Raw genomic sequence first — 56,089 nt, 5'->3', positions numbered from 1 at the left:
CACTGGGCCGGGCTGAAGCTTGTTTCTTTTCTTGGCCTTCTGGCGGTCGAGTTGTTGCATGAACCGTTCTGCCATTTGTTCTACATCAAGATACGTGCTTTTGGGTCCCGTACTCGGGTATTGTAGATCCCTGCAAGTAGTGAAAACTACATGCTATAGGACCTTACATATAATTGCTTAAATGGTTTTTGTACCTTTGTGCTTGATACAAAAACATGCCACTGGACCTCTTCTTTTATTCTGTGATAGCATGACATGTTATCGACCTGTTTGAATTGCATACGTGGTTCAATTTTAATTCATATTTTGAAGCATTATGTATAGCATCATCTATTAACTCATCAAAATATGTTCAGATATTCAATGGGGGATTGTTTCAAACTGTAACTGAGCATAAGGAACAGATTCATGGTAATTCATTTATTTTAATCTCTGAGAGTTCAACAATTGACCTCCACACCTCTAGGTTTCATGAAATGCAGAGCTCCTGTCTTTATGCTCCCTTTATGTTTGTCAGCTCATGTTTCTTTACAAGATTTTACATTTTTTTTTTTTGAAGAAAATGATTATATGTGATACTGAATTTATTCTTATGAGATTGTTACAAGAATACTGCAAAAACATTCTATGATGAATTGTGATGGAGATATGGTATCAGCTGCAGTGGTCAAATTCATGACTAAAAATTGGAGTAGAGAGGTAGAGAAGAGAAAACGAAGGCCCTTCATCTGAGTTTTTGCTAAGAAATGGGAAGGTCACTAGTAATTCAGACTTTTTGCATGGACTTGGCAGCCGCTTTTGACTTTAACAACTAGAGACTAAATCTATTCCATGATTAAAAATTTTGGGCATGGGTGTTCAGACAATATATGAGCATGAAATTCTTCCAGGGCACAATATATTCAAGTCTCCCACTTTAGCAAGTATATGCATACTTACCACTTTTCTTTAGCAAGTATTTAGCATGCTTACCACTTTTCTTTTCTCTGTTTTTCAGAATTATTGACCAGCATGACAAACTGAGGAAAAGAAGCACAGAAGCTTATACCACCGAGATAAGTACTACTCTTTTATCCTTCTGTCTGGAATAACCTAAGTATCACATAGCAGATAACATTGAGAAGTTAAATCACACATTAATATTTCGATTTCTTTAGTAAATGTCACACAGTACTTTCTTACTTGTTTTGTTGCCCATTTTCAGCAGTTATAATTGAATAATCATGTATCTTGTGCTATCTTATGTATTTCTTTGCTATCTTATGAAGTTTTTGAATTGGGATCTAAAAGGCTCTATTATTGAAAACAAACTAATGAATGCAGATCGATTGGGTTGGTATTCCGTTCGCTCACTGTATATCTTTATGTTAAAATTGTGTCAAGAAGCAACCTTGCCTCCAGACCTATTGCAGAGGCAGAGTATCTTGCCATTGTGTGGTCTGCAACGTCTCAGCAATCAACACATGAAGATTGACTCGTATTTCATACCAAGTATGTTCAGCTAGTTGCTGATATTTTCCAAACCACTTCCAATGGTCCCATTATGTTCTCCAAGGATCAAAATTGGTCTCTGAACTCTCCGTGCTTTTGGAACATGTATTTGAACAAATATTGATTAGTTAAATGAATGGATGAAATTTTTGTTGAATGGATGGATTTTTATGAGAGAATGGAATATAAATAACATTTATAACATCCAAACCCCATTAAAAATTGACATGTATAATCTTGTTTATTTATATCAGTTTCAGGAGGTTTTATACATCGAAAAAACTTGATTACGATTTCCAATCTTGTTTTGGATATCAGTTGGGCTGAAAAAACAAATGGCATTTGCTTTGTTCTTTTGACAATTCATCCATTGTGTTTGATCTGTTTAAATGATTCGGCAGGCTATGTAACAATATGACTGCTTAGGATCCCAATTATACCAGCATTATTCAATGATTAAAAAACATAAAAAGATTTTGGTTAATACATAAAGGGGCAGCAAAATACAAGCATGTGTATTGGCAAAATATGTATTGGCATTTTTTGGTACTTGATATTCAGCAAATTTTACCCAACTCAAGAATACCTAAACATTTTGATACAATATTGATGCATTGTCAATCCTTTCGAGCCTGATGTGCAATTGCTACATCAAAGTAATCGTTTGGCATCCCTGTTTGACAATCATAGTTGGATACGCAATCACGATGTATAGCATGTGTCCAACTCAATTTAAACTTACCGTCTAAATGTATAAATATGAGTGGTTTGGATTTTAGTCAAATTAGAAACTTAAACTTAAACCCTATATCCTATATCTTAAACCCTATATACTTATTATTAGGGTATAGGGTCATTTTATTGAGTTTAGGGTATACACTTTACCCTATATACATTATACTTATTAATTATTATAGTTCTAGGGTATAGTACTGTATAGTGTATATGGTATATGCCCTATACCCTATCTCTAAATCATAAACTCTATTAAATATCATATACACTATAATAAATTAAAACTTGAAACCCAAGCATACAATTCTAATTTCTAAACCCTAAACCCTATCCAAACTGCAATTTGTCCCAACCCCAAACCAATAGAAAAAGACAATATAAGTATAAGACAAATAGCAATGAGTTAGCAATCATTAATTAGTATAGGATATAGGGTATAGGGTATATGATATAGGGTATATATCTATATTGTCATTTAGAAAAAGACAATATAAGTATAAGACAAATAGCAATGAGTTAGCAATCATTAATTGATCTAGAATATAGGGTATAGGGTATAGGGTATAGGGTTTAGGATTTAGGGTATAAGGTATAGAATTTAGGGTCTAGGGTTTAGAGTTTAGGGTATATATCTAATTATCTATTAAATTATATGTTTTATATAAATTATTAAACACATATTAATTAAAAATTTAAAACATATGTAAATATGTAATGTATATAGTTTTAGACTTTTAGTATAAGGTTTTTAATTAAATTTGTTAATACTTAATACCCTAAAAAATTACCTATATACTAAAAGAGAACAATCGGTTTACTGTAGCTTAGGAAAGTGTTTTGTTCACTGAAAAGACTTTTTTGCCACTCTATTTTTTTAATTTCAGTTGCATTTCATTGTAATTAGTGGGATTAGTTGGGCCCGTTTTGGTTATTCACGATCTCTTTATTTTTTGTCATTGCCTTTTTTCTTTTATGCCCATGCCATTGCTCTCGTTTTATTATGTTTCCCTCTCAGTCTTTTTTTTTTATCTACGTGCCATTCTGTGAATACTTGGGTTAGGTCTGCCCTCTTTGGTCATTCACCCTTCGCTTTTTGGCTTGCGAGTTAAGTAAACCCATATTTAGAATCACTCTCTCACTCTCTCATTCTCTCTCCTCACCCCCAACTTCTCTCTTCTCTCTCTTGTGCGACGCCGTCCGACGAGAGATGACAGCGAGACCACCACCATACGACTCGCCTCCTTCTCCTTTCTCTCTCTATGGTCGCCGATCGTCCATCCAGTCACCGACGGCGACGAATCGAGTCAAAACCCAGAAAGAGAGCTCGCTGGCGTTGACTTCTTTTCCGGCGGAATCGAGGCCTACGACCACCTGGGTTCTCTTCCAGTTAGTCATTCTTTCTTTCGGTAATGACTTTTTTCCTTATTCAATAATTTGTATTTAATTTGGTTTTGGGTTTGAACTATATAGTGACCATAGTTTTGTATTTAATAAGCTATCCGTTCAACAACTTCCTTGCATCGCGGGGCTTGATCCCAATTCATCTCAGTGTCTCCCACAGGCTTCCATTATTCGAAAACACTCTGGATATTGTGCATTCAATGCATGTTCTCAGCAACTGAATTCCCGATAACATGCTTGAGTTCACACTATATGACATATACTGGGTGTTGAGGCCAGGAGGGCTCTTCTGGCTCGATCGTTTCTTCTGCTTGGGATCACAGCTCAACGAAACTTATGTTCCCATGTTGGATAGGATTGGTTTTAACAAACTACGATGGAATGCCAGTAACAAGCTTAATCGTGGAAAAAATAAAAATGAGTGGTACTTTTCAGCCCTGTTGGAGAAACCAATGATCTGAGGATGAGGTACATTCATATTGTGTTTTGCTTAATGAACACATAACAATAAAAGAATTTTGTACTTTTAAGAGCTGAAGATCTTGAGTGGTTTTAGTGCTATTTAACTTGCAATGCACTTGACGACGAATCTTTTTGGAATTAATTATATTTCACTCCAAGAAGCTGTTAGATAATTTTCAAATATTTGTAATTTGAATTGAATCAATGTGTCCTTTGGGAAAGGTTACTAAACTTTATGTAGAGGTGTTTTATATTCATAGAGTCATAACATTTCATGAAAAGGTATGATTCAAATGGTATCATACCTCTTGAATAAATATTTCAAATGAATGGTTGCTATACCATTTCAGAAAGGGCACATTAGATTCATTATAAAAAGAGAAGTTCTCTACATAATTTTTTTACAGAAAAAACAACTATTATCTCATTCTCCATCTTTTCACCAAATCAAATACAAAGAACTAATTTCTGCAGTTTTAGTTCTTTGTGAAACTTGAGTATTCTTGTTATATCCATTTGTGTGTTTGGTTTGTTTTTGGTTGTGTAGGACATTAACAAACAATAGTGTTACTAGGCTTCATTGTATCCACAAGGCATATTTGCAAATCCCTCTACACACAAGAAGTGGGGGCAAATATTGTCTGAAAGAAAGCGTTGTTCAACGTGCCTTGAAGCAAGTTTCTATCATCCTTTCAGCAGCCACAACTCACAAGAACTCCAACAATTTTTTCCAACAATTTTCAGACAATATATCTGCTGTGGCTATGTCATCCATGAAGGATTTTACTTCTAATTTCGTGAAGCTTGAGAGGTTTGAAGGAGGGAATTTCAGACGTTGGCAGAAGAAGCTACACTTTCTTCTTACAAGTTTGAAAGTGGTATATGTGCTGACTACTCCAAGGCTTGAGGAAAATGATGATGAATCCATTGCTGCCCAACGTGAACGTATCAAGTGGGATCAAGACGACTACATCTGCAAGGGACACATTTGCAATGCTATGACCGATGCCTTGTTTGACATCTACCATGAGATGGAGAGCTCTAAGGAAATTTGGGATGCACTTGAGGTTAAATACATGACTGAAGACGCAACAAGTAAGAAATTCCTTGTTTCAAAGTTCTTCAATTATAAAATGACTGATGATAGAAATGTTATTGAGCAATTTCATGAGATTATACACATGCATAACCAACTTTCTCAATAGAAAATGTCTATGGATAAGTCTATCCTTGTTTCTGCTATTATGGAGAAATTACCATCTTCATGGAAGGAATACAAGAAGAACCTCAAACACAAGAAGGAGGATCTCACCATAGAACAATTGGGACAACACCTTCGGATTGAGGAAGAGTGTAGGGTCCGAGAGAAAGTTGATGATGGTTCATCCTCAAAGGTTCATATGATGGAGAATGGATCTAAACAATCCTACAACCACCAAGGGAACAAAAAGAGGAAGAGAAATTTCAACAAAGACCACCACAACACAAAGAAGACAAAAGGGAGTTGTTTCCATTGTGGTAAACCAGGCCATTTCAAGAAAGACTGTCGTCATCTCAAGAAACAACAAGAGTCAAACTCCAAAGACAAATTTGTTGCTATGATTTCTGAGATCAATATGATGGAAGACAATGATGCTTGGTGGGTCGATTCTGGGGCAACCAAGCATGTGTGCATGGACAAGAAAATGTTCAAGACTTATGTGCCTAATGAGGAAGCCAATGTTCTCTACATGGGAAATGCTTTTACTGCTGTTATTAAGGGAAAAGGCACAATAGAACTAGAGTTCACATCCGGAAAGGTGCTTACTCTCAATGATGTTTATCATGTTCCAGATGTTAGAAAGAATCTGGTTTCTGGAAGTCTCCTCAACAAATTTGGGTTTAAGTTAGTATTTGAGTCAGATAAATTTATCTTGACCAAGGGTGGGACCTTTGTTGGAAAAGGTTATATGTATAATGGAATGTTCAAACTCAAGCTCAATAAAATTTCTATTGGTTCTGTTTATATGCTTGATTCGTTATCTTTATGGCATAATAGATTAGGTCATGTTAATATTAAAAAGATAAATGATATGTCTAATCTTGAATTGATTCCAAAGCATGTGAATGATTTGAATGATAAGTGTGTTACATGTTTGCATACCAAGATTACTAGAAAATCTTTTCCTAAGATAGAAAGAACTTCTACTTTATTGCAACTTATTCATAGTGATGTTTGTGATGTGCATAGTACACCCACAAGAGGAAATAAGAAATATTTCGTTACTTTTATAGATGATTTTAGTAGGTTTTGCTATGTTTATCTTATGCATACTAAGGATGAAGTGTTAGAAAAATTTAAGATTTTTAAGAATGAAGTAGAAAACATTTGTGAAACAAAAATCAAGTATCTTAGATCCGATAGAGGTGGAGAATTTCATTTTCCATCTTATTGTGAATCCGTTGGAATTGTGCATGAAACTTCTATTGCATATACACCACAACAAAACGGTGTGGCAGAAAGGAAAAACAGGACTCTTGTGGAAATGGTTAACGCCATGATGTTGAAATCAAACCTTAGTAAAGGTTATTGGGGAGAGGCAATGCTAACGGCATGCCATCTCTTGAATAGAGTTCCTACCAAGAAACTAAAGGTCACACCATATGAACTATGGTTCAAAAGAAAACCAAATCTAAGTTATCTTAGAGTTTGGGGGTGTAGAGCAATCATAAGGTTACCCGAACCAAAAATAAAGAAGTTAGGACCTAAAGCTATTGAATGCATATTTTTGGGATATGCAGCACATAGCAAAGGCTATAGGTTTCTTGTCATAGAACCTAATGACTCCATAGGGGTCAATACCGTGATTGAATCTAGAGATGCTGAATTTTGTGAAAATAGATTCATGTCTATTTTAAAGGATACGAATGAAGTGGTGGAGGATCCACAAAGGAATGGAAATATTTTACCAAATCTTTATGAAACACCATCAACTGAAACACCACCAATTGATAATGAAGAATCTTTTGAACCTATAAGGAGCAAAAGAAGAAGGACTGAAAAATCCTTTGGTCCAGATTTTATCGTGTACCTTGTCGAAGGTACAAGAGACTCTCATAGTAAACAAACTATGATTACACCAAGTGTAGAGTCAGATCCTCTAACATTTAAGGAAGCCATGAAATCTCAAGACTCTGCTTTCTGGAAGGAAGCAATAAATGATGAGATGGACTCGATCATGGGAAACCAAACATGGAAGTTGGTTGATTTACCCCCTGGTTCAAAACCTATAGGGTGTAAATGGATTTTCAAAAAGAAAATGAAAGTAGATGAAACTATTGACAAGTTCAAGGCAAGGTTAGTTGCCAAATGCTTTACACAAAAAGAAGGCATAGACTACTTCGATACCTATGCTCCAGTTGCAAGAACTGCAACTATAAGAATGCTAATTGCATTAGCATCTATATACAAATTTGAGATTCACCAAATGGATGTTAAAACTGCATTCCTAAATGGTGAATTGGATGAAGAAATTTACATGAACCAACCCGAAGGTTTTGTCATGACTGGACAAGAACACAAGGTATGTAAATTGGTTAAATCATTATATGGTTTAAAACAAGCGCCAAAGCAGTGGCATGAAAAGTTTGATAAAGTGATTGTATCCAATGGTTTTAGGATACATGAATCAGACAAATGCGTTTATAGTAAGTTCCAAAAAGATAAATGAGTAATTATTTGCTTGTATGTGGATGACATGTTAATCTTTGGAACGGATATGGAATCTATAAACAAAACAAAAGAATTTTTTTCATCAAGCTTTGATATGAAAGATATGGGCAGCGCCGATGTAATTCTTGGCATGAGAATCAAAAGATGTAATGATGGATTGATGTTGACACAATCACATTACATAGAAAAGATACTAAAGAGATTCAATTTCTTTAATTCAAATCCAGTATCAACACCTTTTGATCCAAATATAAAGTTATATCCTAACAAAGGTAGGGCTGTGAATCAATTAGAATATTCTAAAATGATTGGTTGTTTAATGTATGCAATGACATGTACTAGGCCGGATATTGCATTCGCAGTGAGTAAACTAAGTAGATTTACTTGTTGTCCTAGTGAATTGCATTGGAATGCAATTACAAGAATATTTAAATATCTAAAGGGTACTTTGGATTATGGAATTTGGTATAGTGGATATCCTAATGTATTAGAAGGATATACTGATGCTAATTGGATAAATGATTTTGAAGATCATAAGTCTACAAGTGGCTGGATTTTTTTACTCGGTGGAGGAGCCATATCTTGGGGTTCAAAGAAACAAACATGCATATCGGACTCCACCATGGCAGCCGAATTTGTAGCCTTGGCTTCTTGTAGAAAAGAAGCCGAATGGTTAAGAAACTTATTAATAGAGATTCCAGTTTGGTCTAAACCAATGCCTCATATCTCTATCATTGTGATAGTCAAGCAACACTATCAAGGGCTTATTGTCAAGCTTATAATGGTAAATCTAGGCATATTGGCCTAAGGCATAGTTCTGTGAGGCAAATGATTACTGATGGAGTTATAACCATCAATTTTGTAAGATCATGTCAAAACTTGGCTGATCCATTAACCAAAGGACTTGCAAGGGATATGGTGTGGAAGACATCAAAAGGGATGGGGTTAAAGTCCACTCCTATATGATTACCAATGGTGGAAACTCAACTCGAACTCTTGAAACATCAAGTCTTTGAGTTCAATGAGCAAAGTACATCATATGATTGTAATCGCAAGCATTTAGTGTTGTCATTTTGAATGACACACTCTAATTATTTTTTCATCCAAGGTTAAAGTGCTTGGTACCTGTAATGTATGAAAGAGGGTGAGTTACAACTCTTAATAGATATGACTGAAAGTACTTGAGTTACAGGGGTACTACATGTCTACCTATATGCGTGTAGGAGGTGGTGCCGCTTCCTATGAGACAAGGACTTGTCACTAGAGCACGCATGAAAGTGGGTATAGACACAAGGCCAATCCACGTGTCGGTTTATAAACACACAAAAGGGGTTGCAAAGTTTTGTGTGTGAAATATGTCCGGTTAATCATATAAGATCGAAAGTTCAAAGCAATGCTACTTCTCTATCTTGATTAACTTTGATATGTTTTCACTAAGTTCAAGTTCAAGTCCAAAAGACACTTTAATTTATGCACAACGCTTTCAAGAAATTGCTCAAGTAAGTTTTTAAATGTTTTTAAAATTTGAGTCGTTTTATATTTTGAAAATGGTGGAGGATTGTTAGATAATTTTCAAATATTTGTAATTTGAATTGAATCAATGTGTCCTTTGGGAAAGGTTACTAAACTTTCTGTAGAGGTGTTTTATATTCATAGAGTCATAACCTTTCATGAAAATGTATGATTCAAATGGTATCATACCTCTTGAATAAATATTTCAAATGAATGGTTGCTATACCATTTCAGAAAGGGCACATTAGATTCATTATAAAAAGAGAAGTTCTCTACATAATTTTTTACTGAAAAAACAACTATTATCTCATTCTCCATCTTTTCACCAAATCAAATACAAAGAACTAATTTCTGTAGTTTTAGTTCTTTGTGAAACTTGAGTATTCTTGTTATATCCATTTGTGTGTTTGGTTTGTTTTTGGTTGTGTAGGACATTAACAAACAATAGTGTTACTAGGCTTCATTGTATCCACAAGGCATATTTGCAAATCCCTCTACACACAAGAAGTGGGGGCAAATATTGTCTGAAAGAAAGCGTTGTTCAACGTGCCTTGAAGCAAGTTTCTATCATCTTTTCAGCAGCCACAACTCACAAGAACTCCAACAATTTTTTCCAACAGAAGCTAGCGAAAAAGATTGGTAACAGATGAAGCATGAATGAAAATTGAAAAATAAAGTAATACTAGAGCTCTTGGATATGATGATGAACATGGCCTTCTGCATGCTCTCCTCTTACGTTATGCAGAAACCTGATGTGTTTAGTGAAAATCTACATAATAGATGGCCAACAATAAACTGCAAAATATTTTACAGTCTCCAATCATGTTGGACACCATGTTTGGGAGAAAAAGAAAGAGAAAATCTTTTGAACTCACAAGTCACAATCACTTAGTCCGATAGTTCAAACTTGGGGAAGTTCATTCTCCTCTCTTTAGGCATAGATGTTGCTGCATGGTTATAGGGTGAAGAACAAGATGCTATAATAATGGTGACAATCATAAATAAGATATTGTAATACAATTATAGACTTTTATTTTATGGCCCGACTTAACATGTTTCTTTAGTTTCGGTTTATATTTCTGAAATTCTTGAAAACTGAATAAATTTTTATCTTATATGGCTGGGGACAAGTCGACCAGCTCATTACCATGTTCTCTGGGATGAGATTAATTTTACTGCTGATGGAATTCAGTCATTGACAAACAATCTTTGTTATACATATGCGAGGTGCACGCGCTCGGTGTCTGTTGGTAAGCCATCGTTTTGCATGGCTTCTAGTAAGCCCATTGGAGCCAATGACATATCTACAATAGGCATTTTATATCAGTTTATATGCATTTTATAGGAGCCAATGACATATCTACAACATGCAATTTTTTATTTATTTATGGAATTGTAGCATGCAGATTGGCTTCTTGGCTTAAATTTAATGATGCAGTTGGTGTTGATCCATTATCTTGCCATTCATGTCTTGCTTATTTGATTGGTTGTTCCCCATATTTCATTTGTTGATGATTCTGGTTAATTGTTAAACTAGATTTTTTATTTTTGGTTGGCCTTGCTACTTTTTTTGTTTAGCTTTGACTTTTTTGCCATTAGTTGTTAGATTAGTTCTTAAATCTTTTCCACAACAACCCCTAAGGTTTGCATACTATGCATACTGGCAGATAAATGATATGCGTTGCCCATCATTTTAACTATATCAAACTAATTACTGAGTTCAAGGTTTTCTGATCTTAAAAAGAAAGTTATAGAAATACAGGCTTAGGAAAAATACCAAGTATTTCCTTTAGTCTAGTTCTATAACATAATTTTTGTCCAAGTTTTTCTTTTGTATTGTGTGGTTAATTATGCTAATTCCTCTTTTTCTCCGCAGACTAAAAGAGAAGGGGTTTTACTGCTAAGAGGTTTGAAGTCAAGGCTCTCTAATGATCTACCTTCCTATCTTCAGAAGCTTCGATGCAAGGTAATGGATGATGGAAAATATTTGATTAGATTTATACTTTATTGATAGACTTTAGATTAGTATCTTTCCCATGTAGTTCTGTCTAACTTCTATTACAGAATTGAAACGAGGTTCTAGAGACAGCTAACTCTAATTTCTTCTTTGTTTGTTTGACTTCAGGTTGCTTTTCATGCATTGAGGTTTGCTCCTCCAATTTTGGGAATTGGTAACAAGCTTGCATATATGTGGATGGTTACACTAGATATTCAGCTACATGTTTTTCTTTGGTTTTTCTGAATGGTCTTGGCAAAATTTTCATTGAGCGTTATGTGGATGTCTACAGGAAATCATAGAAAAGATTATAGAAGAATAATTGAAGAAATTTCATTTATTTTTTCAATTTCAAGTTCTAGATATTCTTTATTGTGGCAAAATCTTCTACACTTGTTTGCAAGTGATCTGTATAGCCAGAGCAGTGGTGACCGCAGTGAGCTTCATGTTTAAATGATGGGACTAAAATTGTTTGCAAAGGTGAATTGCATGATGGGACTAACATTGCTGTTAAAAGGATGGAATCTGTGGCAGTAGGAACTAAAGGATTGAACGAGTTTTAGGCTAAAATTGCAGTCCTCACTAAGGTTAGGCATAGACATCTGGTTGCTCTTTTAGGATCCTACATCAATGACAATAAGAGGCTTCTGGAATACGAGTACGTGCCACAAGGGACATTCATACAACCATTTGTTTGATTGGCGCGAGAATGGGGTACCTCCTTTTACTTGGAAGCAGAGATTGACAATAGCATTGGATGTGGCAAGAGGGGTCAAATATCTGCACAGCTTAATTAGCTCAACAAAGTTTCATTCACAGAGATTTAAATCCCTCAAACATACTTCTTGGGGATAACACGAGGGCCAAGGTTGCTGACTTTGGTTTGGTTAATACAGAAAGAGATATTATTGCAGCTGGCATCAAAATACAAGCATGTTTATTGGCAAACTCTGTATTGGCACTTTTTGGTACTTGATGTGTAAATGTGGATATGTTGTCAAAATATGTATTGACACTTTTTGGTACTTGATATTCAGTAACATGTAAATGCTTGATTCTAACATTGCTTGTTTATTAAGTCAAAACTATTACAAGGGGATCAATTAAATTTATAGTCTTTATGAAACTAGACAAACTCACATCTCCACGAAATAATTAAGTACATGTAAGGAATCAAATTGTAAAAGAAATGAGCTAAAAGGCTTCCACCAAAATATATTAGTAGGAACCACAGTTACTGTCTAAATGTATAAATATGAGTGGTTTGAGTTTTGGTCAAATTAAAAACTTAAACTTAATCCCTATATTCTATATCCTAAATCCTATTGTGTTTTTTTAAAATTTTAAATCCTATAACTTACCCGGCCAATACCCTATACCTTAAGACTATAATTCATATTTGGTAACTTGGTATATAATTATAGAAGCAATTTTGTTGAGAATTTTCATGTCAAAACCTGATTGTCAAACAGGAGCTTGTATTTAGTAGTTTGAGAGTGCAATTGCCCTTTCGTCTATACACAGTTGCAGTGCGAATCGATTTTTGGCCAAGTGATGAAGTTACCATTTTCTTGATGTTTGGTTCAAGAAAATGGTAACTTGGATCAAAAAAATGGTAACTTACCATTTTTTGACAAAAAGCTACCATTTCTTGAGAGAAAAAATCAAGAAAATGGTAACTTTGGTCAAGCTTGGGCTTGGTTACCACTTTCTTGATCGAAGTTACTATTTAATTTCTTGATTGAACGATCAAGAAAGTGGTAACGTTTTTTGCCCCACTGATTTGGTTACCATTTTCTTGAGGATTTGTTCAAGAAAATGGTAACTTACAATTTCTATTTTCTTGAGAAAAAGTTACCATTTCTTGAGAAAAAAAATCAAGAAAATGGTAACTTTGTTCAAGATTGGGCTTGGTTACCACATTCTTGAACCAAGTTACCATTTTCTTGATCGAACGATCAAGAAAGTGGTAACGTTTTTTGCCCCACTGATTTGGTTACCATTTTCTTGAGGATTGGTTCAAGAAAATGGTAACTTACCATTTCTTGAGAAAAAGTTACCATTTCTTGAGGAAAAAAATCAAGAAAATGGTAACTTTGGTCATGATTGGGCTTGGTTACCACATTCTTGAACCAAGTTACAATTTTCTTGATCGAACGATCAAGAAAGTGGTAACGTTTTTTGCCTCACTGATTTATTACCATTTTCTTGATGTTTGGTTCAAGAAAATGGTAACTTCGATCAAGAAAATGGTAACTTACCATTTCTTAAGAAAAAGTTACAATTTCTTGAGGAAAAAAATCAAAAAAATGATAATTTTGGTCATGATTGAGCTTGGTTACCACTTTCTTGAACCAAGTTACCATTTTCTTGATCGAACAATCAAAAAAGTTGTAACTTGGTTTGAGGCAAGGATTTGGTTACCATTTTCTTGATGTTTGGTTCAAGAAAATGGTAACTTCGATCAAGAATGTGGTAAGTTACCAAATCTTAATCAAGAGTTACCACTATCTTGAGGGATGCATAAAAAAAAAAGGTAAAACTTGTTTATCTTTTTTTTTTATTTTTTAATGTGTAGGCATTGTATGCCTCCAGTCATGATAGAAGCTCCCTATAGATATCATTTTCTTTTTCTTTCCCTTTGAATTAATAGTCCTGCAGGAAGCAATGGGCAACATCTTTTCAGTCTCCTTATCAGGTGATACCATGGTTTCTGGCTGCGGGGATTCCATTATCGGACAACAACAATATGTACTTAAACTCGATGAAAACCTTGAAGCATTGACAACTTCTTTGCAAGAACTAACGTCTATTAAGAATGACGTTAAGAAAAGGATTGAGATCGCTGAGCAGCAACAATTCAAGAAGCAGTTGGACCATGTACAATGGTGGATTTCAAGTGTGGAAACTATAGAGGCTCAAGTCAATGAAGTTGTAAACGATGGCATTCAAGAGATTGAGAAGTTATGTTGTGGAGGTAACTGTTCAAAAAACTACATGTCCAGCTACAAGTATGGAAAAATAGTGGTTAAAAGGTTGGTGCAAGTCTCTGATTTAAAGAGCAAGGGAGTTTTTGAAGAGGTGGCAGAAACCTTACCTGCACCTTTAGTCAGTGAAAGACCTATTGAGCCTACTGTGGGCATGGAATCCATGTTTGATTAGGTTTGGAGGCACCTTGAAGATCAACAAGTGGGAATAATTGGCATATATGGAATGGGAGGGGTGGGAAAGACAACCCTCCTAACCCAAATCAATAACAACTTCCTTCACACTCTTAATGATTTCAATATTGTGATCTGGGTAATGGTCTCCAAGGACCTCGATCAAACTTGAAAGTATTCAAGATTAGATTGGTGAAAAGATTGGGTTTGCCAACGATGCATGGAAGCAGAAAGCGCAACATGAGAAGGCTGAAGACATCTTCAGTGTCTTGAGCAAAAAGAAGTTTGTGTTATTATTGGATGATATATGGGAGCGAGTTGAAATAACAAAAGTAGGAGTTCCTGTTCCTGACAATTGAAACAAGTCCAAGATAGTCTTCACCACTCGCTTCGAGGATGTATGTGGTGATATGGATGCACACAAGAAGATTAGAGTGGAGTGTTTGACATGGGACAAAGCATGGGAATTGTTTCAGGAGAAGGTTGGGAAACAAACACTTCTTATTGATCCAGGTATTCCCAAGCTTGCTAAAACTGTGGCAAAAGAGTGTGGTGGTTTACCACTTGCACTAGTTACAGTTGGTCGGGCCATGGCTTGCAAGAAAACTCCACAAGAATGGAATCATGCAATTCAAGTTTTGAAGAAATCAGCCTCGGAGTTTGCAGGCATCGGAGATAAGGTGTTTCGTCTCTTAAAGTTTAGTTATGATAATTTACCTAGTGAGAAAATCAAATCTGGCTTCTTATATTGTGCTTTATTTCCAGAAGATTATCGCATATCTAAATATGAATTATTATATTATTGGATGTGTGAGGAAATATTGGAAGAATATGCTAATATGGACGAAGCACTAAATGAGAGTTACCATATCATAGGTACTCTTCTTAATGCATGTTTGTTTGAAGCACCTAACGAAAGTTGTGTAAAAATGCATGATGTCATTCGGGACATGGCATTGTGGTTGGCTTGTGATCTAGAGGAATCAAACAAGAGTTTAATTGTGCACACAAGTGCTAATTTGATTGAAGTACCACAAGTTGAAAAATGGAAGAACGCAAAAAGGGTGTCATTAATGGCTAATCATATTGAACATTTAATTGAAACACCAGAATCTCTCAATCTGTTGACCTTGTTTCTTGGAGGAAATCATTTCAAAATGATTGTCGAAAGCTTCTTTGATTTTATGCCTACTCTGCAAGTTTTGGATTTGTCTGACAATAAGGAGTTAACCCGACTACCATCTAGAATTTCAAACCTGCACTACAAGAAAAACCTTCATATATATCAGTGATAAACCGATATCTATTTAGGTTTCCAACCGATATAATGCGTGCCGATATCTATTCTCCCATATTACATATCGGTTATTCACTGATGTCTATATTATATTAGATATCGTATTTGTTTGATAATCCGATATGATATACCATCATTGTTATCAGATATTAATGATTTCTGATATCTTAAAAACTACATTCCGATATGTAAGATACTTATGATATCGTCTTGGTACTTAAAATCAGATATAAAATGAGTATAGCATATCGGTTTTGTAATTAAAATCTGATATAAAAGATGGATAACATATCCGTTTTGTTACTAAAATCTGATATAAAAGATTTATAGCATATCGGTTTTGCAATTAAAATCTGATATAAAAGGTGCATAGCATATCGGTTTTGAAATTAAAATCTGATATAAAAGGTGTATAACATATCGGTTTTGCAATTAAAATCTGATATAAAAAGTGTATAACATATCGGTTTGGCAATTAAAATCTGATATAAAAATATTATTTAGATATCGATTTTTTTTAAAAAAAATGATGTTGAAACTTCATTCCTTATCGTTGCATTTTTACATAATCTGATATGCAATAGGCTTCTGATATTGATAAAAACTAATTGGTAAATATTCATCCACTGAACAATTACTAAGCTTCTACACCATAATTCAACTTAAATTCTTCCATTCATATAAATGAATCCAACATCCAAACTCAGTAATGAAGTTAACAAAATAAGATTACAAATCCATATAGACTTATGGATAGCCCTCATCATTTATACCCCAAAATCACTATCCATCTCTAGCTAGCTAGATCCTAATTAAACACATGCCAACATGTACAAAAATAATGAAGGCATAACAGTGCAATTCAGCTAGGCCTAAATTCTGCCTATACAAAAGATTTGAATGTGAACTAGCTAGTATATATCTTCATATCTACAACAAAATGCTCAAAAAGTTACCAAAAACATGCATGTTAGTCTAAATAAAATTCATGGAAACATAATCTCCCCATTCAACCCGGACTTCATCTATTTGTTCTTGTGTGTAACTGCTCCTCCTGCTCTTCAGGTTACTCCACTGAAAAACAAGAAAGAAAAGTGCATTCAGCAAGGATCCCAAAGGGCATTAAAAAAATATAGGCCAAAAGCATGAATAAAATTGTAGCAAGTATTGAATTTAGATGGCTGCAATCTTATGTAAGTTATATATCATCTAAATTCAATACTTGCTGATATATAAGTTATATATCATCTGAATTTAGATGGCTGCAATCTTATGTAAGTTATATATCATCTAAATTTATCTGATATATTGAATTCAGATGGCCTACATTTCGTGCATTCAGCAAGGGCTTTCAAATGGCTGCACATATATATGATTCAAAAAATGGATCATGCAAGTATAAATGAGTAGTCACAGTATCAGCCTAGCTAGCTAGAGTTCAGCAATAATGCAAGTAAAAAATAATGGAAATAGAAGAGAAATGCAGACCATCAACCCAAACACACTCTTTAATGCACACAGCACCAACCCAAACACACATACACAGAAAAAATTAAAAAGATGCAAAGCCAGAAAACAAAGTCTTAAAAACCAGCAACAAAGTCTTAAAAACCAACAACAAAGTCCTAGCTAGGCCATCCCTTCCTCCTGTAATTCCCTTTTACAAGTTTCCCAAGTTAGAACTGTACAAAGGATAGCAAAATATACCAGTCAACTGCCCCAATAGGAGTAAGTATTCTAACCTGCGACTCATATGCAAGGGTTGTGTCCTCAACTATTTCCTTCATGTACCTCATGACATAATATCCACATTCAACACCACCTGGTTGTTTAGGACACTACAGACAAGCAAAGGAAATTACATAGAGTTATACTTAATTAAATTAGTCCAATGTGTAAGACATAGACACTTACATAGAGATGCTTCCAAGTTGGTGATTTCGGACCTTTCCTTCCCGTAACCCCATTAAATTGTCTAATAGCACTAGTTCAGACAAAATATCAATTTAAGTTATATATCACAATTTAATATACAATCCATATTATGTAAGATGGTACATATTAATTTAGACTTTTAATTGTTCTCTTAAGTAAAATTGGCTAAGAGCTGGTTTCAATTTGTTTCCACAGCATATGAAACATTTCACTCACTACTAAACACAGTTTTCTTTCTTGTGCTTCTTTTTATGTTGTGTTCAGATTCATATAAGAGAACAATTAAAAGTCTAAATTTGTTGTCCACAAAGCCATATCAAAATGAGGAACTTACAAATAAAGTTGTGATCCCAAGATTCATAGCCAAAATTTTAAATTTCGGACTATTAACATATCCACCACCTGGGCTGGATATATCATCAATATCTAACAACTCAATAATATGATCCTCAACATGCACATGAATATTCATGTAGGCCAACTGCAAACCATTGAACCTCTCACATGTAAGAAATAAAGCAAGAATATGGCTTACAAATTGTGCTCACACACAGATAAGAAAACAAACAAGGTCAAGAATATCTACAAAAAAAAAAAAGCTTAATTATTCACATGCAAACTGGAACTAATTCCCTCAATTGTGTTCTACCAAATCCACTTTTGAGCATGCAGCAGAAGACATACTGAGACACATAGCTCCAGGTGCTACTAGATCAAGTCAATTCAAACCTGATAAGAGTCAAATGTCCTCCCATCACTAATCCCAGCCATTAAATCAATAGTATGTGAGTTCCCTTCCTGAAATTATCAAGTAGGATAACATTAAATCCATAGCTGCTTCATAATGGATTCTGGGGGGTGGGGAGAATTTAAGGAATGGGATGAAAAAAGATACCACATAACCAAAAAAGACAAAAATCACACTGGGATAACATACCATAAGGCTTATTTCTTCTGGTGAGACAATCTTTATCCAGTCAATGTCAGCACCTTGTACCTACAAAATATAAGCCTTTATGAGAAACTACAAAGGCAAAGCTGGCAGATTCAACATGAAGAAAGAAGGTGTGTGACCGATAACACTACAAGAATAATAGGGTTTACCATCTGATGGGAAACAGTCACCTTCCCCACTCACAGGGACTCTTAAGAGTCACCAAAGTCCAATGGTGACAGTGCAGCCACCCTTAGCATGACAGTCTCACAGGATGGGGTCCGTATTGGCCTACAGGGTATGTTTCTATATCAATCCTTCTCTATTTTCCATTTTATGTATTTTTTTGATTAAACATAACCTGCCAATGTGTCAGGCGGCAGGCCTTGTTGTCTAATATCATTCATTGCCCACTAACAGTCCCTTAATAAAAAAATTTCATGGGGACAAAAGGAGCAACAGTCGCTGAAATTTTCAAAATTAAAAAAATTGGGGGAATCCAACAATTCCCCCATTGTTAAAATTTTATAACTATTCAGATTTGTAAATAAATTTAATATACAAGAATACATATTGTATTTTTTATTTAGCCTCTCATCAATCCATGTAATTTCATCACCATAGCCTCTCATCTGCAAACAAACACAATAATATTAGCTAAGAGTATAGCCCAAAGATCGTAATATCTCAAAGAAGAAAAACACTTGGCAAATAATATAGAGAACAGTTTTGCGAGCATTTTCAACCAAGAAAATTCAAACAGTCCTTACACAAAAAGTAGCATTATAAAGCCATCATTAGATTCATTACAATCACCAAACCAGAATTGGAATACTAAAATGCCCCCTTTTTTTATAAGAAACTAGCCCCTGTTCTAATCATGGCATGTTTAAATAGCAAAAAGGAAAGTTCAAATGGCTATGCGTAAAGCACAACAAATGGATTTTCTTGACTTACCCATATGCCTCATAATAACACATATAAATACTAGTACTAGGAACCATGACTAATCACAGATCTGGACTACCTACACAATCAAAAATAAAATAGGAAAAAAACCATGAAATGATATCATTAGTATATGGTATAATCTATTGATACAATTTTTATGAATCTCACAAAAACCCAATACAGTATCAACACGATATGTAGGTAAATATCTTAAATAGCTTTTAACAAAAAAATCACTGGAACACTAACATAAAGCATAACATGACTCTTAACAAAGCATATTTAGAAAAAGATAAAAGGGGGCACTATTGATGCTCCCTAAAGAGCACTCCCCTACCACTAAACGCCTTTTAAGAAAGTCTTTGGGATAAGAATTGATTCTATAAAACAAACCAAATGAGCAAGTCAATCAACTGTGCACAGTACTATAAACCACCAATTTTAAAGGTCTAACAACTGTTTAATTGAAATGAACAAATAAATTTACTAATTTACCCCCTCCATATATAATTGATTCTACTTCAAAAAAGGGGTACTTATTAGTTATTACAAAGCTATATCAAGTACCAATACAAAAGCTGCATATTCAAAGAGCAGTGGATGATAAAAGAACAGAACTTTTTTATCCTTTACTTGAAAACTTGTCCAGACGGCCTTTTAACTTTTTAAAAGTCAAATTCGAAACCATAGGATGATAGTTCAACTACTAGAGTCCATACAAAGAAAAATAAAGCATTTATTGTGAATTTGTGATAGATTACAAATTAATTACCATTAAACAACTTCTTTTAATTTACACCCAAAAAAAAAAAAAAAACTACTTTTAATGAGAATAAAGTACAAAAAGAAAAACCACAAATAATAAATCAGATAAAAAATTCGCAATTTGAATTGGAATACTAAATTCAGACCTCAACTACAGACATGCAAGATTAATGATTATAAAAAAAATGGAGAACTCCAATTCCAAACAAATGAAAGAAGATTCGTAAAACCCAAATCAAATCAAAATGATGTCACGGGAAGGACCCATAATTCAGATCTCAATGGAGCAAGTGCAGGAGAAAAAATTAGCAACACCCAAATCAAAATCTATGAATAACCATAACCAACATTCAGAAGCAAAACAAAAACCCCTAAACAGAAATCCTACATCCTTAATCCCTAAACAGAAACCCAAATTAAAAATTACTTAAATCCCTAAACAGAAACCCAAATTAAAAATTACCGAAATCCCTAAACAGAAACCTAAATTAAAAATTACCTTAGATTGGCGATGGGTGACTAGGTGAGAGTCGGGACGGACGATGGGTTATAAATAGAGAGGATGGTGGTGAGACAGAGAGATGGAGGCCATGATGAGATAAAGAGAGGATGGTGGTGAGACGGAGGGAGGGAGGCGACGATGACTGCGTGAGACAGAGAGATGGATGAGACGAGAGAGGATGCGGCGAGAGAGAGAGAGAGAGCTGTGGTGACGGCGACGTCGAGAGAGCTGTGGCGACGGCGACGGCGAGAGAGCTGGCGACGATGGCGAGAGAGAGAGAGCTAGAGGCTGAGGGTTGAGGGAGGCGTGCGATGCGAGTGTGAGGGAATGTGTGTGTTTGATCGAGAGGCCAGTGAGAGATATCGTGACTTAGGTTAGGAAACTCAGCCAAAATTTTTAAGTCGGGGGAAATGTGTTTTTTTAGGTGAAATATAGTTATCAGTTATGATTTTTAGATATCAGTTTTATCTATTTGTTAATCAAAAATACAAAATTAAGATATCTAAAGAAAAAAATGGTGATATGTTAATGAATTAAGATATCATTTAAAAAATTAACTGATATCTAAAAATTTATAATATCAGTTAATATAAAAACTGATATTAAAATAGTGATATGTATTAAAGTTTTTCTTGTAGTGCTGATTTCATTACAACATCTAAATTTGTCAGGAACTGGTATACGTGAGCTGCCAATTGAGTTGAAGGCCTTGGTAAGGCTAAAATATTTGAACTTGCAGTTTACGAACAAGCTTGAATTTGTTCCACCACATATAATATCAAGTTTTTCCATGCTAAAAGTTTTAAGAATGTTGGGTTGCGGTCATTACAAATTTCCTTTTGACAGTGAAAAAGCCATGTTGGATGAATTGCATTGTTTGAAACACCTACACCTCTTTACTTTGAGCATAAGAACTACCTCTTGCTTCAAACAGTTGTTCAGCTACCATAACTTAGTGACCTGCACTCAAGTTCTTAGTATTGAAGTTTTGAGCAATACGGAGCTTCTTGATATATCATCTTTGGCGAATATGAAACATCTTGATTCCCTTCACTTTAATTTGTGTAATGATTTGGAACAAGTGAAGGATAATTGGGAAGCACGAGGTCCCAATGATCCTCAGGGCTCAATCATGATGAACCAAAGTTGCTTCCTTGGTCTTCAACATGTACTTGTATTTGGATGCAACAAGCTGAAGGATCTGACATGGCTCATTTTTGCTCCAAATCTCATCAATTTAGCTGCACTAGAATGCTCTGAAATGGAAAAATAATCAATTTTGAAAGATTGGGCGGAGTGGCAGATGTGGTAAAAGAGTTGAACCCATTTGCAAAACTTAAACAGTTGTATTTGAGCAGTCTGCCATTGTTGAAGAGCATATATGAAAATGCCTTACCCTTTCCATATCTGAAGGAAGTCAGTATATCTAGATGTTCAGCACTGAAGGAGCTGCCACTCAACTCTAGCAGTGCCCAAGGATGCAATATCATCATCAAAGGAGATGACGAGTGGTGGAATGGCTTAGAGTGGGAGGACCAAGTTGCTCGAAATGCTTTCCTTCCCAGCTTTAGACCCTCTTAAGGGGCTTCCATATGGAGGACCATAATTAATTACAAAACCATAAGGTGGATCTCACTTCCAGGTAGTATTCTTACCTATACTCTTGTACTTAGATGCCTTTCTGTACATGTTTGAATTCACTTCAATGTGAAAGATTCCCTTGTTGTTCACTATCTCATAATTTTTCATGTATATACTACCAAATTAATTAAATTTATGCATTTTACTTTGTTAGATCCATCTTCCCCAAAGTTTGTGAATCTCTTCATATGATTTTAGGCTAAATTTCACTTTTGGTTCCTGTGATTTCATCCAATTTTCACTTTAATCCTTGTGGTTCAAGAAGTTTCAATCAAGTCATTGTAGTTTACTTTAGTTGTAATCATAGCCAAATTCATAACTTTTTCAAATTCATTTTTACGGTTTGATGACATGGCAGTGACATTGCAACTCTACACATGCAGAATCTGTATCCCTATACAATATATGTGTCAAGGACGAGATTAATATTTTGTATCCTTGTACGCATACAAAGTTTGTTGTGTATGGTTTGCTCTAAGACATTAGTTTGGTTGAATGTTTGTGCGATTGACTTTGTACCTGGCTTACTAATCAGGAAATGATGCTTCATATGAAGTTGAGCCTGCTGAATCGACTAGAAGACCTGCTAGCTGTTACTAATTTTCTGACTGTTCTTCACATTGCCATATTTGGTATCTTTTTACATGAGGTGGTGTGACAGATGACAAACTTACTTCAAAATCTGATTTGCAATTGCATTTGAGAATGCTCCTCATTACAGTTGTGTGCTTGTGTGCACACAAAGAGACTGTCTCTTTGTCTGTGTGTCCGCCCATGCAAGCATGTGCATGTATTTGTATGTGTGGCTGCTCGATCAAAATCCACCTTACAAGTTACAAGGTTGCAGTTGCACTACATGCAATCAAGGCCAAATTTGCAGTTTTGTTAATTTTCGTGATATCTCATTTTAAGCTGTTTTCTTGTTTTTCTTTGCTAATTAAAATTTTGATGACACAATTGGCGTTGAAGCCTGGCCTATCTATTCTGACTTCATAAAATCTTAAAGTAGCTCTGTGTATATACTATTGATATTTTTACATGGATAGCATTGCATCAGTTAAAAAAATTTGAAGCTGCTGATGGGGGGACTGCATATGTTTAATTACCACAAAAAAAAAAAAAAAAAGGATGGCATATTATATATTATTGATTGATTACAAATGGTCGGTGACATGTAATTAATCTTTAGCTATCCTTATGGCTTCAAGCTAGCTGGTAGATAGAAACCAGAAGACCATTTTAACTTTTAAATTCAAAACTATCTACTCGTATTCTGCTTTTGCTAGTAGATATAGTAGTGAACTTTTCCTGGCTGTCTTTATATGTGTTTTAAAGACGCTGATTGTTTTAATTGACACAATAGATTTTGAATGGAAATCAAACTTTAACAAACTGTGTACAAAATAATTCAGTATCTGAGACCTTCAGGATTGATCCCACCATTGTTTCTGATGCTTTTCAAGGTCTTCTAAAGCCCGACACCCCTTCAATCTTCAACCAAACCTTTATGGAAGCTCCCATGGACCCAATAAAACTTCAAAGATGAGCCAAAAACACAACACCACGAAAATTTCAAATTCAGCTAGAGGCTGCAGCATTATTGTCATGCATTATTGTCATGGTATCAGTTTGAGGACTATAGGAGGGAGTAGGGACAGAAAAACAAGTCAACATTTTTCTTTGTCTAAACCGGCAATGAGATTTCTAAGTCTTGACAGCCAAAAAAAAAGAATTCAAAGTCGTACCAACCAACCGCCAAATATTCCTAACAGGTAAAATCCCCTACTGCCACTACAAGAAAAATGAGCAATGCTCACTATTTTATATACCAAACTTGCAGCAGGTTGCAATTGCCCAAAAACCAATATACACGGTTTTGGCTTTGACTCTATATGTCACCCCCTTTTAGTTTGTTAAAACTAACTAAAGTGTGTGAATATGGCTTATGGGGTGACTATTTGCACACCTTTTTTTTTTTTAATGTATTTGCACACCCCTCATCACTTAATTAGTGATTTTACAAATTTGCCCCATTGTAAAAAGACCCTAAAGCCCTCCCCCAACACACCTCATCTCTCTTTTCTCTTCTCTGCTCCCATGTCCCACCCTGTGCCTTGCCCCACTTGCCGACCCTCTCTCTCTCTCCTTCCCTCTCTCTTCTCTCCCTTTCTCCCTTCCCAACCGTGCCTTGCCCAGCTCCCCATCTCTTCAGCTTCTCTCTCCCCTCTCCGGCTCCTCACTTCTCCAAGCACAGCACCACCCTCCTTTCTCTCTCTCTCTTCTCTCCGCAGCACCACCCTACTCTCTCTCTCTTCTCCCGGCAGCACCACCCTCCATCTCTCTCCTCCCCTCCGAACACCAACTTAAAAAAAAATAGTTGCAGGTTCGGCAAACCAGTGCCAAACCTGGCTATTTCATTCAGCAGTCATCCGCTGAATAGAACAGGATTGTTCGGCGGGCACCTGCCGAACAAAACAACCAGGTTCGGCAGAACCTGCAACTTTTTTTTTTAAAGTTGGTGTTCAGAGGGGAGGAGAGAGAGGGAGGGTGGTGCTACGGGGAGAAGAGAGAGAGAGAAAAGAGGGTGGTGCTGCATGGAGAGGAGAGAGAGAGAGAGAGATGAGGGTGGTGTTGCAGGGAGGGTGGTGTTGCCCTGGGAGGAGAGAGAGAGAGAGAGAGAGAGAGAAAGAGAGGTGGTCGGGTGAGGGAAGGAGAGAGGGAGGGAGGTGGTCGGGATGAGGGAGGGGGAGGGGGAGGAGGAGGGGCTGGGTGTGTGTTTTTTTTTTTTTAGTCTGAGTTGATGGGGTGTGTTATGGTGAGAAATTTTGTGAAATTGATAAAATATAAGTATTAGGGTAATTGGAGGGGTGTGTTAAAAAGAAATTTTAAATTTTAGAAAAGTATAGGAGGTGTGAGAGAAAAAAGTATGCAAAAAGAAAAAAAATGAGTGCAAATAAAAACACCCTTATTTTAACCAACTATTATTATAAATGGTACTTGGTGCAACTATTGAGCATTAGCTCCTTAAACAGTGAGAAAGAAAAGAAGAGGGATCCACAAAACTTAATATGTTGTAAAGCCACTAACTTCATAACAAAATTTGTGTTAAGCAACAATTAACATGTGGTAAGGCGTGCTCTCCAATACAATCTGAGATCTAACCCGTAGACCTTCTAATTGATAAGGGTAAGCTATCAAACACATTGTGCGAAGTGTGAACTAAAATATGAGAGCATATTTCCTACCAGTTTTTTCGTACTGGTTTGATACCAAATTAAAATCTTGGCCATTGAAATAAATATGAGAACATATTCCTTATCAGTTTTCGTACTCGTTTGGTACCAGGTTAAACTCTTAGCCATTGAAAATAAAGTAGATAAAAAAATAGTAAGGAGAGAAAGAAAAAGCCAAATATGGTAGGGGATTTGCTCTCCTAAAATATCGACATTTGCAAATTAAAAAAAGAAAAAAAAAAAACCTATTCACACTCCATTATAGATAGATAGATATAGACATAAAAGAATTGGAGCCCCTATAAAAGTGGGTTCCTGTGCGGTGGCGCCTCTTGCACCACCCAGGGCTGACCCTAATTAATTTCATCTAACAATACGGGCTGCAGCCACTTCAGAGTTCACATTGTCGACCTTTTGTGGATCTCCATAAAATCATTATTTGTTTGGTCATGTGCGGAGGTTATTTTGGGCACGAAATGTGCAAAGATTATGGGTTTGTAAAGGAGAGTTATTTTTGTAAGTTTCACATTAAAAGAGGCTATTTCAGGTTAAAGCCCAATTTTGTTTAGGTATGCAACAAAGTAAACCACTAACAAAAAAGAACTTTTGGGTCAGTAAAGGAGCCGGCTGACGAAGAAACAAACGAGGAAGCACACACAACCATCAAATTATTAAGAGAAATACTATTTGGCCCAAAACTACTGATCAAATTACTTGGAACAAATGAAGTGGCAGCCAGTAGGGGTGGGTTTTTTAACCGACCAAATCGAAAAACCAACATACCGACCGACACCAAACCAATCGGTGTGGTATTGTTTTGTGATTTTTTGGTATCGGTAAGATAACCGAATTGAACCGCTATACTCAGCGTTGGAAACAATGGTAATCTCCCCCCACCGACAATTACCGATACCAAAATGCTATACTTCTTCTTCTTCTTCTGCAGCTTGCAACGTCGCCGGTGCTGTGTTGCCTCCAAGAAGAAGATAATAGAGCTGGCATTTGGCAGTGTTGTCGTTGAAGAAAAGAGAGGTGAGAGATGGTGACCGACGACCACCGAGAAGTCGACCAACCACCACCAAAATCGAAGCCGTTGATAACCGAACTTGTTAGTAGCCGTGGCGGTTGTGAGTCTGGCCTTGTTGGTGTCGGCACGGTAGTCGATTACGCTACATCGGTTCGTTTACTAAACCGATTCCACCCTTAGCAGCCAGGGTGTTTTAATACATACAAAAAATTCCCGAAACGGAAAATAACCAGTTAATCACTTCTCAGTGAAATGGAGGCTCTAAGTTTCTGCGTTTGAGGATGATGATGGCGAAAATTGTCGCTGAAAGAGCTCCACTACTACTCACTCTTCTCCAAAACGGTATGCCTTCTCCCTATACTCTGTTTGGGCTTCTCCGAACCCACTTTTCCTCTTTTTCTGTCAATAATTTTCGTACTGTTCCTGTTACTGCTCTGGGTCCTAACAAAATCACTGATTTTGAGGCTTTGGTACAATCGCGTTGTAAATCTGATACTCTTGGGTTAGATGAAGCTTTGGGTTTCTTCAATTCCATGATTCAAATCAAACCCATTCCCTCTATTTGGGCTTTTAATCATTTGTTTGGGACACTCTCCAAGATGAACCAATATTCCACTGTTGTTTCGATGTTTAAACAGTTAATGTTCATGGGTAATGCTCATTTCCAACCTGAAGTTGGTACAATGAGTATTGTTATCAATTGCTTGTGCCGTCTGAATCGGGTGGACTTAGGTTTCTCTGTTTTAGCAATTACCCTCAAACATGGTCTTCAACCCAATGCTTTTACTTTAAGTGCTTTGCTTCATGGGCTTTGTAACTCTAGCTCCATGGATGAGGCAATGGAGTTGTTCCACAAAATAAAAGAGAAGGGATATGCATGCAATGAAGTCACATATGCTACTCTAATTAATGGGTTATGCAAAGCCGAGAAAGTTTGTGAGGCAGTCGGTGTGCTCAAGGAGATGCATGAGAATGGAAGGTTGAAGCCTGACCCAGCATGCTACAATCCTATCATTGACAGTCTCTGTAGAGAAAGACAAATAGATGAGGCCTTGGCCATATTTCGAGATATGATCAATAAAGGTGTTGTACCAAATATCATCATTTACACTTCATTGATTCATGGGTTATGCAACTTGGGTCATTGGGAAGAAGCCAAAAGATTCTTGTTCTGCATGACTGCAAAAGGCATAAAGCCTGATGTTGTCACTTTTACTTAATTTCTGCTTTGTGCAAGTCTGGTAAGTGGCAAGAAGCCGTGCAGTTATTTCAAAACATGATTGGCTGTGGAACCTTTCCTAACATTGTTACATTCAATGCTGTATTGGATGCTTTATGCAAAGAAGGGAAGACAACAGAGGCACTTAATCTTTTGGAAGAAATGATCCATGGAGGTCTAAAGCCTAATCTCGTCACCTACAACTCCTTAATTAATGGATTGTGCCATTCCGGCCAACGGAAAGAAGCCATAAAGCTGTTTAAAAGAATGATGGATGAAGCAATACCACCAGATGTTGTAACTTTTACCACTCTAATAAATGCTCTTTGCAAGGACAGAATGACCAAGGAAGCCCTTGCCATGTTAGAGGTAATGGCTCAAAGAGGTCTAAGACCTGCCGTTGTCACTTACAACTTTCTAATTTCTGGCATGTGCCGTACAGGTCAATGGGAAGAAGCCACAAGGTTGTTTGATGAAATGGTAGGTCAGGGTATCTTACCAATTCCAAAAACTTTGGAAGTACTTTTGGATTCTCTCTGCAGAGAAAGGATGACAAAAGAGGCTCACAAAGTATTTGAGGAAAAATTTGAATATGGTATGGAGCTTAGCACGAGAACTTACCGTATGCTGATTTATAGTTATTGTTGGATTGGAAAGATAGAGAAGGCAAAGAATGTCTTTAAGTTAATGGCGGTTAAGGGTCATGTGCCTGATATTGCTCTCTATAAAACCTTGGTCAATGGCTATGTAAAAGGTAAGAGAATAGATGAAGCATTGAGACTTGTTAAGGAAATGATCCAAAAAGGTTTGATGCCTGATCTGGAAATGCGGGAAACTTTGAGAGGTTTCCATCCTAAAAGGCATGTAGCATCTGCAGAATAATCCTGTGGCATCTTGAATGCTAATTATGTCATGCCGAATTCTCTTTACATGGTTGAAATTTTATGATAATGTATAGAGGTCATATGTCATTGAACTTCTAATGACCAAAAAGTATTAGTGATGGTAACTTGAGAATGCAAGTCATTTCAAACATAATTGCATCAAAATAGTTTCTGCTCGATGCTGTGGATATGAATGACCAATGATTTCTGTGGTGTGTATTTTTGTTCCTGTACTGTGGAGAGTTTATTTTGTCAAATGGCTTTTGTAATGGTAATCTCTTTTGCAAGGAACATATGCAAATTGGTGCAGTATTTTATTTTATTAATTGAAATTATTTTTAAAAAAGGGGTCAACAAAGCTCAAAAAATGGGTCAAAACAATCGTAAACTTTATATACATCTATCTAGTCTATTCTATTGTGCATATATCGACCATATTTAAAAAAAAAAAAAAAAAAAAAAAAAAAAAAAAAAAAAAAAAAAAAATTCAAGATAGTATTACCATATTGTCCATCAGAAAAGAAAAATAAAGTTAAATATATGTTTTGCAAGGGTATGATTGGGCATGTGTTTGGTCTCCTGTAGCCTCTCCTCCCCATTGCAGCAGCCAGCAGTACCCCAATCAACTTTGCAAGCCTTTTGTGCATAGCAGTTACTCGGCCTCCATTATACTTTCAGCTTAGATTGTCTCTGCACATAACATATTTGCTCATTACTCATTTGCATCAGTAATAGCAATTGTTTGAACACAAAAAAAAATTCGCAAATCATACCAAAGATTACAAACCCATAAATTTCTCTAAAAAAGTTAGTTTCAAAACAAAATCAAAATCGAATGTTTTTGCCACAAACGAAAATAAGAGAAAGAAATCATCTATTTGAGATTGCCTTTAAATAAAATGCAAAAACAATTAATCTTGTAGGCCAACACAACAGGAAAAAAAATCCAAGCCAATCGACACCTATTTAGTTGCCTAATATGATTGGTTATGAGGGGTATTAGTCATTTTGTTCTAAAGAATTAATCAGTTGTTACTTCTATAAAACAAAGTTTCTATCAATCTTTCAACAAAAATACATAAATTGGGTAGGTATTTTGGTTAAAAATAAGTGCGTGCATATGGAATGCAAGCACTTTATGTCTCCAATGTCTTATATAACTCCAAATATATGTGACGACAAAGAAACCACGTTTTAGAATAAGAAATAAGATACTAATAGATAGATTATTCCTAGCAAAAGCACTATGGTTTCATCAATAATCATGAAATATTGCATGCATCATGATTCATGAACAAAACAACAGAAACATGGTTTCTTTTCATTTAAGTGATCCTTTCCTGCAATTTTTTGATGGTTTTCTTTTTCTTCTTTTAATTAATATGTTCACTATAGATAACTGATGTGATTAACCAATTGAATTTGTTAATTCTATTCAATAAGTCTGACCCCATTTTACTTCAGTATATTCATTCTTAGATCATTCCAATATGCCATTTTCATTCTAATTATTAAAAAATAGCCACAAAATGTGCAAATAACTGATGTCCCTCATGCAAGAGATGCAAGTTAAAGCTACAATATTATCATCCATTAGCGCATTTTTCAAAACTAATTAGGGAACTCAAATTCAATTTCTTATCAACCGGTGCATACTAACATCAATTTAAATTACTCTGACTCTTTAACTTCAATCCCTATAGTCCTGATTCTCTTAAAAGTGCTTTCATTTTATAATTGTGATAAGGATTAAAATACATGTAATCTCAACCAAACCACATACCCAGGCCATGAAAATAGAAATATAAACAGTTTTTTTTTGTCAATTATACAATAAGCAATCATAATAGACTGAAACCAAAATGAATAATGATGTTATCGCATGCGCATCTAAAGGACCATTTGTACTTAAAATATAACTAATACGAATAATAAATTTTAATAGTAAAAAGAGAATAAGAAAAACACAGTCTCTGCTTTAGTCTTCATTTTCACTTAAAAGTGGTTTTCTTATTCTTTTCTTAATTTTGATGTGATATTCTATCCCCCACATATAGAAAAGATATGAGACACCTAATTAATCTCAACCAAACCACAACCATGAATTATACAGTAGCAAAAAGGTAACATAACAAACCCAGTGGGGTAGTTCAGTTGCTCAGGCCTTGGGTTTGCTCCCTAGTGGTCACCAGTTCGACTCCTCACATGGCCAGGCTGCAAGAGATTTACTTCTCTGAATTCCCTAGCCCTGGCGTGGATAACCTACCTTTGACCGGACCGGGGAGGGGATTAGTTGAGGTGCACGCAAGCTGGCCCGGACACCCCTGACCGCCTAACAAAAAAAAAAAAAAAAAAAAAAAAGGTAACATAACAATATTGGTTCTTCAACTTTAATTTTTAAAAGATGTAGTGGTTTCTTCAATTTCATTTATATGCTCTTAACCAATAACTATTAGACAGCTACTAATCTTAATCAATCCAATGACTTTTCCTAACTTGTATTCAACCAAATAGCCTACTTTAAAAGAGTGGAAATATAACGAACAATAATGTTATTGCATTTAAAAAACAATTTGTACTAAAATAAAAACAGTTCAAATAATAATGTCTTGAAATTGCTTACCCAATGAATCTTCTTCATAATAGAACCAAGCCTCTTGAAGCAAAACCTCATTTGTGTCATATATCTGCAATGATAAAGAGAATAAGCAAAACCCAAGCATCACAGTACCCTAAAGTGGAACGAAGGCACAATTTTGTTATAAATCAACACAGGTAAACATCCAGACAAAAAAAAAAAAAAGTAAATTAGATACAAGTACCAAATTCACTAATAAACTTATAAAAAAGGACATTGAGATACTAACTTGGCCTAAATGACAATTCCTGCATGTGAAGCACATCAGTGAGCCTAAATTAGGCTGTTGAGCGCTCGACAAGTGCATCTGTATATTTGAGAGTTCGACAAGTGCATTTGTATATTTGAGATGCATCTGTATTTTTTTAGCTGCATTTTCTCGACAGGTGCATCTATATATTGAAGTGCATCTGCATTTTCTGAGCTGCATCTACATCGGCAAGTTAAAGGAATAATGTCCTAAAGATGTTAGGATAGTGAGACTTATATTCTTTAGTACTTGAAGTCTAAACTGTTCCTGGTTGTAGAATTGATATATGGACAATATCAAATCTGGTAAAACCAGCATGATCTATCTCTGCTTAATGTCTAGGATAATCGGTCTCAGATTATCTATGTAGAGACACTAGGAGAAGATCATGGGTGCCAGTATATGGTTCACTGAACGTGACCAAAGTAACGAATACCTGTCATGGAGTATTACACACTCGTCAACAGGAAATCATTAAATCTTGATAATACAACTGGTCCCTAAACTTGAGACACATGGTTGTCATGTGCGTTCAGTTGTTATGCTTTGATTGTATCATAAGGCTAGGCTCCTGGAGTTTAGTTAAAGGTTCTGGAATCTCTGGCCAGAGTACTAGATCATGGAAACAAGCTTCCATGATCGAATGGAATCTATACAAAAGTGTTGGACCTCAAGAATCATGCTAGGGTTGACGAAATTACATACCCGACCATGATTCAGGAACATAGGATGATAGAGAGATTGTATTGTAATCGAAGATGGAATAGGTTCTTCTCTCTTCCGGCTAATCCGAGTAGTCATGACACTCTACTTTGCGTCAATTTTGACTTGTGGAGACCTAAGGGTAAAATGATAATTTTACCCATATTAGGTTATTTTGGGAACGTGTCCCAATCCACTGTCGGATTCAATTGGAACCTAAAATGTCACACGCCAATAGGTGTGGGATAATTTTAGAAATAGGGTTGATCAAAATTAATTAAAGAGTTAATTAATTGGGCTTTAAACTAATTAATGAAAATAGAAATGATGGGCTTTTTAATTAATTAAGTGGTTAATTAATTTTGGGCTAATGAGTTAATTAATTGGCATTGGACTATTGGGCTTATTAATTAATTAAGTGGTTAATTAATTAATATTGGGCTAATGGACTTATTAATTAATTAAAGAATTAATTAATTGATAATAAAATTAAAGGTTAATTACCTAGTCAATAGACCAACAAACTTGGTCCATAAGACTAGGTGGCCGGCCCCATTATAGTGGAAAGATGGTTGCCAGTCAATTCTATAAATAAGGCCTTACATCAAGAAGTTAGATTAATGGAAGTTCCTGTCGAATTCATTCTACGTTCTTTCTATTTCTAAAAGCCACATTCTTGAGAAAGAGAGTTAGCACTCTCATTCTCCAAAGAGTTCAATCCCTCCATCTCCTCCTAGCTTGGACTAATTAGAGGTCACACATCTTTATGTAATTAGAAGGACCAAATGATGGAGAGCTTATGGATTAGTACTTTGATGGGCTTCTAATTAATAAAACAAGGTACGAATCCTCCTTGGATAAATCATGTTTTATTACATCATATTTCAATCTGAAGCATGATCATATGAATTTTTATTTCCGCTGCATTTATATGATCAATTTCCAACAGTGGTATCAGAGCCTACTTTGGTTAATTGTTGTATGTGCAATATGATGATTTATTGTTTGGTTCTTGTTTTTGCGTTACCTTCATGTATATGTATGATTTTTCTGGGTTATTAATTCTATGTTTATATATATGTTATGGGTGCTACTATTTAGCCCCAATTAATTTATTAATAGCCTCAACACTTTTAACAATGTAATTTCATACTCTACCATAATGTAAAATGACCAATTAAGACATGCTAATTAACTAATTTAAAAAAAAAACCATTTCAGTTCTTGCATTGATGACTTCAAAGCAAAGCGTGACGAGTTCTTCTTCTCCTAACTTTCCTAGTCTTCCGAGCACCTCGAGCTCGAACAATGAGTCAATATAGGCAGCCCCCATGGGACTCACCATCTCCTCATTCACATTCCCACTAATTTTGAGAAACTCCTTTCGATTTCTTATCAGCGGAACCAAACACTCCATATGTTTCTTCCTCGATCAGTCTCCTTCGCTTCCTTCACCTGCTGCCGGAACAACAAAGTCAGCACGGGGAGGAAATCCGGGAGCTCTGGTGTTGTCATCATCATAACGTCTTTCAATACGTTCTCGATGTGTTTGATTCTCTTCTCTGAGATTGTCGCTCCGAAGCAACGACATATGAGGATGCTGCAGATGGTGAGTCTGCCATGACCTCGACAACCCCTTCATGTGGTACTCCAGGGCCCAGTTTCGTATCCAGTTGCACCGGCGGATCCTCGCCGATTTTATCAACTCAGTGACAAAGTTCCAGCGCATGGTCCACCAGAGCGGGCCATACTCGGCGGAGTTGATGGCGCACTTGCCCATACAAAAGAGAAGGCGGATGGGGGAGTCGGCGGGGCAACGTCATGGACTTCTAGATTGGTCGGGGGAGGCCCCCGTATTGTTGGGTGAGTGGGGAAGGATGAGGGAGTCTCCTGGGAGTTAATTTACAGAAAAAAATTAAGAATGAAAAGAAGAAAAAAGAAAGAAGAGCAAGCAAAGAAAAAGAGAAAGAAAAGCTGGAGGGGTTGGGTCCAGTGACGGATCCAGGATCTCCAACCCGGGGGGTCATAGTGTAAAAGCAAAAAAAAAAAAATTTAGACGATAATAACAATAAAAAATTAAATGATAAACAATATTACAAGCTACTTGTAAATATGTAATAACCTAATTTTTAAATTTAAAAAATTTTGTTTATTAAAATAATTACTTTGTCTTTATATTTATTTATATTTAATTACTAAATTATTATTTATTTATATTTATATTTGTGTTTATTAGTATTAATTTTAATTCTGTTATAGTATATATATATATATATATAAACTTATGTTATATATACATATATTTATTAAAAACAAAAACAGAAAAAAGTTGTGATTATGTGTGTGTGAGCTGAATGGCTGGGAGTGAGATGTGTGTATGTGTGTTCAGTGGTGTGTGTCAGTGTGTGTGTGCTAGGCGGTGGTGTATTACCCAAGAGAAAGAAAACAGAGGAGAAGAAAGAGAGAGAAACCAAAAGAGAAAGAGGAAGAGAAGAGAAAAGAGAGAGAAAGTCCAGCAAAACCAAGAGAGGAGAGCAGAAGAGAAGAGAAAAGAGAGAGAAAGTCCAGCAGCCACTGAGGCTTTTCATCAAGCAGGTGGTGGGCGACTGGGCAGCGAGGGGTCACCGGCCAGAGGTCGAGGGGTCGCCGTCCAGAGGTTTGGGGGGTCATCGGCGGCTGGGAAAGGAGGTTCACGGCTAGGAGATTCGGCGTTGGGGGGTCGCCCGACCCCCTACCTCCCAACGTGCGTCCGTCCCTGGTTGGGTCTGTGCGCTTGTGGGGATGGTTTTTTTTTTTTTTAACTATTAAATCTATTTGCAGGAGAAAAAAAAAAGTAATATAAGGAAGAATAAGGAAGGAGGAAGAGGTATTTTATTTAATGAAGATATCTCAAAAGGTGATGGTGTTGGCGTTGGGTGGTGGTGGTGGTGGTGATGGGTGGTGTTGGCATTGGCGTTGGGTGGTAGTGGTGTTTGTGACACCCTGTATTTTTCAAGTTTTATATTGAGAAGTTATTTTAAAGATTTTGGAAATTTATTTGAGAAATAAAAGGTTTTGGGTAAATTTTTTATTTTGTTTTAATTTGGACTTGACCCGAAAGTTGACTTTTAAAATTAATGGGTTTTTAGTTTTGAATTTGAACTCTTTGGATAGGTCTTGAGCCCATGAGAACGTAGAATCGAAGCACGCGTAAATTAAGGTTACAGTTTAAGGATTATGAATGTGCGAACTTAGGGGCATTTTTGTAATTTCATGTGGAAGGGTTTTAAAACCAAAAATCAAAATTTATATCTCATTTCTCTCTCTCTCTCTCTCTCTCTCTCTCTCTCTCTCTCTCTCTCTCTCTCTCTCTCTCTCTCTCTCTCGCCCCTTCACTTCCGCCGCGCCTGCCACCAGCACGTCTAGCCGTGGCTTGCGATGGGACCGGCCTAGATAGTCTCACCTTCCCTTCCTCTTTCTTCCCTGGCCTCTGTTTAGTCTAGAAATTTCCCCAAACCCGAGACCTGGTTCGGCAAGTTGGAGCTCCGGCGGTGACGTGACGTTGCCGACGATTTCGTGATTCAGCTCCGGCCTAGAATTGATCTTCTCATCAAACTAGTCACGATGGTACCCTCTGATTGTCCATCGGAGTTTGCACGGCGACGAATCGAGGCTATGAAGGCCGGCGGCGGAAGCCGCCAATTTCGGCCGTTTCTGGTGATATTTGGCCATTGACCCAGTTGTGAGAAACAATCCTCTGGTATGGGCTTCCTTTTCCCTAAGGTGTGGATGACCAATTTTGAGAAATTGGAAGTTCGATTTTAGGTTTTTTGCTTATTTTGAATTTCTTGAAATTAGACTTGAATTTGAGTTGTTTTTGTGCAATTGAAGGTTCCTTTGTGCAATTAGGATTGATTGGAGTTGAATTTGGGTGTTTTCCAGGTCGTGCAGCCGCTGCTACCGTAGGTTCCGCCACTTGTGGCGGCGGGTTGGTGGTTAATTATTCTGTTTCTGCCCAATTGAACCTCCAAGAGAACCTCCGAGGTCGATTGGATTTTGGATCAATCACGTGAACCGGTGATGATAGTGTTGTAAGGACAACTTAGGAATTTCTCGAATGAACATGTGGGATCAGGCTAAGCTCTGGAGTTTAGGTAGGGGATCTAGGGAACCTTTGACTACAAATTTGATTGTATTGAATCTTTGTTGAAAATGCGATATGTGTGCTAATACATGACTTATATGAATTATCTGAATTACTTGTACATGACATGAATTAGTAAATTATTATATATAATTATGTGCATTTATTTGAATGTGAAGCATAATTCATTTAGAATTGAAGTTACGGTGGTGAGAAGGGATTGAAGATTTAAATTATGTTATTTAAATTTCATAGTGTGTGCGAGGAGTGAAACTCCTTCAGCAGAAACTGATAAAATGATCTAAACCGGCCTCAAGGCGCATTGGGACCTTCGATTGCGTATCGAAGTTAGGATATCTTGCACTTTAATTGCGGATTAAAGTGAAGATGTGCATTGCAATTTATATTTTAAAATGCATCGACTGTTAATTCGTATGATAGAGCATTCGAGGCCGCAATGGTAAAATGCATGGTATAGGACGTGCAAGCCTGTTTGTTCTATTATATTGATGAACTCTTTATCCATATTATGAGGCTTAAAACGAGGAAGTGCAGCACAACATTCATGTATTAATAAGATTATTGTATTATATATTATCTGCTCCATGTTGTATGTTTCATTGAGCTTCAGTATAATTAATTTTGCATAATAAGGTTGATTGTCCCTACTGAGCCGTTGATTAGAGCTCACCCCCTCATAGACTATGCAGGTACTGTAGCGAGAGATAGTGTTAAGCCGATCGAGAGTAGTTATTGTGAGTAGACTTGAAACGAGTCAGAAGTTAAGTTTAATTTTGAAACTGTGAAGGTTGTAAAGTACAGAAGTATGACTTATGTTGTCAATTAAGCTTGAACTCAGTTTATGGTATAATAATAGTACGAAGTTCTTTTCTATTTATTTATTTTTTTTCCGTCACATTCTGGTTATAGAACTTAATTTTATAATTAGAGTGTGATTTACACCTTAATCTGAGATTAATTTTTAATCCCGGATTGGAGCGTGACAATGATGGTGTTGGGTCTGTTTGTTGGGTATATAAAGGAATATGTTGAGTTTTTGTTGGGTATAATATTTCAATAGGGGTGTTTTTGGAAAAGTTGTTGGGTACAGTAATAAATTTTTTAAATTTTGATTTTGAAGTTGGGTGTAAAGAGTATGGTGGGGATAAAAATAAATTAATTTGATCTAAATAGCAGCACTCATATGTTATTAGTTAACTAACATGGTAGGTATAATTAAAATAAAGTTTAATCATGCGAGGAAGGTGAGAATTGACAATTTTGGACCTCAAAGGGCTTGCCTTTTTTTTTTTTTTTAGAAAATTATGCAATGTTCCTTATTATTTTTCTGCATATTTTGAATGTCAATATAATGTAGAATGAGTATAAATTTTATGAGAATTTTTCTGTAATTTTATGGTACCCGAAAAGATGCCAAAATGCAAAAACAGTGCGCAAAAGGGTGTAGGAGGATAGCCGGAAGTGGCCGGCTGGTGGGGCAACGACAGCCATCGTGCATGGAGGAGCTTTGGGGCTGCAAGGAAGCCTTGGGACGTGCTGGTCAGCTGGGGGTGGCTAGAGTTGTTGACTCCTAGTCATGCTCCTTGATTTTTGGTTTCCATTATCCATAATCCCTTGTATTTTGGTTTTGGTTTATCATGTTCCTTATTTTGTGCTATTATCCATTTCTATTATCTATATTAATTTAATAATAATGTATTATTAGCAAGGGTTTAAATTTCGAAATTTTTGGCTAAATTTTGCCCAAAATTTTGATTTTTAGGGGTTTCGAAATTTTAACACATTTGTTCAAATTTCGTCGAAATATTTGAAATTTTGAACACTCTTCAAGGCAAAATTTTTTGAATTTGAGAGAAATTTCGCCAAAATTTCTCTCAACTTACGCTTGCTTAGAAACTGGTTCACTTGCACACTCGCACACTCACACTACAGCATTTCCATATTCAATGCAAACTCGATCTGCAGCGCCGCACCGATTCTCTCTCTCTCTCTCCTCTTTTCTCCATCTTATCCTTGGCTTATTGGACGCCTAGACTAGACTCATCTCTCTCTCTCTCTCTCTCTCTCTCTCTCTCTCTCTCTCTCTCTCTCTCTCTCTCTCTCTCTCTCTCTCTCTCTCTCTCTTTTCATCGGCGTTCGCTGTGTTCTATTTCTGACTTCTCTCTGTCTTCTCACCAACTCCGGCTAACTCGAAGCATCCGGCCACCTCAAATCCACTTCGACCTCCGATCATTGAGAGAGATTTGCTAATTTGTGCTTAACCCTAGAAATTTTCAGAAACTCAGAGAAATAGCAGTAGAGAGGAAATAGAGAAGGGAAGCGTGACTTTTTCTCTTTGGGCTCTTTATGCTGTTTTGGGTATTTCTGAAATTAAAATTTTAGGGTTAATTGAATAATTTTGGAATTGATTATATGATTTTGGGTTGATGTTGACATTTTGTATATTTGATTGTATAATTTGTATAATTTTGGAATTAATTGTATAATCTTGGGTTGATTTTGATTTGTATGATTTTGGGTTAATTTTGAATCTTTAATCGTATAATTTTGGAATTGATTGTATAATTTTGGGTTGATTTTGATTTGTATGATTTGTGTAATTTGTATGATATATAAATATTGATATAGAAGATGAAATTGGTGATATGATATGGAATTGGAATTGGTATGATTTTTTAATAATTAATATAGAATTTGTATGATTTGTTAATGATATCTAATATGCATCATGTATGAAATTGCCAAATCACTACAAGAAAACTGAGCAATGGCAACCTACTTTTTACCAACTCTTTTGGACACTAACCAACCATTTAGAGTTGCACAAGGGATTACCAACGCTGCAGCAACACTTAAGCCAAAGGATGTAGGGGTTGGGGTCCCTAAAAGGTGTCTGCACCGCCTGTTTTGGTAAGGTTGCTTGAGAACAGTGATTTGCTTTTATTATGCAACCATTACAAGTTAGTTTGAAAATTAGTTTGATTGTGATAACCAACCAACGTAGTTAGTCCCTTAATCCATTTCAAAAATATAATTCAATTTGCATTTCAAATATCTAGTGCTACCCTTTCAAAGGGTTGTTTAACTAAATAAATAATTAAAATTGAAATTTTCAGGTTTTTTTTTTTTTTTTTGTTAAATGTATATAAAAGTGCTGGATAGGAGTGGTTACCTAATACTATTGTTCCATATGATCTACATTGCATATATTCACACATCAAAGCTATTTTAGCAACTGCTAACTCAGAATTAAACCAAAAGATACTTCATATATATATATATATATATTACATGATAGATTCCATAAGTGTGATCAGTTGTACAAAAAATACATTCAATCAAACTAGCTTAAAAGAAGAGACAAAAAAGAAAAAGAAAATCTAGCTTAACAGAACCTTTACTTCCTTCCAACTTGACCCCCCTAAGTCACAAGCATGTGCATCCATATCTGCCAGCTTCCTACTGCCAACTACAATCAAAACAAAGCTAACTTAAGGGTAACAATGGCAGATTGATACTCACAAAGATGAAAGCAATTAAAGGACCTATATAAACTTGTTCTTGCTTATCAATTATCTCATTTCCTGAAATAAGATGTACAATGCTAACAGTAAACATCTAAAAAACAGAGAAATCATAAAGAAAGTTGGACCATTACAAAGAAACACATGCAAAAGAACTGAGCATGATTTTGGGGCTGTTTCTCTTGTTCTCCTTTTCTTCTTTTCTACTACATCTTCTTTGGGATCAAGTCTCAAAGAATGTTGAACAATTTAAATTCAGTTTTCGTATTGAATTCAGATACTCAGCCCAAAAAATTAACTTGAACATCTATATACTAAATAATGTCATTATGGAAACAACAAGTCTGGTCACCGGGAGTGAGAGCAAACAGAGTTGATTGGAGGGACACAATTATGCACCAATTTAACAAAGAAACATCACATCATCATTAACCATGAGGTGAGCTACCAGAGAGTACTCCTTGATCAAACCTTGATCCCATGGAATGTGAATTATGATAGTGATGACTCTATCAATCTTTATGCCTTGCAAGTTATTGAATCAACTAGTTGACTCTAAAACACTTGCTATGTGGTCTTATACACTATTATAATCCTTGATAATTTTTTATATTTACAGAATTTGAACAATGTGAAACTTAAGAGTAACAATGGCAGATTGATACTCACAAAGATGAAGGCAATTAAAGGACCTATGTAAACTTGTTCTTGCTTATCAATCATGCCATATCCTGAAGTAAGATGTACAATGCTAACATTAAAAGGAAACACAAAGCTGTACCTGCTAAAAAAGTCACCCAAGACAAGTAAAGTCATCCAAGCCACCACCAACAAGAGCATAGTGCGAAGCACAAAGCTGTACCTGCTAAAAAAAGAAGGAAAAAGATTATGGTAATCGGAAGAGGTAAAACCAGTTAAGAAAATCAAGAAAACATCACACTATTCAAGATGCAAAAAAAAAAAAAAAAAAACACAAATGATGGCATAATTACTTCAAGCTTTACAGAATCTTGAATGTTGTTGACTTAGAATCTTGTTGTCAACAAACCCTGTTGCCAAAGCAATTTTGGCTTGTTCTTTGCCTAACAAAAGAAGCATCAAACAATAAACATACTCTTATGTCATCCTCATCACCACATATATACCCAAAACTGAAATAAAATTCCTACTTCCTCTGCATATGCTTATCCCAAATAGAAATTAAAAACTGAAACCTTGCACAAATCATACCCCAAAACTGAAACCCAAAAATCAAAATAGATATTTAAAAACTCAGGATAGGATTTCCTTACCTCAAGCAAGCACAATCAACAGCCTATACAACATTTGAGTTAGGCTGTTATATCCTGGAAGGGACAAGTCAAGTGATTGATCTACTGCACCAGTTTGTGGTCATACTCATACCAAACCGCAAAGGGCTTGAATTACCATAAACAGAGCAAAATTTTTGTGATCGTCACTTTGCTGCTCGGGAGAAATTTATTGTTTTTATTATATAAATTGTATTATCTCCAACACCCAATGTACTTTTTTTTGGTCGAAACCCAATGTACTCTGAAGTCTGAATGATGGAAAGTAAAGGACATTGGAGCTCAAAGCATCGAGTTAACCTCGAAAAGGATAAAAGGTTAAACCAAAGAATAAGCAATATATATCAAGACAAAATTAATAAGCTTAAGAAGGCAGGTAAAACTTAAATCAAAGGAAAATCTAACTCGAAAACGTTTTAATTAAGCACATGAGAAAGCCTTAAAGCAGCTTCTCAATTTCAGGACCTTCAATCTACCTTCATTTAAGAGGCAAAAACCTGAAAGAGAATGGGAAGAATATAGTGTTACCAAAAGTCATTGCATGAACACTCCCCGCTACTAAAATGGTGGTATCTATTGGCATCTCGAATAACAATGTCCCTCTTAACAATACTGCTTATGAATTTCAATACAGTATGACAATCTCCACAAACACGAAGATTTTTGACTATCCGGATAGCTGTCCCTGGAACAGCCTTAAGCAGCCCATAAGCCACAGCCAACCTCTCACTATGCCAAAATAGCTGCCTTTCCTTTTCCTGCTGCTCCATATCATGCAAAACAAAGCTACTATCAGGAACATAGCCTCTTCTCCTCATCTCTGCATCTAACTCCTTAAGCAAACTGAAAATCTCATCCTTCATAGGATGATATGTCTCTCCAGCATAAAACACTTCTCTTTCCTTTCCAATGTCAATGGAACTATAACCTGGCTTCTTCTTTACTTCTCTAGCTACCATCAACTTTCTCACCTTTGCTACATTTTCCCACATACTGGCACCAGCATAGACATTAGATAACAGTATATAAGTTGAAGGGTCTTCTAGGTTTAAGCTTAAAAGATGATTAGCAACCCTGATTCCCATTTGGGTATCTCCATGCTGCTTGGAAGCACTTAATAAAGCTGCCCAAGTGGGTTCATCAGGCTCAAACGGCATTGAATTAATAACATCTGAAGCTTCAACAAGGTGCCCAGACCGACTAAGCAGATCCAAAAGGCATGTGTAATGTTGCAGAGAGGGAACAATTCCATAATCCTCAATCATAGATTTGAAAAGAGTACGTCCTTTGCTAACTAAACCAACATGGCTACAAGCATATATCAATCCAATAAAGGTAACCTGATTTGGCTTTATTCCTGCTGCAACCATCTCATCATATAAAGTCAATGCTTCTTCAGCTCGCCCATGCTGAGCCGCCCCAACAATTATAGAAGTCCAAGAAACTACGTCTCTTCGATGCATTCGACCAAAAATAACCTTAGCAGCTAAAATGTCACTACATTTTGCATACATATCCACTAATGCATTACTAATAAACAAGCAAGACTCATAGCCAAGAGCTATAACTAGGCCATGAACCTGCTTTCCAAGCTCCAATACTGCCAAATTAGCACAAGCTCCCACAGTGCTAGAGAGGACTAATGGGTCTACTATATCCACCCCTTGTCTTCTCATTTCAATAAACAAATAAAACGCATCAACACCATGTCCACTTTGTACCAACCCAGATATCAAAGCAGTCCAAGCAAACAAATTCTTAACCGGTAACCTCTCAAACATTTCTAAAGCATCTGAGTTCCTTCCACTTCTGGCATACCCCGAAATCAGAGCAGTCCAAGAAACCACACTTCTCAGTGAAATTGTATCAAAAACTGCACGAGCATTATCAGGTAATCCACATTTTGCATACATATCAACCAGGGATGACTTAACCACATCGTCGTCACAAAATGGTGATAACAAAAAGCGAGCATGCACTTGCTTGCCTAGTCTAATAACTCCTAAGCTAGAGCAGGCCTTGACAATGCTAGCAAACACAAAATGGTCTGGCTGCAAACAATCAACCTCAAACATAGCGGGGAACATGGAGAGTGTTCGGTGGGGGGTGTTGGCTTGATTGTGGGCAGTGAGAATTGAAGCCCACGAAACATGGTCTCTGTGAGGCATTTCGTCAGACACGTGGAGCGCGTCTTCGACTAGACCACATTTCCCGTAGGTATCTAAGAGGGTGTTGGGTAAGGGCACGCATAGATGCAGACCTTGTTTGATGATTTGAGCGTGTAGTTTTTTGGTGGTATAAGCCGCTTGGCGTCTGGCACAGAGTTTCAGTTGGTGTAGATAGTGAAACACTGGCATTCGTCACCTTATTGTAGGCTTATTCTATAAGTCAACTGTTTGGGCATAATTTTGACACCAACCGGGATGGTTGTTGATAGTCAAGAGTTGGTATCAAAATCAGTCGGGCTGCCTAAAGATTGGGTGACATTGTAGATAATAAACTTGGAAGGGGAGTTTCATCAAGCACGTGGTGTGCCGACCACATGAGCGAAATGAGTGGGCGAGTGATGATTAGTCAAGCACACCCCCAAAATAGTTCAAGCCAACAATGGGCAAGCACACAGTTGGACAGACGCCGTCAACCAGCGCAAAGAGCTTTCCCGAACTCAATCAAAGCAGCTAGGCATTGTGATTTTGTTTCAAATGAAGAAGAGATAGTGAGCTTCGTCTGCTTACTTCGTTGACGTAAAATGCCTCGACGAGATTGGCTCGACCTCCACCAAAGCTACGACCTGGGGGAAACAATTTAAGATAAATCAAGAAAATTGTGAGATAACTTAGTGAGTGAACAAGTTAAGAAATCGTTCTTTAAAACTTTATGAGTAAAAGTATTCTATAGCACCATATTTAAGAATCCAAATTAACATAAAAAGAAATTTCCTCTTTAAACTTGTATCATAGAAAAATCCTTGAAAAGGGGAATAAAGTTTCACCGTACTCAAACCCGTATCTGCAGACAATGTCCTGGCCACAATCCCGTGCTCGAGCAGGCTCAAATCCTGGCCACAATCTCGCACATAGAGGTCATTCTGTACGAGCAAGCTCGTATCCTGGCCACAATCTCGTACGGAGGGGTCTCTCCGCACGAGCAAGCTCGTATCCTGGCCACAATCCCGTACGGAGGGGTCTCTCCGCACGAGCAGGCTCGTATCCTGGCCACAATCTCATACGGAGGGGTCACTCCGCACAAGCAGGCTCGTCCGATCAGTATTTGCATTTTCAAATCCCAACATTTTCACATCCCAAAATAAATAATCATTTCGATAATCATGCAAGATATAATAAATCCTCTCATAAACGAATTGAATTTAAGACACGCCATTTCCACAAGAATGCACATAGCAAACATAATTTTTATAAAAATCAAGGTCCACCCACTGTTTACTCCGAACTAAGCCGAATCCTTTCCGAAGTTGATTCCTATTCACAACCCCTCATTTGTTTGTTACTCACATCATACTAACACTTCATCATCAAATCAGTAATTAATCTCATGGCAACTCTATAATTCTCAAATTAATTCTTTAGCCTCAAATCCTCGTCAATTTATTCTCATGCCTTTCACAGCGTCATTGCTTGGATCTCCAATCCGGCAACATAACGGCATCGGGAATGAGATTTCCCGAGCCCATGCACCTGTTAAGACCAGACAATCAACAATTTCACAAACCAGAAATACAAATGGGCCGTTAAACAACCGAAATGGGCGATAACCACCACGCACAGTGGCTGCCCGGCCTTAAACAACACAGAAATTTTCATAGAACTCACCAAACAACCTCATAGGGTCTCCTAGAAGTTCAATTTGGGCAAAATGAGATAACGATCGCTGACCCGCCGCCACAAGTGGCGGAGACAGCGGTGGCAGCGGCGACAGATTCTAAAAAAAATGATTTTTCAACTAAAAATCAACCCAAATTCAACGCACTTCAATTGGATGAAAAACAACTCAGAAATCACTCAAATAGGCTCAATTCAAGGTAAACCCGAAATGGGGCCAAACCCCATAAATTCAATTTCCTAATTTCACAAAATTGAACAATCAAACCAAGGGGGAAACAAAGCCCATACCTAGAGGATCGTTTTCCAAAACTGGACCGACGGCCAAAAGTCACCGGAAATGGCCGAAATCGGCGGTGGAAGCCGGCGAACTTCTCAGCCACGATCCGCCGTCGCAAGGGGTTGTCGGAGTAAGGGGGTGGCACGACAGGACTCGCCGTGGACTGGGGAAGAAGACCCAAGTGGTCGCCGCCCTCGAACTCGCTGGAAAAGTCGAGTCGCCGTCGGAGAGCTTCGTTCTAAAACCGCGCCGTTGCGCCGCCGTCGCGGCTTGGTTGGTTGATCGGACCTCACTGGGAGGTCGGCGGCGTCGAGACGAGTCCAACGCCGGTCGGATCGCTGAAGTCCGACACCGGACGACCGAGGATCGATGAGAGAGAGAGGTCGTGGGGAGAGAGAGAGAGAGAGAGAGAGAGAGAGAGATCCGTGAGAGAGGAGAGAGAGAATCCCCTAAAAATCTGATTTTTGGGTTTTAAAACTCATTTTTGTAAAAATTACAAGTTTGCCAGTCACTTTAAATGTCCGTATCTTTCAAACCGTAACTCGAACCGACGCGTGCTACGTGTTTATGAACTCGTGGACTCGAGACCTTTCCATCAAACCCAAAGTCAAAATCAAAAACCCACTAATTTTAAAAGTTAACTTTGGGTCAAGCCCAATTTTAAAATTTAAATTCAAAACCTTTTATTTCTCAAATAAATTCTCAAAATATTTAAAATAATTCATTAGAACAAAATACGAAGTCTCACAATTTAATCTCCCACTACGCCTTTAAATGACCATTACAAATAAAAATAAAAAATTTTAATTTCTAATGAAATTTGGGTCGGGTCGTTACAGGAGGTAAATGTAGTGGTAGTGGTAGTAGTAGTGGTAGTGGTAATGGTAATGGTAATGGTAATGGTAATGGTAGAGGTAATGGTGGTGGTGGTGGTGATGGTGAAAATGAAGATTGCACTGGACATTCTCAAGAGTATATGAGCCCATTTTATGTCGAAGCAAACTACACACATGCAACTGAGGATCATGGGAGTAGGAGTGCCGGATCAAGAATTGGTACCATAGGAAAAGGCTACAGTCGCAGACAAAGAGGTCATGAGAGTCTAACACAAGAAGAAGAGGATTCATTATCCACCACTTTTGGCTCTATAGGGGTATGAAGTGACAATTACAATTATGAACAAAACTCTCCAATATTCTACCCACCACATATGCCTTACTCAGTTGAGTCTGACAGTAACTCATTGCCATAACAAGAGGCAAACTCTTCAAATGAGTATGCTTATGGGCAAATTCAACCACAACAGGTTCATGGTCCATATGGTTGGCATGTTGGCAATTACATGCAAAATTATACTGGAGAATATTTTGGGGTGATTATTCTTCGCATTACACCTACTTTGGACATAATGATACTGAAGACAGGGAAAATTTTCAACTTCCTAGAAACTATATGTGGTATTGAATACTTTTGTAATTCATGTGACAATATTGTAGTATAAATAAAATTGAGGTTTATTGATGTAATTATTAATTAGTGAAGCATTTTTTTAACAGTATTTGCCTTCAACGGACATTATATTCATTACATATCACATGAAACCTACCATATAATTTGGTTTCTTTAATGTTTTTTATCAATATAGTAGATAAGATGTTAAATAAATATATGGTAAAGTTTCATTCAAAATTTATGTATTTTGATAGTAATTTACGTCGTTTCAGACTAATTTTTGTCGAAATTTAAAAATCTTGAAAATTTCCATCGAAATTTCCTCGAAACCCGAAATTTTAGTCCTTCATTATTAGTTATGTGAATATTGGGCTGATTTATTTCAGAAATTTAATTGCCGAAATTATTTAAATAATAATTGTTTGAATAATTTCGGTTTTGTGGATAAATGAGCCTAATTGCTTGAATGGTTTTCTGAGCAAAGCTAGCCCATGGAAAATAAGGAAGGACCAGCTATAGGAGGAGGTTTTGGCTATGAGCAGTTGACTCCTAGTCCCTCTCCTTGGTTAAAGGAATTTAATTATCCCTTATTCCTTGATTTTGGGTTATCAGTTTATCAACTTTATTCATATACCTAAAATAATGTCATTATCCATGTGTTATTATTTAATTAGTTTGATAATATGGTATTATCAGTATTAAATATTTTGGGCTGTTTTATTTTGAATTTTAGCTGCCCAAATTATTTAATTAATAATTAATTAGATAATAAGGTTATTTGGATAATTGGGTTATTCCTTGAATTTTGGATATGCTTTATCCAATTCCTATTCTAATGTCATTATCCATCTTATTATTTGATAATTTGGATTATCAACTAATTAGATATTTTGGGCTATTTTATTTTATATAAAACCCAAAGTTATTTAAATAAGAGTTAATTAGATAATAAGGATAAATGGTGATTTGGGCCTAATTATTTTAAATAGTTTAACATAAGGTTAGCCCAATAGGGAAAGCCACCAACCAAGCCCATGTTTATTAAATTGGATTTAATAAATGATTAAGTGAGACTTAAAGTACCATACACCAAGTCGGTCCACCGTTGAACCAAGCACAAGGAAGTTGCGCTAAGAAATAAAAAGTGTATTTGCTTGTTTGATGAGACTAAATTAAATAAATGAATCCCTCATAAATATTAAACTTGTAAAGTAAGGAAATATTGAGTGTTCCTTTATAGGCCTTCCATCATTATGAACAACAGAAGTCACTTGACTATTTAATGACTCCACATATGGGGGTTAAGTTTTCCTTGTGACCTAGTTATTTATAAACGCATGTGAGGTGGATGTGGTAGGAACTTTCTATAGGTCTTTAACAGATATGTTCGACCCATATTGACCGCCTATACCTACTGGAATGATGGGATAAGTTTAAACTAAGTCAATAGGCTTTTAACAGATATGTGGAGTCCATTTGTACTTAGAGGCCAAGAAGATTGGTAATCACATGAGATGTGAATGGACAAGTTGTTCTCTCATTACACTTGCTAGAGCCCTTAACATATGTGAGGCAACTTTGGGTTAGTGAGCTTTCAATCCTCACTAGGAATTTGATTCTAGAATTTCCACTGAGGGATGTGGAATTCCAAAAAAAACTAGTGGGAGTACCATCAGATATTTTAGTCTGCTCTTAAACACTGATGGAAATATCTGCTAATGAATAAATTATTTATTCATTTTCTGTAGTGAATGATATGTTTAATCCACTCTCTTAGTTACTAGGCAAGAACATTTTGATTGAATGATGTCGAAATGACAAAATTTTGTTTTGGCATTCGATATCAAGTGTATCCTAAAAGCTAAAGTGTTAGCAAAAGGAAATAAGACGAGGCTTGAGAAGACATGTCTGAAACTCTAAACATAGAGTCCATTGAATTGTTGATTCATTTATGTTGAGTCATAGATTCTGGTGCTAGTTGACTTTCCTGAAATACGCGCTTGAAACAACAATATGACTATTGAACAAGTTTCCCTCTAAATCTATACTTAAGACACCATATGAAGTGTTCTATGAAAGAAACCCAACTTATGTCATGTTAAGATTTGGGGGTTACCCGGCCTGTGTCTAGTGACAAGAACCGGACAATATGAGTGTCTAGGGCAGATAAGTGCAGGATTGTGGGATAGCCTAGAAGGTTTATGGAGTATTACTTCTACCATCCTAACGGATAGAAAGTATTTGTTAATAAATTTGTCATATTTCTAGAAATTAATTTATCCAAGAATGAGGTAAATGACAGAAGTTGGATCTCTAGGAATTACCTCCTAGAGAGACACCGACAACACAAGAGGAGACAGATAAACATGTATCACTATCACAAAATACACAAATCTCTACGTTGAACTAGTAGAACTTCGAGTTCACCCGAAAGATATTATGGTTATACCTCTTGGAAGGTGAGCCCGATGTCCTAGGAAATTTGAAGGATGATGCTGACCCTATGAACTATAAAGAGACAATATTATATATGGATTCAAGTAAATGGCTGGAAGCCATGAAATCTGAAGTGGAATCCATGTATACCAACCAAGTCTGGATTCTTATAGATCCTCTGGAATGGATGGCAACAATCATGAGGAAACGTACTCTTACATTGCCATGATAAGGTTTATTCATATTTTAGTTGCCATAACCATACATTATGATTGTGAGATATGGCAAATGGATGTGAACACAACCATTATGAATGGCTATCTTCAGGATGAGATTTGCATAGATCAACCTGAATAATTCATAATTCAATGGCAGAATCATGAAGTTGCAAGTTACATATATTCATATATAGACCAATGTAGACATCTAGAAGTTGGAACATTAGGTTTGGTGAAGCAATCAAATTATTTAGTTTCATGCAAAATGTACATGGACCAAGTGTATATAAAAGGATAGTGGGAGCACACGTGAATGATTTTGATAATTCCTGTGTGGATTATTTATTGCTAATCGGAAACGATGTGCAATGCTAAAATCAGTCAAAGTATGGTTATCCAAAATCTTCTCTATGAAGGATTTAGGAGAAGCCATACATATTCTAGGTATTAAGGTCTACAGAGATAGATCAAGAAGGTTTTTGGAAGTGTCTCAATCCACGTACATAAATAAGCTGTTGAATAGATTCAACATGCAAGACTCGGAAGGTACTTTACTACCCTAGTGACACGCATAAAACTATCAAAGGAAATGTTTTCTAAGATACCGGAAGATATACAAATGTTGAAAATCAGGCCTTATGCTTCCACAATTTGTAGTTTGATGTGTGTCATGATATGTACTAGGACTGATATTGCACATGTTATGAGTGTAACCAGCAGATATCAGTCCAACCTAGAAGTAGCCCATTTAAATGTGTTCTTAAGTACTTCAGAAATACGAATGACATATGTTGAGCTCATTTTATATATAATTTTTATCCCTAAAATCTCACATTTTTGTCTATGTTTTTTAGCAATTTTTAGTGTTTTAATTCTTATTTTTATTATTTAGTTAATTAATGGATTTTATTAGTTTTTGTTGTATTTCTTAGATTTTATTAGGTTTTATTTATTTTAGGCTAGATTTTAAAATTAGAATTTTTATTAATTAAGTTTTATTTGTGTTGTAAGTTTTTAAATTGAAAAGCCCAAAAAATGAAGGAGGAGAAGCTCACTTGTGTAGAGGCCCAGCCCAGGAAGTCGAATGGTCACTGAGCCCAGCAGAAGCCAGCCACCGGTTTTGATTAATCATCCTCTCCTCCAATGATGCAGCGACACATGGCGCCTCACATTTCCTTTCGCTTCCAGTCAATTGTTTGATTAATCAACCCATCATCCACTCGAGCGTCGCCACGTGGCCAACCAATAGCCATTTCTTCCGCCCAGCATTCCGTGTGTCACTCCTCACCCATGTGAGCCGAGCCGAGCCGAGCCAGCCATCCGAGCAGCACAGCAAGCCGCCTCCCCATTTCTTCTTTTCTCTCTCTCTCTCTCTCACGTCTTCCCATGCAGCCGGTGCCTCCAAGCCAGTCGCAAGCCGCCCTCTCTTTTCCTTTCGCCCAGCAGAATTGCTTGATTAATCAAGCATTCCTCCAACCAGCAGGCGACACGTGGCCATCTTCCAGCTGCTTCCAGATTGCTCCAGCGCTAGCTCTTTGTGTTGATCCTTATCTCAATAGCTGTCACCAGCTCTCCCTTCTACCCTAAGCTTTGCCTATATAAGGAAGCATTCAGCCCCTTTACCACATCTTTTACTTTAGAATTTTAATTTCTGGCTTTTTTAGTATTTCTCCTAGAATTTCTCTCTCAAGCCATTTGGCTATGATGTTTGAGAGAGAATAGGAATGTAATTTTTTTTCTTGCATTTTAATTAATGAAATTTTAATATTATGTCTCTCTTCTCTCTTCTCATAATCCTTTATTTACTTTATGTCTTTTATTTTATGTAGTTCTTTATTTTATGGTTAACTTTATATTATGTCTCTCTTCTCTAATCCTCTATTTACTTTATGCCTTTTATTTTATGTAGTTCTTTACTTTATTGTTAGTAGTGTTATTTATTTTATTGTTCTTTAAATTTCATGCTCATTTACTTCTTTCTTTATTTTTATTTAAGATATAAGATCATGGGTAGTCACTAAACCCCCTTACCAAGGTAAGGGGGAAGCACCACCATGAACATTATTAAATGAGGTCTTTATGTTAAATTTTCCCTTATTTAAGATCCTACAAGCTCTAGATTTTGATATTAAAATGAGAAAGAGATCCTCTTTCACCCATAATATCATATATTATGAGTAGTTAAATCATCTTTCCACATTTTAGCTTTATGGTTCATTGTTTTAAACACAAACTTTTTGAACTCTAGTTGTTCCTTAGTTTTGGTTCACTTAAGTTGCTTAAAATTTGTATTTTCTAAGCAAAATCAAGATCTACCATATAAATCTTCAACTTTTGTGCTTAATTCATATTTATCTTTACAAGAGGGCATCAAGTGACTCTTGAGTGCCCTCTTTTAAAGGTAAATTACTAAAAATCTCATTTAATATGTTCATAAGTGGTGTGGAACCCTAACCTTGGTTCTTATACCATTGTTTAGTTTCTAAAACCAAAAAGTTGTTATTTTACTTTCTAGATTTAATATTTCAATTCTTGCACCTTTATTTACCTTATTCTCTTTTTATCTACTTTATTTGCTTTTAATTTAGTTGCATTTTATTTTAAGTTGCCTCACAAACCAACAAAATTTCTAAACTAGGTTAGCTTTAAATTAACTTAAGTTTAAGCTTAGTGTATCGTTTTTCATCACTCCTTGAGGTTCGACCTCGTTAATATACTACTAGACTCGTATATTTGCGAGTAAATAAAATTTTACAACAACATATTCAAGTCTATGGTAGAAGAGAGTTGTAAGTGATAGGTTACACCGATTCAGATTTTGCATCAGATGTAGATGATCTGAAGTCCACTTCAAGGTTCATCTTCGTTTTGAACGAAGGTAAAGTTAGTTAAAAAGCTATTAATCAGAGTATAGCAGCGGACTCAAAAATTGAGACAAACTATATCACAGCTTGAAGACGTGATATTTGGATTAGTTAGTTCATTTCTGATCTTAGATTGGTTCTTCCATTTAAATAACATTAATTGTCTATTGTGATTAAAATGGAGTTGTAGCGCACGCAAAGGAACCAAAGTCTCATCAAAGATCCAAACACATAGACAGACGTTTTTATGTCCAAAAGGAAATTGTTTCCAAACGCGACGTCAGTATCTTCAGAATATCTATAGAAAACAATGTAGCAGATGCATTGACTAAAGTCATGTCTCGAAGACAACTAAATCGTTATCTCGAGGGGATGAGGTTGCGATTAGTAGTCGATTGACATTAGTGCAAGTGGGAGATGTTGGAATATACCATAATGTAAATCATTTTAATAAACGTATTGTGTATATTTCTAACATCACGGGCAAACTTTTCTTTTATGTTCCATCTTTCATATACATACTATATAATATATGTGTGTGTGCATAAAAGAGGTTCATGATTTCAAGTTAAAGGAATAATGTCCTAAAGAAGTTAGGATAGTGAGACTTATATTCTTTAGTACTTGAAGTCTAAACTGTTTCTGGTTGCATGATTGATATCTAGACAATATCAAATCCGGTAAAACCAGCATGATCTATCTCTGCTTAACGTATAAGATAATCGGTCTCAGATTATCTATGTAGAGACACTAGGAGAAGATCATGAATGTCAGTATATGGTTCACTGAACGTGACCAAAGTAACGAATACGTACCTATCATGAAGTATTATACATCCGTCTAAAAGAAATCGTTAAGTCTTGATAATACAACTGGTCCCTAGACTTGAGACTCATGGTTGTCCTGTGCGTTCGGTCGCTATGCTTTGACTGTATCATAAGGCTAGGTTCCTAGAGTTTAATTAAAGGTACATATTGGGCATAGTCACTGACGTATAGGGACATATGTGTGTTCAACAAAGAATCTATCATTCCTGATAATAAGAGAAATGTTTCAAGAGGCAACATATGTCTAGATTCAAGAATCTCTAGCTAGAGTACTACATCATGGAAACAAGCTTCCATAATCGAATGAAATCTATACATAAGTGTTGGACCTCAAGAATCATACTGGGTTGACGAAATTTCATACCCGACCATGATTCAGGAACATAGGATGATAGAGAGACTGTATTGTATTGTAATCGAAGACGGAATAGGTTCTTCTCTCTTCCGGTTAATCCAGGTAGTCATGACACTCTACTAGGCATCAATCTTGACTTGTGGAGACCTAAGGGTAAAATGGTAATTTTACCTTGATTAGGTTATTTTGGGAACGTGTCCCAATCCACTACCGGATTTAATTGGAACTTAAAAGGTCACACGCCAATAGATGTGGGACGGTTTTAAAAATGAGCTTGAGCAGAATTAATTAAAGAGTTAATTAATTGAGCTTTAAACTAATTAATGAAAATAGAAATAATGGGCCTTTTAATTAATTAAGAAGTTAATTAATTTTGGGCTAATGAGTTAATTAATTAACATTACACTATTAGGCTTATTAATTAATTAAGTGGTTAATTAATTAATATTGGACCAATTGACTTATTAATTAATTATAGAGTTAATTAATTGATAATAAAATTAAAGGTTAATTACCTAGCAAATGGACCAACAAACTTGGTCCATGACTAGGTGGTCGGCCCTATTATAGTGGAAAGATGGTCGTCACTCAATTCTATAAATAAGGTCTTATGTAAGGAAGTTTGACTAATGGAAGTTCTTGTAGAATTCATTATATGTTCTTTTTATTTCTAAAGCCACATTCTTGAGCAAGAGAGCTAGCACTCCCATTCTCCAAAGAGTTCAATCTCTTCATCTCTTCCAAGCGTGGACTAGTTAGAGGTCATACATCTTTATGTGACTAGAAGAACCAAATGATGGAGAGCTTGTGGATTCACACTTTGATGGGCTTCTAATCAAGAAAACAAATTACGAATCCTCCTTAGATAAATCATGTTTTATTGCATCATATTTCGATCTGAAGCATGATCATATGAATTTTTATTTCCGCTGCGTTTATATAATCAATTTCCAACACTTTTTACCAGCATGTTTAGTGGTCGAACCCGGCCTAGAACCTAATGCACCCAAAATTAAAACCCATAGGTAAACGACTTTTTTGTTGTTTTTTTTTTTTGAGATCATAAAATCTTGAGAGTTAAAAGTATGGAAACTGTACTTCAATGCCACTTCAAAACCCAATCCTTCTCAGCGTAGGTGACGAATTCTGTAGCCAATTTTTTCAAAGTAAAGGCTTCCATTGTCTCCATCTTGTTCTCATCTCTGCTCCAAACCCAGTACCACATAAAGTTTGAATTTTTTTTTTCATCTCTTGGTTTCTCTGTGTATGTGAATTAAAGAGAAAAGAAAAGAAAAGACTGAGTGAAGGAAGTTTGGATGGAGTGGGAGTTTGTCGGGTGATAAGAAGGAACATGGGTTTATTTTGATCGTGTTTGTATTTTTATTGCTTTGTTTTTTAGGATTTTGAAGACACCCCTACCCATACATTAAACGTGATATCTTTTTTCTAGGGCTGGGTTTAGTTCGGTTTTAGGGCTAAAACGCAAACCGAACTGATTATAAGGATTCGGTTTGGTTCGATTCCACCATTAAAATTATTCACAATTGAACCGAACCTAAACCCTATCGGTTCGGTTGGTTAAATCGGTTTGGGTTCGCAATTTTTTTTCTTCATGTTTTAACATTTAGAGTCCAAAATTCGAAAATCTCAATTTTTTTACCCTTTTTGAAGCCTAGAACATTCTAAAATATTGATGAAAGTTCAATGCATTAACTAAGAAATTAAAGAAACTAAAGAAACTAAATTCATTAAAATTACAATCCAAAAGATTAAAAAAAAAGAAAAGCAACATGAAATAAAAAGAAAAGCAACATGGAGGCCATCGGTTCGGTTCTTACAGTTTTTTGAAGATCAAAACCGAACCGAACCTAAGGGATGGTTAGTTCGGTTCGATTTTTTTTTGTCAAAAATCGACTTTTTTCGATTTGATTCGGTCGGTTTGGTTGATTTTTTTGGTTTTCAAACCCACCCCTACTTTTTTCTTTTGTTTTTTTTTGTTTTTTTTGTTTTTGTTTTATATCTAAGAAACTTAATCTTACATATTCTTTCTAGTTCTTTTACTAATTTTCCCTTATTTTATTAAATTTTTTTGTTGTATGTTTTTTTTCTTAAGTGGGGGTAGTTTTGGAGTTTTTGAATGTTCAACCTTACTCATTATTCTCCCTTTATATATAGTAGCTTATTGGCATGCGCTCTGCAGGTGTCAAGTGCCTTTTTATTGTATTTTTATTTTTTTGTATTTTGTATTATTGTTTTATAACTTTTCACCACTCTCCACTAAAGTGGTTGGATGTCTTTTTGTATTTTTTAAATTTTATTTTAGTATTTACAATGATACCCTCATTTATTAAGTTGTTTTTATGTGATTGTTTTGTTGAATGAAGGGTATTTT

At 36.1% G+C, this 56,089-nt stretch overlaps 2 protein-coding genes and 3 pseudogenes across 13 annotated transcripts; 2 read left to right on the top strand and 3 right to left on the bottom strand.

The window, feature by feature from the left end:
• The first annotated feature begins 13,976 nt into the window (after positions 1-13,976).
• LOC147292545 (putative disease resistance protein At5g63020 pseudogene) lies at positions 13,977-22,435 on the top strand (annotated as a pseudogene).
• On the bottom strand, positions 16,424-21,237 carry LOC147292546 (uncharacterized). Of its 7 annotated transcripts, none has more exons than XM_086234241.1 (9): positions 20,852-21,237; positions 19,594-19,663; positions 18,807-19,268; positions 18,640-18,699; positions 18,432-18,500; positions 18,238-18,284; positions 17,682-17,751; positions 17,510-17,605; positions 16,424-16,841 (listed from the first exon to the last, which is right to left on the bottom strand). In XM_086234241.1, the coding sequence occupies exons 3-9, from the start codon at positions 18,807-18,809 to the stop codon at positions 16,743-16,745; spliced, it is 444 nt and encodes a 147-aa protein (XP_086090367.1). In that variant the 5' UTR covers positions 18,810-19,268; positions 19,594-19,663; positions 20,852-21,237; the 3' UTR covers positions 16,424-16,742. The 7 variants fall into 7 exon arrangements, 5 of the variants coding, with proteins under 5 accessions (XP_086090367.1, XP_086090365.1, XP_086090366.1 ...); XM_086234239.1 differs by having other exon boundaries at positions 18,640-18,700; positions 19,236-19,268; XM_086234240.1 differs by lacking the exon at positions 19,594-19,663.
• A 4,557-nt stretch (positions 22,436-26,992) lies between the features above and the next one.
• Positions 26,993-28,903, top strand: LOC147292544 (uncharacterized; annotated as a pseudogene).
• Positions 28,904-33,643: 4,740 nt separating this feature from the next.
• Positions 33,644-34,264, bottom strand: LOC147292543 (cytochrome P450 77A3-like; annotated as a pseudogene).
• Positions 34,265-39,884: 5,620 nt separating this feature from the next.
• On the bottom strand, positions 39,885-45,949 carry LOC147292542 (Pentatricopeptide repeat (PPR) superfamily protein). Of its 6 annotated transcripts, none has more exons than XR_015120730.1 (5): positions 45,557-45,949; positions 41,409-44,217; positions 41,109-41,198; positions 40,786-40,981; positions 39,885-40,054 (listed from the first exon to the last, which is right to left on the bottom strand). XR_015120730.1 is itself a non-coding variant. In XM_086234195.1 (2 exons), exon 2 carries the CDS (start codon positions 43,781-43,783, stop codon positions 41,951-41,953), a length of 1,833 nt encoding a protein of 610 aa, XP_086090321.1. In that variant the 5' UTR covers positions 43,784-44,217; positions 45,557-45,949; the 3' UTR covers positions 41,216-41,950. The 6 variants fall into 6 exon arrangements, 1 of the variants encoding a protein (XP_086090321.1); XR_015120731.1 differs by having other exon boundaries at positions 39,885-40,061; positions 40,898-40,981; XR_015120733.1 differs by having other exon boundaries at positions 40,786-40,900.
• Between the last annotated feature and the right edge of the window lie 10,140 nt (positions 45,950-56,089).

This window comes from Dryas octopetala, chromosome 2 (genome assembly GCF_963921425.1).
Source record: "Dryas octopetala chromosome 2, drDryOcto1.1, whole genome shotgun sequence".
Lineage (NCBI taxonomy): Eukaryota > Viridiplantae > Streptophyta > Magnoliopsida > Rosales > Rosaceae > Dryas > Dryas octopetala.
This window is presented reverse-complemented; position numbering and strand designations above follow the sequence as displayed.

Bases quoted from the DNA above. Each gene is read 5' to 3' on its own strand.
- LOC147292546 (XM_086234239.1), bottom strand. From the start codon at position 19,258: ATGGTGATGAAATTACATGGATT. The intron at 18,285-18,431 runs GTTTGAATTGAC...TTTTTTTTGTAG, and splicing joins GGACATTTGACTCTTATCAG to ATATTCTTGACCTTGTTTGT. The intron at 17,606-17,681 runs GTAAGTGTCTAT...GCTTGTCTGTAG, and splicing joins CAACTTGGAAGCATCTCTAT to TGTCCTAAACAACCAGGTGG.
- LOC147292542 (XM_086234195.1), bottom strand. From the start codon at position 43,783: ATGCCAGTGTTTCACTATCTACACCAACTGAAACTCTGTGCCAGACGC.